The 71,630-nt window shown below is 51.2% G+C and overlaps 2 protein-coding genes across 2 annotated transcripts in view; both read left to right on the top strand.

The window, feature by feature from the left end:
• Nucleotides 1-24,773: 24,773 nt before the first annotated feature.
• LOC100897622 (uncharacterized) lies at nt 24,774-54,839 on the top strand. The gene is made up of 15 exons (XM_003740763.2): nt 24,774-24,819; nt 37,358-37,487; nt 38,930-39,099; nt 39,260-39,452; nt 39,849-40,464; nt 40,624-41,321; nt 41,443-41,496; nt 43,164-43,340; nt 46,888-47,073; nt 47,555-47,795; nt 48,703-48,820; nt 48,980-49,203; nt 50,957-51,041; nt 51,177-51,331; nt 54,705-54,839. Exons 1-15 carry the CDS (start codon nt 24,774-24,776, stop codon nt 54,837-54,839), a joined length of 3,228 nt encoding a protein of 1,075 aa, XP_003740811.2.
• A 6,712-nt stretch (nt 54,840-61,551) lies between these two features.
• Nucleotides 61,552-71,630, top strand: part of LOC100899031 (sickie) — a 23,136-nt gene continuing 13,057 nt past the window's right edge. Inside the window, 2 exon segments of the mRNA XM_029110743.1 lie at nt 61,552-61,948; nt 61,951-62,615. Coding sequence (XP_028966576.1) covers nt 61,552-61,948; nt 61,951-62,615 — 1,062 coding nt within the window.

The raw sequence follows: 71,630 nt of genomic DNA, 5'->3' as shown, positions 1-71,630 counted from the left end.
GAAAAGCACCTGGATACATTTTCTCTGGGATGCAATGTGACCCACTAAAAATCTTTCTCGGTGTCCGCAACAACGATACCGGAAAACTTCTGCGAATTCCGTGGGACTTCGAATAATGAGCGTGCGACTCTCTGCTTGTGAGTGAGGCGAATGAAACAGCACCCTTATCTGAGCAAAATTCATAATTTTTCGAGTCGAGGTGAACCTGATCCAGTCATGCCGCTGAGGCGCTGAATCACGACGGCTCTCGAGCCCGTTCCAGAAAAATTCTTGAGCCTCGACTCTCTCAGGGGTAGGTACTCGAGATCGCAGCAAAATCGAATTCAGTAGAGCCTTCCCGATTTTTTGAAACGGTCTTCTCTCCGGCGGAAATCACGGTGGGCACGGCAAATCATCGAAGCGCACCGCGCAGGAGCTGTGGAATCAGAAGAGGAGGAACGACGATAGAACAGCTGTTGCTGCTCGTCGTTGTCGATTGCGTTGAGTTGTAAGTATGTCAAACCGAGGGAAATTAATACGAACAAGAGCGAACTGTGGAAGCGACAGAGATCGATCGCGCTGACGGCAGCAGGACGGAACGAGAATAACTCAAGCTTCGAGCGTGCGGAATCTCAACGGCATCGATTATCGCGAAACCATCCAGGGAGCCTGCCCACCCGCCCTCATGCCGCTCTTCCTTGACAACTTTGAGCATGCAACTCCCGTTTTCGTTCGTTCCCATTTCCGACCCGGTCTTCCGCAGATATTCAAGGGGGTCAGTGACTTACCAACGGTCACGCTCTGTCACGAGCGAAAGTGGACTCGAGAAGAGCAGCGAGCGACTCCTAAAGGGAATCGACTCGCTCCGTTCGTCCCCCCCTGGTTCTCGCAGACCCCTCCGACTGAGGGCGCAACGTGCTCGCAGAATACCGGAGTCCCTCGAAGCCTTGCACGAAAAAAAAGACAAACGATCCCGAAGAAAAAACAAAGATACGAACCACGTTCACTGCTGTCCAACTGCAACTTCGCCAAGTTCGCCCCGCGTGCTCGCCCATCTCACAAGTGCGCATGCATGCCCACGCCACCCCTCGCCACCCAACCTCCCCAGAGGGCAGGAACGTACTAGAGGGAGTACGTCGTGCGAAGCGAACTCCGGGAAACTTTTCTCGACGATATTTTCATCGTGAAATGCAATTTGGGAGCTCTAAAGCGGCTCCAGGTATGATTGCTCTCCCTTTCCCCGGTTCTTTCTGCCAAAAAAAAACTCTGTCTGTCGAAGCTTAATCGTCATGGCAGTGTTTCGACTCTGGGAATGTATTACACTGACTTTCATCCGTCGTCGGCGACGATTCCTGAGAGGACACGTTAGGAGATCGGGTAAAATTCTCCGAGAAGTATTCTCGTCTATGTTTTTCTCCACGTCCCCTTGTCTGTCAACGGTTCCCCTTTTCCCTCGGAGTTGTTCCCCCCTTTCCTCTCGTCCTCCGACTGGCCCTCCCGACAGCCCGTTCGCACCTCTATCGGTCTCGATTTTATTCGCGAACGTCTTTTTCTTTTTGAAAACTGCGACGTTCGAAGCCAATGCCCTGACGGCAACGATAATCGCCGGGGAGCCAAATCTGCTCGCCGAGACCCCTTATGGAGGGTATTATATGAAAGAATGTGAGGAGTATCGCGGAGTATTCCCCGATTTCACTGATTCGCCTTTTCCGCCATTCACTCTTCCGCTCTTTCCGAGCTCTCAGTGAGTCTACTATTTCTCCTCCACAAGCAAGCAGCAGCTTCATTCGTTCTTCCCCACACCATAAATCTCTCTTGGTATCTTTGCCTTCAAACTCAAAGAGCAGCCGTGTGGCGAGCCCCTTCTCTTTTCCTGCTCCCATTTCTCCGTTGTCTTCTTACTTTTTGAGAGCTGGGCTGGCAAACTCGTTCGAGGGTTCATCTCACTCAGGCCCCGGGGCCTGACATTCAGCGAATCCCCCAGATTTAGTTTCGGACTGGCCCGCTGCTAGCAGAACTCGCGGTTGATCTGAATATTTCGGGCGCTCCCGAATGTAGCAAACCCTCTGGAGGGAATTCGCCCTAGTGAGCTCTCCATGGTGTCACGGTTTGCCTGATCACTTAGCGACAGGAATTTGTCGTTTTCCGATGGAAATGTCTCCTTTGTTGCGCTCTTGCTGCGGGTACCATGACGATCTAAGCTGGTCCGGTAGCCGTCAATTCTCCGTACTGATGGTTGTTCCATCGCTTAGGCCGAGGTCGAGTCAACTCGGACGACAAGGCGTTAGGAGCGAATGGAATGGTCACTCTGTCACCGATACAAGATTTTCTCGCCTCTTGAGCGAGCCACCGAGCGATCGACCAAATGAAACAAACAAAGCTCGCTGGACAGGAATGAGTGTTGGCTAGATGACGATCATAGCATAATAAAAATAATACATTGACCCGATACATTCTAATTGACTGTAGCATCGGACTCCCGTTCGAGGGAGGAAGCTGATTCGAATGGAACAAGTCGTAACGGTCCCTTGGCCTTGTTAATAGAGGATCCTGATCAAGCTAACGCCCGGATGGAACACCGTCGAAAATGCGTCGGCTATACTCATGAGACACGTCGAATGAATACTGAACGTCCCAGCGGGGGGAGAATCGTTGATCTCCCGTCGAAAACTAGAGGCATAATCGCCCGAGAAGAAATCTCTCAGAGACTCGCCATGGGAACGACGCTCCTCCTTGACCGAGAAATATTCCTAAAATTAGAAATACGAGTTTTCTATTTGACTCTCGGAGCATCAGGGTATTCGTGAGAAACTGCATCTCGACCGGCCCGTCGACTCGGTGGATCAATGTATGAATCATACTCACGATATGCCCTCTTTCCTCCCTCGCGCGACCTGCTGTCTCGCCCTCTCGTCCGATCCCATTCTTCAATCCCCTCGTCTATAGATCCCCAGCTGTAGTTTGATCGATCGTTTGACATCGGGCTGAGCCACTTACCTGCGCTGAAGCTCCGACGAGTTCGTACAACTTTTTTCCTCCTCACTCGCTCATGACGCATGCTGCCTTGCTCAATTTCTAATTGCGGTCCACCCCCGCAGAGAGTTTTCGAGGGCTCTTTCTCGGAAGTCATTATTTCCTCGTCAACATTGTGGGTTCTAGAAAAATGCTCTCCGAAGATTGAAGCTCCGAGCTCTGAATTATTTCGCGGTCTGTTCTAATCGTGTATCAAAGACGTCTTCGTCTCTCCGACGATGCAGAAACCCGCTGTGAACGTCCAGAAACTCTTCCGGGAGAATGTTCGGCTGGGACAAGGCCGAACTTCCAGAGTTCTCCGCAAGATCATGATCCTACCCTCAGCCAATACGCAAAGGAGCAACAGTTATGCATGCCCTGAAACATAGATTCCTTTGAACCCGAATTTTGGGTTACGGCTTGTGACATCTTATTCCGCAAGTGTCTCCGTTCCAATCATTCCTCGTGGTAGTCGTGACACGCTATTTCCGTGGAGTAAAATGGAGCTGGCTCGACAATCAAATGTTTTGAGTGTTTTTCTTGGGCAACACCTTGTACACAGCCGGAGTCCCACGACAGTCGTGCTTCTTCTTGAGGTAACTTTTCTCGCGTCATCCGCTCACAAAGAAATCGACAGGACTCCATCGGAGGAAATTTCACGCGAGAAGAAAGATCGGGCGAACGGAGCGCTTGACTATGAAGAAAGAAGCGCGTAGATCAGACCTTATTTGATCAATTCGAAAGAGCGGACAACTTTTATTTGAGAGTACGGAATCCCTGCGGAAGAATAAATCGACGGCTCAAGAATGGCTGCGAGTGAGATGAGAGAACTTTTCTCTGTGGGTTTGATTCTCTGAGCGGGAAGGCTCCCTCGGTTGACCGCTTCCCGTTAGAAATTCACCCGTGGACAGCCAACCGATTCTATTCACAGATTCGCTCATCCGAAACGGAGTCTTGTTTACAAGAAAGCTCGTTGGCAAGCCGGTTTTGGAGCTTTTCCGTGGTTGCAGCAATCGCGAAACTTGGTCCTTCGAGTTTGAGCTCGTCAAGAACGTTGTCTTACGAAACAAGTTTACACACTTCGATGCTCTCTCACAATTTTTCCCGTCGCTTTTGTAAGATTCTCCCCTTAGAAGGATTAATGCCATAAGTTCTAACTCAATCGTTGACCATGCAATCGACGAGTAGAATGACTCGTAAGAAACCCTTCTCAATATTCTTCTCCTCGTTTTTCAAGGGAGAGCCCGTCCCTTTCGAAGGGCTTTTCTCTGACGTCACAACGGTTGAGGTATTGAAATATCTCCACAGGCAGTGGAAAGTCATGTGGTCTACCGCACGCGCCCTTCGAATCGCGTTCCTTCTCGATGGTTAGCCGGAGAAATGCTTCATCGTCCGGGTTTCGCCTGATTGGTGCTCTGTCGATGACGACTTTGCAAAATCTTCGATTCGGAGCCTCGTCTCACCGCTCACTCTGCGCAAACCCAATCCCAGAGAGTGTCGCAGCAGCAATCGAAAACGAGACCACATCTGCTGCAATTCCTTTGTTTCAGTCCGCAGCGAGACGGAAGCGCCGCGATAGGAAGTTTTCACCCGTTTCTCATTAGACTGTATGCAAGACGATCATCGACGAACAAACGGGTCACATCCATATTCTCCGTGATCTATTCTGATACTCCGGGAGATAATCGATAAATACGTTTATTCGGTTCCTGCGAAGTATTCGACTACTTTCTCCCTTCCTCTCATCGGATTACCGATGATGTTACCGAAAAAACGCGAGTCTGCGATAAAAGAAGCTACGAGGGAAGATGTAGTCAGAGCTCCGGAAAATGGAGCGGATCACGGAACCAGATAATTGAATCTTGATTCGGCTCCCATGTGGACTATAGACACAGGAAGGGCACAGAATATAATACGAACGCCATGTCTGTCCGTCGTCGTCGCGTTCGTTTGCGAAAACGCGGTGACGTCGGGAAACGTCGACACTGGGCAGCCCGGAAGAGATTGGAGAGAGAAAATCGGGAGACCCCTCTGATAACATCCTGACGAATGAAAACAGCTTTTTCTCTTGGAACATCGAAGTACCACGTTTTTGAAACGACGTGACGCCGTGACATGAAAATTACTATTTACAAATGTTTAGCCGCTATTGTCAGTTACAAGCGTTGATGGCTATGAGACAAACGTCCGTACGATGCGACGGCGAAGCAGACGGTCCAGCGAACGCCCAAATCAGTCCTGCTACTCCGTTTGCAGCGGATGCTAGTTATCACTCGGGGTCCTTGCCTCGATCCACGCCTCAAGCTGATGACCACGTCGCGTCGTCTCGAGGACCGAGTGATTATGTCATGCTTGATCAGCGAATGTCAGTCCTCCCCGGTCGACCCGAATCGGCCTGCGAATACCAAGAATGGAATCAATCCATTACGATGGCCGAGTATCCTGGATGGAAACTAATAAACCGAAATCTCTCCACAACTTCGGCATCGGGCCCTCGCACATGATCTCGAGCGCGATATCCGTTAAGGCTCATTGATCGACGATGTTTCGATCCTGTGATGTATGGGATACGATCTCATGCCTATCGAGAGCCGAAGAGTTGGCGCCTGGAAACATTGGCGAAAGAAGCTTTCGATGAATCAACGATTCCGTACGGGTTTCGATGTGAGATCGTGAAGTATCTATGCCTGCATGATCTTGTTTTTCTTGAACTGTGGAGAATGGGGCCATTGGGGTATCATGTACATGAGCCCCACACTCCAGTTGAATTTTCCACTCTTCTGGGTAGTGCGTCAATGCATTTTTTTCCTATGGCTCTTTCACCTTTTCCTCCTACCTTCCCCTCAGTCCCCCTCCCCCTTTTCGCACTCGCAGTTCCTTTTGAGAATTATAGGGTCACCCCTTTGCGAGCTGCTACACCACAAAAAAAAAGATATAGAGCCTCCATGAGGAGGATACTGCGGACGGGAAATGGAAACGGATTAAGTACTGTTCCGATTCTTTCCGATCTCGCAGAGGGCGAGGTGAGAGAACGAATATTGCGGATCGGAGGGAGCGGAGATTCGCGTCGATCTGGAAAATCGTGACCCGAGGTACATTCAGGCCTAATCGCGCTCCCGCTATTGACTGAGAGTCCGCGTTGAAGCGAGCGAAACAACTCAACGTGACCCCGACGGCGCCTTTTCTGACCACCTACTAAGCCTTACCGTGTCGATGTGTTTTCGTCGTCTCCTGTCTCGAAAGCTCGGAAGTTGTTGAGCGGGGAAGTTTTTCACGTGTTTTTTCTCCGTTCGGAGTTTCGGCTACCGGTGGTGGCGCTCGGGCCGACCAGCAAGGCCTCCCTGTCGGCGCTCCTGCTTTCCCGACCCCACCGGCCCGCCTGCCTGGCAGGATAGCGGGATGGAGTCGAGCGGGCCAGGGTACCGAATTCAGGAAGCCAACGCACGGGAGGCAAAAGGCACAGACGGGGCAGCTGGCTCCGTCTCTCTCCTGAATGGGGTCTCAAGCAAAAAAAAAGTGTTCATATAGCTGCAGAGCTTTAATATGTGTTGAAATATCATGAATAACGTGCACGCTCGCGTCTGCAGCCGCCTCCGCGCATCCAGCGTACGACGCACGCGCGTACACATGCATGCGAGCATCAAGCATGTATGCATGCATGCATATAATAACAGAGCACCGTGCCACCTTCCGCGGGTTGTATCTTTATGACTTTATGAGCTGCGATCAAAATGGCTTTTAGCTCTTCGCTCTCAATGGGAAACAGTGACGAAACCCGCTGACGGAATGTCCTGGAGACTCAACGACGGGCCGACGATCGCTGGGCAAACTCATCAAACAGAAATCTCGTTAACGGAAACGAGTAATAATCCAAAATATAACCGAGTTCCGCCTGAGTCACTTGACTATGAGGCAGTACTACGGGGCGCTCCGAGGCGCCACTGACACGAACTTGTTAATAACGTGTCTGAACAATGAATTCGTAGAGCCACGATGCGAGATTCGGAGTGGATTGACGCGGGACGCTCTCCTCCCATGAGGAGTCGAATTTTGAGTGATAGTTTGTCCCATGAGCTGAATCACTGAGACAGCAGCACGGTGAATGATATTTATTTTCAGTCTCGAATCTTTATATTCCAAGCGTATTCATTCGACGCGGATTGCTCCGCTAATTATTCTTATTATTATATTACAATTTTTAGAATACTCACGGCGATACCGAGCACCTCAAGCTTGCGTGCGCTACCCTGATCGATAACGTCCTATACGATCTATTCGCCCATGCTGTCTGCGTTCGAAGATCCCATATTTACGGACTCGATTCTCATTATACATTCTTAGCCGTGATTGTGGATCTTGTCGAACGGCTGAATTATTCCAGAAAGCGTCTGATCGAGCGACCGGTGATCAGCGTTGATTCGGGTGATGATAACCACAACCGATGATGATGACCCCTTTGAGCATCGGTCCCATACCTGACCACCTCGTGTCCTGCTAATTTTAAAGGGGCATAGAATGAACGAATATTTTATGAGCGCGCTGCCGTCGCCACCGGTCGTGCTTTCGGGCTTCGACTAAAAATACAGTGGCCCACATTCTCTCGCAACCACCCAACGCCCCCCCCCCAAAGCGCCTCCCTTGTCCTGTACGCCCCGCTTCATTTTTTCCGACCACGGAACCAACCGAGGCAGGACCATGAGCCAAAGGACAGAACAACCCTCACAAGAATTAGTCGTGGAACCCCCGAAAAACACCAAGAGTAGGGAGACCCCGGCTCCGAGAGATAGAATCGGTCCTCGGTGAGAGAGCAATATGGGTGGCAAATTATTTTACGACACCGAGACTTCTACCCGTGGTTGGAGCGAACATCGTAGCCGGGTCTGGGGTCCGGCTTGCTTGTGATTTGTTACCTGCGACTACATTTTCCTGGTTAGTAGAGGTTGTTGAGAGACTTTTCGCAGATAACCAGTACTGCTAGTCTCCTGTGTTGAAACACGGGTAGTCGCTGCAACTGCAAATGTCTGCATAGTAGGCCAGGCTTTTCTCGCTTCTCTTTTTCCTTCTGACGAGATCCTTCGGATTCGCGGAATGAGGAAGAGGTGCAGGGGGCACCCATTGCTCAAGCGGAAAACACTCCGGAGAGCCAGGAAATAGTCATAGGTCATGTCACAAGGTCATCGGGAGCGCGGTGCGAGATCCTGATATGCAAATACATAGCTGACTGAGTAATCCCTGGAATATATTCTGCGCTTGGGTTGCTGCACTCATTTTTCTTCCCGAGCCGCCTCGAGGAGGCTCACCTCGAAGAGAGAACAGACTAGGGGGGGACAGTTGTAAGCGGAAAGCAGAAATCTAATGTTTCCTGCTCGATTTTTCGAGAACTAACAGCTGAGCTGTTCTTCGACATCTTCTGACAGCGCGACGATCTTATTCCAGCTAAAGCTCAATTACCCTGTTGGACTGATTAAAATATCGAGAGCCTTAGCAGGACTCGGGGCAGTACTCAGATATCCTGCTGGCAGCCACTAAAGCAGTGGTTCCCAACCTTTTCCTTCGGGTTCCGCAGGTTCGTCTGCCTATCAATGCTCATTTCATTACCTCAGAGCAATAATTATCCGATTCGTTGCTCGCATTATCGTTCTTGGTTTCCCAAACATGATTCAATCATTATTATCCACATACCTCGACCATCGTCAGGTCGTCGATGCTGGAGCTCAAACCTCGGGCAATTCGCTGACTGCAGCACTGACGACGACAAGGAAAACTGTTTGAGGATACTGTTTGCGTAGGGTTACGGCATGTGAGAACGACGTCGAACGTGACTGAACATTATTAGGCTCATCCGATCCGAAAGGAGGAAAAAGGAAGGGGAGCCATACGACACGAGAAGCCAAGGCGCGGAACAGAGGATCAGTTTACCAAAAAGATTTTAAGAGGAATTCGGTCTGTCGCCCTCCTCTTTGATTATATTGCCTTCGCGATGCAACGAGTTCATCGGGGACGCTCCGACTAAGCACTGTGTGCCCTGAATGAATGGATTTGCCATGTGTGATCCTTTTCCGACCTTAGGATACGCGATTCCCCGCTGTCTCGAGACACCTGTGGCTCTAACGATTTCGCGGAAGAGACGCCGATCAAGGCATCGGCATTGACCTGGAGAAGATGAAATGCGTGGCTGAATAGGAAAGTAATAGGCATTTAAATTCCTTCCTCGTGGGGGTCTAAATATCGGCGGAATTCGGGATATGATCTTCGAGCTCAAGAAAGCTTCGTCAGAAGTACCCTCTCGGGGTGAAAAAACGGATAGCTCGAATATTCCTCGGATAGAGCTCGGGGACGATGTAGAGAGGACGGAGTCATTGGGTGAAGATATCGTGGATTGGATCGAAAACGATCGAGAGATGTAATAATGGGGTCGTATCCCGTTTTCTGTTCGACGTTCTCGGAATTCGCCTGAGAGAAAAATACGCGAATGAGCCATCTGAAACATCGGTGCTCAATCAGGGGGCCGTCGGAAGCCCTGGAAATCGAACAGCACCGATGGCTGCCACCGAAGGCTTGGCAGACGTCAGACCCGTAGAGGACTGTCGTTCTCGATGCAGTATCTCGTCAGGTTTCGGTTGTCGATGCGGGGAATGTTATCGGTGAGCTCCAGGCCGTCGCGTCGCGCGGGCCCGAGCTATTTCGCGAGAAAGGAAGGAGGCGCCGCGGAAGGCGGGGGGGGAGACTCCAGCGAGCGGCGAAAACGAGGGGGACGAGCGCCGTCGCGATCAGCCGTCGGATGTGCCCCGAATGAACCTTGGATGTGCTCGATGGGAGATCGAGTTAGGAAGGAAAATTAAAAATTCCTTAAATTCACACCGTCTTTGCTGTCTGTTCTTGCTCACGACCGCCTTCCGGAGACAAGCACACCCCAAAGAAAAAGTTATTTATCCTCCTTCTTGTTTGGCGACAGAGGCGACGCTCGCCTGTATGCCCGCCCGTCCGTCCGTACCCTCGGCGGTCGGTGACTCGGGTCAAAGAGTAGCGGGACGCGGGCAGGACATCCTCGAGATTTTTCCACGATCCTCGCTGCCTAAAAAAACAACGACTTGGAGAGACGGCTTCCGGGTAATTAATCCAGCGCAATCCAGTTCGAGCTGTACACGTACCCATGAGGTTTGGATTGCATCCATTCCCACAGACACTGAACGTACTTCGGGAGAGCGAGGAGAAACCCTTGGAGCGTCATTCTGAAATTTCGAGGAGCAGAGAACAATTTGCTCCGAAATATCCCACGGGAACTCTTGGGATGATTCCCTGATGTTCTCAGACCACCGTCACCTCAGTTTTCATTTCATTTGAGAGATCCTCCACGAATTGAGAGGTCGGTTTGGTCTCAGCCTCCCATCTAGTGGTCCGCAAAAGCACTTTTCCCCTCTTCGTCGAGTCCGTGGGTGGTGATGATGGCTGTCTTTACTCAATGTTGACTTTTTTCCCGTTTCAGGTAAGCGAACTGAGACCGGAACTGTTGCAGGTGTAGCAAGTCTAGCGGCAGCAAATCTTTCCTTTAAGAGAGAACTTCCATTACGGAGACAAATGAACACCTTTTGGCCAGCTCCTAACCAGCTGGATCGTTCCTCCCATAACTCGCAAAGCTACTTACTCACAGAAGCGCAACGGGAGGAACGCGAATAGCTGAAAGCTTATGATCTTTATGGAGAACGTCAGGACACGTATTTATGTGGGGGTTCGGCGGAGGGATTCTCGGTAGTGAGGAATCGTCCAACACCGAACGGAGTTCTTATTATCGGCATTGTCGCAGGTTGGCCGGCGGGCGTATTACGTGACTTCGGATCTCCCTATTCTGGCTATTTTTACTTTCGGAATGCCTGTTCTCTGGTCTTCCTTGGTGTCGCGGGCTAGTTCCAATTTTCCGAGGAGGGTTGATAGTAGATCTGGGTGCTTAATCTTATAACCAAGGGAAAACCGAGGCTCTTTTCCATCCGAGGTCGTTCGCGAAAAAAGCGAACGAATCGAATCATCGCATGCTTGCACTCGAGGACGCCCCCAACCTGCCAGAGATCCCATCGAGCTGTATACCGAGATGAGAAAGAGGCCAGCCGACTCATAGCGGATCGATCGGGGATAGCGGGAGAGGACGAGCAGGAGGACGAGTTGCCATATCTCGTGATTACCCGTTCGTGGAGAAAGGATCTACGGGCTAGACGCAGGATCCAGACGACGACCTAATGCTCGCCTTCCGCCGAACGATTCCTAGAAGACGAGCTTGGAGACTAAACGTCTCATGTATCCCTCTTCCCCTCCGGGACGCTCTCACTCGCAGCTCTTCTCGTCAGTGCCGAGCTCTGTTTGAGTTGTGCCGTCCGGGCTCAGGTTACTGATTGATCATGTCGAGCTGAATTGCTGCCTGGGAGGGCTGAGCTACGTTGCAGGGCGTTTTCCCCGTAATTTCCCCCTTCATCCCGTCCTTTTTGTCCACCTCGTCCGATCCGTCAACGGTACTCAGCTTTGTCCTTGCTACTTGGGCAGGAGAGTCACAACTTCCCATGAGAGTCCAGCGAGTGTTTGCTGAGACGTGGAGAATCTCGGTCAGATTATTAGCGGCAGTTCCGCCACAAACGCGACACCAACTCATTCCTCCCGCTGGGGATTGATAAATGCACGCAGAGGCGAAGTCTTCAGAAGCGACAATGAGCCTACACTCGTTGTCACCTACCCGATCGCTCCGATTGTCCCTAAGCTGCCACTTCGGTACCAAACTTGGTACAGTATTGGAAATCTATCACACGCTCATGAAATTAATTCCCCGGCTCCGTCGCGCGACTCTGCAGTCAAAACCGAACGACGACCCTCGTCAGAGGGCCTCAGAGAAGGGAGGGAAGTAGGCTACGCAGTCAAGCAATCCTACTTGAGTATCGAGTTGACTCTGAGGTGAGTGAAATGGAAGGAAAACTTCGCTGCGCTGTCGTGGGCACACAAGGGGTTGACTTACCGAGACATCGGTCGACTGACTCGCTGACTGACTGCGCCCACGATTCCTCCTGAGCTTTCGTACCACTTGGGCTGCTCATTCAGATCGTGTTTGCAAGAAGCCATGAACTCAGAAGGCTCCGAATCTCGCGGTCATGCGGAGATTCTCCTTAGAGAGTTAGAGCCCGTCTTGGTGCACATCTCAAAAGATTCGCCGGGTGCACAGGAAGTCTGCGGGACAAATTAGGAACTCTCAGCGACGGATCCGGATCAAATGGTCACAGGGACCCGAATCGGAGGTGTGAAGAAAGGTATAAATATGTCAGATATCTCAAGAGAGCACCTCTCGCGTCAGAGATCCGCTCCCAGCTTTCGGGACCAGCTAGTATTCGGGTGTTCTCTCGATTGCGAGTCCCCTGGGGAGCAGTAAAGAGATCCAAATATTTACGATTACATTTGCCCCTCAGAGTAGGGAGAGAGCATTCTTTCTTCCCTGGTATCTGGAAGAGCTGAAAAGTACATATATACGATATCAACAACTGTTCGATTCGCGGAGGATCGATGTTTGTCTCAGCCTCCGTCGCATTCCAAATATTCATCATCATGATCTCACCCGACAGAAATCCCCCGCTAGCCTCCGTAAAGTGTTTCGAAACGGCCGGTGAAAGATGCGATGATTCCAAAGGGAAATGGCGCCTTGCAATTTTTCTTATCTCGGAGCGCCGCCACACCTCGATTCAGCATCGCAGCGCTCCGCTTTCGCATCGACTCCTGTTGCATATCAGCTGAAAAAGGGCTGAAACGACTCGGAGCCTCGGCCAGTTATCCTTCATTCAAGCCATTCCTCCAAATCGGATAACTCTGACGGAACCTGTACCCCCTGCGGACTGAATGTCCCTCGAAAGAAACGTGATCATGATAAAGACCTGGACACTGGGAAACATCGAGTCGCATGCTGGACAAAGCATTCCTTGTCAACTTCGTGGGCCCATCTCCTGGAGACCGGCGTGAATCGGCTCCGGGTAGGGTGTGCATCGTGACGGACATGAGGGTATCTTCGTCGATGGGAGAGAAGCGAGGGAGCCTGGTGTCCCTGCATAAAGCTTTGCTAGAATCGAGAAACTGTAGATATACTGGGTGGTGAGGCAGCGCAGCAATCGGAAGAAATGGATTGCGTCTTGAAGGAGAGCGTTGATTCTTGCAAAGAAAATCACTGCGACTCCGAGTCACGAAACATCACTGAAAATCTGAGGCGGGGAGCTCGCTGAGGGAATGCACGGGAGCGATAGGAGAATCGATAGCTCAGAAACATTCACGGTCGTGCCTTTCCGTAGGGAAAGAACTCCGCGGACGGAATTTCCCATTATTCCCTTGTCGCTTCTCGATCTTCGGAAGAAACTGGGGACCACTGTGCACGCGGAAATTCCCTCGCTGCGACGTTTTTTCCGCGCTCTTACGGCTATTGTTCTCCGGTGATATTCTCGCGATATCGTAGCCTTGTCAATCGCTCAGCTGCTGATTGCGAGCTGGAAAAGTGAGTATACTGCAATTGGAGGACAAAAGAACAAAAGCAGCGAACAGAGCAGCGCCAAAAGGTAACAGCTGGTTCGCAAGGCCCGCCAGCCGGGTTTCTAACTCGCTTCAGGCCCCAATCCTCCGCGTTGCTGAATGCCGCTGTGAAGCTGGTTAGTGGAGTGGCTGGTTCACCCGTTCGTCCGCTCACATGAGCCCTCGGTGTTGCTCGAAGCTTCTAATTAAGCCGACCCTCGATCCATTACGTCGACTTTTTATTTTAGTGGCGTGATACGGTGGGTTTCGCGGATGCGTCACCTTCCGACCGTGATTCCGAGAACGATCAATGGGAGGGTAAAATGCGTGAAACAATGAATAAATAAACTTAATGAATGATGAGAAAGAACCTTCGAACCATGTGGAGACCAGACTACGGGGACAATTGGGATACGTACCTCTAGAGCTAGAGCCGATTTGTTCTCAACAGGTTCTGCTGAGCTGTGCCCCCGTGCTCCCTGGGTCAGCGGTGCGCCCGTTGTGGGTCGATTAATCGCTCACTCCGTCAAAAAAGCCCTTTCCAACAGGAGTCGAGCATCGGTCATCGCCGTGTTTGTCGGATATTCGGAAGTGGCGACCTTAATGACCAGAAATATGACCAGCGCTTTCGAGCGCCGCACCGGCAGGCTTACTCGCTCACCGGCTCGTGTCGGCATGTTTAATGGGTGTGGTCGCTGTTGTAAACGGAGCTGATGTGAATGCATCCGGCTGTATGCATATCTGACGTACTACTTGCATCTATCAAAATTTGTCTCCAATTCATTTCACCCTCGAGAGGTGAGGTCCTGAGGCTGCGGCACGAGTCCGGATCCAGACTTTTCTCCTCATACTTTGGTTTTTAGGGTCTACGTTCCGCAGACAACGACCGGAATGACCGGCGACCCCTGATGTGTCTTGCCGTGAGGCTGAAGTCTATGAAAGTAGGTATATCGATTATAATACGCCTCAAACCGCCGATGATGAAAGCGGATTCTGCAGTCGAAGTTTCGGATCCGGTCACGGGTGGCGCCACAGGTCTGACAGAAAACTTGATCTTTTTCGATATGACTGACGATAGTCGTTGTCTTCTCATCCGAGGTCTGCTGACACACTTCGCAGAGAGCCGTCACATGCGCCAACTTACCAGAAGACAATGGCCACTCTTGGACAGCGGCACGACCGGGGACGGAAGTTAGACCTTCGGACGCTGCTTCATGATTCAGCAGGGGTTGCGTCGCACTAACTTGAACTTTCGTCACAGTGCGGTCATGTTTGCGGTCCGGAACTGATTTTCAGAGATTGCTCAGTGTTTCTGCAATCGGCATTTGCGAGTAAGGGGAGAATCGCGAGAATTCCTGGTAGGGTAGTATGAACGATGATTGGATCGGAGGAGCTCACACTCAATTGTGAAAGGAATTATACGTTCGTGTCAGCTCCTCTCGTCATCGACATCGTCCAGAAATGCTTTTTCTTCTGAAGGCTCCCTCTTCTCTTCTGAACAATTCGTAGAAATCATTGACTCCCAAGGCATTGATTCTTGAATGCGGAGATCGAATGCTACGACCACGAGCATCGATCGTGCCGAGTGTCATATTAAAATTTCGTTCCGTAAACCACCCGCCGGATGTGCTTTCTCTCCGTTCGCGGAATAGAGGCAAGTCCTTTCTTTGAAAAGCTTCTTACGTTTCTATCGCGTGATCGTGAATTTCGAACGCTTCGTCGAACTAATGCTGTCGATACGGAGCTCATTTCACCCCGGACCAGCGAATGAGCAACGCACGCCCAAAATCTGGAAATGATGCCCGAGTGGAGCAATGTGGCCCTAAAATTAAGCAGCCATCACTTTGGCATAATACGTCAAGCTCCGATATCTTTCCCCCTCGACTATTTCAAGCTCTTCGTTTCCTCTGCGTATCTCAGCCAGAGGGATCTCGGAATCGAGGAAGGCGACGACCGCGCTGGCCGACGAGCTTCTTGAACGGCCGCTTGGTCACCGACCGATCATGCCGCTTCTCTCTCTTCTCCTCTTCATGGATTGGCGGAGAGTGCAAAGCGATGTCCCCTGCGGAAGAAAAAGCTATCAGACTGCTTCTCCGAAACGGCGCCAGCATACCCGACCTCTTCAAAAGTGAGCGACCTTGACGATGACAGAACGTTTTGCCGAAAACATACAAGATCGTCAACTACGAGCAGAGTTCGCTTGAAGCTCGACTGGACAGATATCGCCCCCCTTCGCCCCCTCGCTGCTTACCGGTACTCAGGTCCTCGCTCTTGTTGGGTTAGTTGCCATTTCGCGGCATGTTGTTGCTTTGTTGATGCAGCGCGAGTTTTGTCGAGGAGACCTCCTCCGGGGCGAATCCATCACCTACAGATTTTCAGCGAAGAGGAGAAATTCCTCTCCCTTGTCGTCGCCTTCCGCCTGTCAACGACAAAATCAGTTCACTCCGTAATCGGGCGGCTTCCCCAACACTGTTTTGATCAATCACCGCAGAAGCTCTCGATCCGATATTGAAGACGAAGGGAATATTGGAAAAAGCGGAGGTGTACCTCTCGGGGGGCAGGGGTGCGCGCGAGCCCACGGTGGATCACGGAGCTCTGCTGTCGGATTGCGAAAGATCGGATTAAGTTCCCAACGGGTCTACAGAGAATCTTTCGAGCGGGCTTCGCGAATCGTAATTTTGAAGAACCGGATGGAGCAGGAATTGGGCATGTGTCCCATCGAGTATAGAATTCATTCGGGTGGGCTGGGGAAGGGGAGAATCATATGAGGGAAAACTCAGAGAAGCGCAATCTTGGTTGAGACCGTCAACTCCTCTTAGAGCGCAGTTGAGTGACCCGTCTCGCATCGGTTTCATTGAGCGAGAAAAGGAACGACATCGCTAAATGAAACCTCGATAATCAGACGTATTGAGCGGATTACCAGAGCAGCCGCTAACATCTTCTCGTCGCATTCGCCATGTCGTGACCACAGCCTTTGGCCAAAAATGTTTGCTGAATGGATATATCTTCAGACGACGCGACGGTAGAATTGGTGGCGGGATGAGCCTGCCGACACTACACAGAAAAACAAACCGAATCATTCTCGTCGGTCTGAGATCGCACCAGGCAATCCGTCAGTGTTCGGAGTTGGAAGAAAATCAGCGAGTCACTGTCGCGACGACCGCGTGCTTGGTCCAACGAGGGAAAGGTTCCGACAAAAATATCGACTGACAGCTGAACGTACGTCACCAAAGGAAGAAGCGGTGAAAAATGGAAGGGTACGACAGGGACTCGAGATGCAAACATTCAGAGGATCGAGCAAAGCGTTGATTGTAGTGATTGTTGCGGACGGTTCTGATCTCTCTGAAGTCCGTGACCACGAGTCGAAAAAGCAAGCGGCCGACACTCGGAACACTGAATCGAGTGTTCCGCCCGGAGCGCAGGCGCATTCGCTTCATACCTGTTGTCGTAATCCGATCGACCGCGAAAGAATAGATTTTGATCGGCCGACTCGTTGTCAGATTCCATTCGACGCAAATTAAATTATTCGGGTTATTCCGGAATGGAGTTTCCATGTTCAGATAAGAGGAACTGCTCCACGTCTACGAGAAGGGTAGAATATTATTTCGAAATCTTTCGCGAGAATAATATTTATTGATTGATGGAGAAAACCTGAGGGAACAAGGACAATCGCAAGTATTCGAGGAAAACTATAAATACCACGAGCAGGGAGCTGAATCATGATCTGGACAGTAAATAATAATGGATATCAAGAGCTCACCAGAGCTATGGTCGTAACTGTTGTTGAGAACTCCGTGAGTCCGGTCGGCTCCCGTACCCCGGTCGGCCCTCCACCCCCGTAACTCGATGCGACCCATGAGGTGGGGCCTGCCTCGTCTACGCCGACAATTATAGCCGGAGCAATGTCGAGCGGCTTCGTGACAGTGAGTCAGTCGTCACGATCATACTCATATTCAAACGTCACGCTGCTCGAAACACCGATGGAGGCTTCAGCAGGCCGCCATAGCTGTGAGCTTTGACTGAGGTCGGACATGGGTGCCTCGATGAGATCGGGGAACGGATATGTGGAGCGGTACCTAATCGATGCCAGAGATTCAGTCTTCGAGCTCACGGGCGATACCGCGACCAGGCGGGCGGAAAGAGCTGAAGGTCGTGGAAGCCTACACCGGGTACCCAGAGGAGACTTCAGATTCTGACGATCGGTCGCAACGATTTTCTCGGAACAAGTCTTCTTGACCCTTCGTTCTGTTTTCCGCAGACTCGTGTCCTCGCTACGAGTGTGGACTGCGTACGCTGCAGATGCTACAACAGGGCACACACCGTTTCAAGACGCAGATAACGGTCTTCCGTGACGCTGCGGCGAATCGCGTGTACGACATCAGACCGTCAGGAGCTAGGTACATCTATGAAAGTTGCTCCAGCGCGCAGAATATTCCTATCAGCCATGGCGGTGAGGTTCCAACTCAACCGTTTTCACAAAAACTTATTAAACGCTGCGAAAGAAGAAAATATGATTGGGTCCCGAATTTCTCGATTGCCTTGTCTGACTTGCGTTCTGAACGCTCGCTCATCATATCAATTAATTAGATTAGTCCAATACGCAGGAGTCTGTATCGACTCGAGGTCGATTATGGGATCACTCAGACGTCAGCTCAGATTACCATTCAGTCGGTCAGATGAAGGTGTAGAAAATGGTTTGCTATGTTTTTTTGCTCCCAGCGTCGGAGGGCCACTGACCATTATCCAAAGAAAATGCCAAGGAAATAAATCCGGAGCTCTCCCCAATCGGATCTCGTTATTTGTCGAATAAAATCAGAACGAGCGGCCATTCTTGACAAATACTGTAGCGGTGTAATTTTCCGAATGAGGACCAAGCTCCGCAGTATTTTGGCTTTCCTTTCCGCTTTGATTCCATTTCGCGGATTACTTGGATTTGGGGCGCATGGGAGCAATGAACAGCGTAAATGACCAGCCTATACAGCGAATTGATTCAATTTCTGTTTTTTTCGTGTTTCAACGCAGTACCACGCTCCCGCGACGCCTCTGTTTCGATCGCTTCCTGAGCTGCAAATCCCCTTTTCACGACCTGATCGACTTCATTATCGAGGCATCCGCGTGGATTCATGAGGGAAAATTAATCATCCGATGGGACGGAAGAGGAAGATACGACCTCTTGTTGATGTGTCAGTCGGACCCTCCATTGAAGCGACCTAAAATTTCATCGAGGAGAACATCCAGACCACTCATGATTGACCGGTCGCTTTTTCTTCGAATGATGGAGATTGTTTCGAATTCGTAGCCATGCATCCAGCCGGCTCATCACACTTCCGCAAGGCCGTCGATATGTCTGCTTGGGTCTTAATGCCTTCGAAATTATTCCTCGATCTCATGAAATGATGTCCAAGGGGCTCGAAGATGTTCTGCGTCGGAGGATAGGTGTCAGTAGTCTTTATCGGCCGCCGATAAGCGACGCGGCACTACAAACAGCGTTATTCGACATCACGCTAAGCCTGCCGATGATTCCTGACGACATTCGCTGAGCCCATATAGAGATTGATGAACCGAGAGCTTGGTCGAAGAGTGCTGAGGGGAAAAAGAGGAAGACGTGAGCTTAAATTACCGACGGAGAACAAAGATCTCGTTTGGAACAATGCTCTGCGACAATGTCCGCTCGGTTCGCGGACATCTCCCCGCGCTGAGACGTGTTGAGTAACTGTTGAAGAATCGCTCGAAACTGAGTTCTGATCCTCACGATTCGCTGCTCCGTCTTCCGGGGATTCCTCGAACCGCGACGCCTTCGTTATGAGCTGATCAGCACGGACTCCAGAACCCAGGTGCGCAGCTCCTAATACGGCCTAGGTCAGGACCCGAGACGCATCAATGAATGGAATGATTTGATATGAATATCGCTCACGAAGGCAAGCGATTAGGAGGAGCAGCTGCGGTGCATAACGCGTCGTTGCCTGGTATGTTAGTGGAAGCACAGGAGCGAGTCCTGAGACATACCTGTAGCGTCTCATCCATAGGTCTCATCTTCTGCTCAGTCAGAAAATCGGTCGAGTCAGAAATTCATTGGAGAGGCTACCCCGATTGTTTGAAGTGAGGCCTAGAATATATGTATGAACGTCTAGAAAGAGGAATACATCCCTCGAGGCTTCACAGCCGATATCGGCATCGCAAGGGGTCGGGCCGGACGCGGCGTGCTTATGAGAGACCGCTTTCGCTTGGAGTACTCGGTGAAGCCTCTGTCGTGGAACATTCCGCGAAGCTCGAGCGTGAACACGTCAAATCGCCGAGAAGGAGGAAGGCTCCCCGCTGGCGATCTAATGAAACGTTCCCCGCCGTTATCCGTGCGAACTCATCAGCATGGTGGTTCCATCACGAAAGCGGAACGTTCGATGAGAGCTCAGCGCGCTGAAGTTCGGATATGAGGATAAGCCGAAGAATGTTCACCCTACTGTCGGAGCCGTTCAGTCAGGTGATCGGATCATAAACAATCGATCGAATTCCCATTGAATTATCGAACCGCATCGAGGGTCAGAGGGCTATCTTCACTCGTGACGTTAACGTGGTCAGGCGGCGGTTTATAGTACGTAAACTATAACAAGATAACCTGTTGTCATTAGATTCGCTTTCTCTGATTCAACACCGTCGCGGATATGTTTCTCTCGACATGCACCCGTAGAACTCTCTCAGCAAGACTCGGTCCCCTATCGGAGGAAATACCTAATTCAAGTAAATAAGAATTCAGTACCGCAGTGTGGAGCCGTGAATCGGTTAACACAAGTCCCGGGAGAGTCTCAGAAATTTCCTTAGCCCCACGATTGTTCCGAGTTCATTCGGAAAAACGTCGGCGCTGCCGTATCTCCTATGCCTCGAGTACATCTACACCCCGGCGAAAATTGCTTGTCTCGTCTGTCGCTATCGACAGGTCTCGCGGACCGAACGGGTTGACGGACACAAGCTGGGCAGTAAAGACACAAAGAAGCGCTGCATACAAATCAAGCAGCGACCGATGTCAAATAAAGCAATGCTACGACGTCACGGCGCGCTCGAGGTGTTCACCCTGGCGGCTAGGGGCGTCGCGAGCCATGTCCACGTATAGGAAACGACGAGGAGAAATTTCGACTCATGACTCATAGCCAGCCTGGTTGAGCGAATCCATTACAATCAGATCGACGGAACAGCGGAGCCGCATCCGCCAGACTGCACGGACCCAGAAGAAGTTGCCGCGTCTGGAACTTTTCCGTCGCTCAGTCCGTCGCTACTTGTCGGGCTGGTTCGTCCGCTCGACCGATGCCGGAGAACGAGTAACTTGCTGCGACCTGACTCTTCTCCCTCTCTCCAGAAAAAAACATTACGGTCGAAACGCAACTTGCTTCTCCCTATCGGGATGTTCGCCCTAGAAACTGTTCTGTCATCATCTCACGGGGTTGTGGCTTCGCTCCCGCGGCCGTCAGCCAAGTCTCGGGATCGGAAAATCAAAACAGCCTACTCGACGTTCGAAGGAAGGAAGCGGGACGTTTTCAGAGCTAGACATTGATTGGGATCAAATTCAATCGAAGAAAACTCGATGGACGGGAAAACCGATAGTTTGTCAGTCGGAGGAAACATTCGGAACCCGTGCGCTTGAACTCCACCGCTGCTCGTCCAGCCACTCGTTAACTGACAGTTTCGACGTCGACCGTCAATACTCGTCGTGAAACCTTCCGCACTGGAGTGGCTGACGGTGATGACCTGCTCTAAAAATCATAGAGGCGAGCAATGCCCGACTTTGGTGACGGCTTCGAATAAATTTCGGAGAGCAGTCGAATGTCAACAATTCGTGGAATAAGTCAAGCATTGGTCTTCTATCGTGCGGGAACGACCTCAACAACGGGGAGTTTGATACTTTTGGCACGAGTTTTATCATCGGATCTCGCGCGGATCTCTCCGCTGGTAAATCGTTCACTGTCTCCCCGATTGGGGCTTTGCTCCAGCATTGTCCCTACTCCTGAAAGAGAGAAACGAAGGAGCCCACGGGTACCGGGCGGCGCTTTCTGCCGAGGAGGATCCGTCGTTTCTCTAGAATAGGAAAAATTCAACGGTTTCGAGAAATTTATTCTGAGGCCAACGAACGGGGCGCGAGCTGTGGTCTGCACCGGTAGGGATCTGTTACGAAACCTCGGCTTAACCGATAAAGGAGAAGCGGAGGGTGACGTTTGATGGAGCCGTGTATAAAAAACAGCGACAACTGCAGAAAAAAAGATCAATCGAGAATTGTCTCAAAATAAAGTGTTGAAGCGCGCGCGTGTACCGATAGTTTATAGTCGCGCCACACCCTGCGTGGTGTGTGGTGGCGAGAGAACAAACGGGGAAAGGAGAACTCGAATGAGCGAGGGATTCATGCTGATCGCTACTCGGGGACCTTACCCGGCAGCCAGTCCAGAATCAGATTCACAAGTTGAGCTAGCAGATAGCACCGGATATGCGTGATTGTAAGCAACTATTCTTCCATCTGTCTCTCATGTGCTAGTGTGTTCGTGAGTGAGTGACACAGTCAAAGGAGTATTGTGATCAAGTCCCGTTGACCCGAGCGCTCGAGTGATTTTCATCGCGACCGCCGTTGTCGTTACGTTCGACCATCCAAGACCGATGGGGATTTTTTTTGCGCGCGATATTCTCACCCTACGAAAAGTTCGAGAGCTTCTCATTGTAAACGATGGCTATGGAGACGTCAGTCGGATAACAGAAGAGTGATGGAAGATTACCGCTAGATAAATGGAAAATGGACACCGAGGTTCGACCGGGTGATTGACGACACCTGGAAACCGAGTCAATCCATTCGATTCTCCTCTGAATGTCATTCCTCGGTAATTAGCCGCGACCAGAGACGAGTCGGCTTCCTGCTGAAAATCTCGCGGCAGCCTGCGCTCTGAGGATGTCACGCGACCTTCCCTCTGTACTCTGCAGCAGAATTGCTCAGATGTTCTCAGGATCGTTCCGACGATGAGGTCATCAGAGGGGCTTCCCTGTGACCTCGGTCGCGACTCTCCCTCTTCCCGGAAAGGGTTCTCCCACCATGTGTTCTCAGAAAGACCTCGGCCCGTTGATTCGAGGGCCCGATGTATCTCGGGAAGCCAAGTACTGCTCTCCGCCGATGAGGAGAATTTCGATTCATCGCCCGAAAATCATGTCAATGATTTTGGAATAAAAGGCATCATACGCTCGATACCTTATGTCGATCGTCTTCCCTCTCGGAGTTCCCTCGGATTCTCGACGTCTCTCCGAGATGTGGTCATTCGATCTCTGAGCGAGTCCGCCTCCGTATCCGTTTTCCTCCCCGAGGAACCGGCTGAGCGAAGAGCAGTCACCGGTAAAGGTGATCTGACCGGATGATTTAGCCGAGATCGTCCTGTCTGTTAGGTGTTTTGATAAGGCTCCAGATGACACGGCGCTCGAGCGAGTGCATCTGGTTAGCTTTGTGTGTGTTTTCTGCAGGAAAGTGCTCCACCCAGGTCCAGAGAGCGTTCGATGCGCTCGGTCCGAACATGGTTAGGAAGTGGAATGGCAAATGTTGTCAAAGAGCGGCTGCTTTTGGCTGCAGCTTCTCGAGCTTGCCTGCTTTACCGCTATCGAGCGAAGCTTGACAGACATGTAGGAACGCTCCGGACAATGACTTTGTTGAGCGTTGACAGCGAGCGCGTTGACACAAGCACGCTGTTATAGATTCCGGCGTGGTTGCGCTGATCAATCTGCGTGAGCACATCGAATCCCCAAATATTCCCGCCCGCCTGCCCCGTTCTTCGTATCTCTGGTCTTTAACTAAACATCGGCGGCGGCATCATCGACACGATCGTCGACGTCTTCGTCGTCGTCGTTTTCGACAAATCCACCATTGCCACGGTCGCGGGCGTGCGTCGTTGTAAACAAAACCACGAACAAATAAGCGCGATCTCTCGACTCTTTCTCTAAACGGTTTTCACACTTATCCGAGGACTGGTTAGACCGTTCCCGTTCCGAACACAGTTTATTTATTGTGGCATGCCGGTAGACAATTATAAAAAATCAGAGCCCTCGTCTCTATCCTTCTGCTCCGCGCCCCCTTCACTCAGATTCCCCCTTCGAATCCGCCTACTCAATGGGAAGCTGAGAAGAGCGGAATCTCGGTCTCGATGCTCAGGCTGGCCCGCCATCTTCCGATCCAACTATTCGAACTCTCGGAGACTTCTTGGAAACTGTCAATCAGCATTGTTCCACTCTCTGACATGCGCATCCCCACCACTGTTTCCCGTCGGCCACTGTGATTTTCGTCAATGTTTGTGTGATGACGAGAGTGTCAAATGCTCCCGCGACATGAGTGCGCATTCGATACCCAATCACATAGATCTTAATCAATCCGGGAGAGATTCATGTGGATCTGCACGTTCCGTACGGAGGTTGGTTAGCCTGATTGGAGCGTGCAAACGCGTCATCCTACCCCGTCTTCCTACTTGTTTCGTCGGGCCTCGCTGTTCAGTGTTTCGACCTCTTTTGCGTGAAATCTCACTCATCGGACACCGATCTAGAGACGCAATCCCCAACGTCGACCAGCGCCGCTCGCTTACGCCTTCGAAAAAACTCGGAATTTCACAGATCTTCCGTCGATCAAAGCATGTTACCTATCGAGGGTCTCCCCGCGGGATATCGTTGAGGGGTCTCCCCGTTCATTCATTCATGGTGCGGAACCTTCTCGCGAACGTCGACGGTATGCTCTTGTTGTGAAATATCGGGATCCGGCTCTGACTCTGATATACGATTTGTGGAATGGGTAGTCGGCTTGTCTTCCGTTCGACACCGCGCGACATTCTTTTGAGTGAATTTTTCGCTCAGTGATTCATTAGGCCGCGCCGCCGGCGCCTTTCACGAAGTCGTCTCCCCCCGACTCTTTACGGCGGCTTGCGCGGATTCTTCAGCTCTCCATGGAGTGAACGACTTACATAATATAGCAACGGTGAAAGTGGTGCGAATTCTCTCCTCGTTGTTGAATGGTCGGTTCCAAGGATCGGACTCGAGCGCTCACCGGTCGACTACGTGATCACGGGCTAAAGGAATGAAATTCACAACAGGAGGTTTGTGTGTGTTGTGCTTTCAGAAACTCGACACGGTTCTTGATGTGTTGTCGAAATGATTGCGTGAGGCTATCTCGGTGCGGCTAGCACTTCTCATATCCGGATAATCGCCCGTCCGCCGGCCGGCCCGCCCGTTCGATCGAGCAAACGCATTTTTCTTCAAAATAAAGCATGAAAACGATGCGTAGAGTTCAGGTTCACCCGACGCCAACGAAAGGTGAGTTCGGAGGCAAGGCATCGGTAGCTTGACCGCAGTCGTTCCCACGATCGAGAAATCCGGAGAAAGAGTTGAGGGAGCGCTGTGATGAGAACCGATTCAGTTGGTTCTCACCGATTCGATCGTTTATTTTATTGGTGCGATATTCCTGCCCTGAATCGGAATTCAGCCGTTAAACTGTCTATTTCTGTCCGATACTGCTCGCCGAAATCCCATGGAAAGCATTTTTTTCCGGTAAACGAGATTTTTCGACCGAGGGGCATGGGTCTGCTAGACGAACTCATTCGAATTGAAGCGGATTGTGGGCGAGCGGGAATCGAACCCAACATCATCGTGACGTTCAGCAGCGAAACAGAGCAACTCCCGGCAGAGGGCAAACCGAATACAGAGCTAGACTCAAGGATTTCCGGCTGGGATCATAATGACCGCTGCCCGGTCGGGACATAATGTGCTGTCATTGAGAACTTTCTCCGGAGCATCAGGTGGCGAATACCGTTGTTTCCCTTCTTCTCACTGCGAAGCGATTCCGCAGTGATCGTTACCGTTGTAACGATTGTGACCCGGATGGAAATCTGAATCTGGCTTTTGTTTGCGGAATGGGAGAATACTGTTTTCCTTTTACTCGTGGCTTGAAGAGAAAAACTTCGGGGTTTCTGAATCGTTGGAGCCACCTCTCCTGTATGCAAAGCGGAGAGCTCAGCGTATATCCATCCACCAAGCGAACATATCCATGATTCATAGTCGCATCGAACTTTCAGAAAATATGTGACTGCTCAGGATCTCATCGGTTGAAGAGAAAACGCTCCCTCCGACTGAAGCGAGGAGTGTATTATGGTGGGAATCCAGCTCTGTTCAGTCGCTATCTCATCCATGGAATGTCTGAGCCCCGTTCTGAAGGCGTTGGAACGGTTTTCTGAACCGGTCCGCTTCTTAGGGAAGTTTTCCGAGTTCACTTTTTGTGGTCTTTTTGCTTCCACACCTTGGTCGCATCGTCGCGTACTACTCGTCTGTTCGGTCGGTCGGTTAGTCCCTCACTCCGTCTCCCGTCCGCTGAATCAATCGATAAATGTTCTTGGAAGAAACGAGAACGTGACGCCAAAATGCGACACCGCCCATTCAATACACTGGATCAAAGTGGAAGTTGCGGAGATTTCAGCCGCAACCCAATCCCTCCCGATCACGGAGCCTGATCAGCTGACTTCAAGCGGTGCAGACGGGGCCACAGAACCAACGAGAAATGTCGATACAGAAGGACGCGTTTTCTTCTTCGCTTTCCGTTCTGATATAAAACAGATTCCCCACAAAGATGGGCTACCTCGGTGCGGAGCTATTCGAATACTCATCAAATCAAGTCTTATGACGTCATAGACCGAGGAATCGCATGGGACCCGTTTCTAGAAGACAATGGTAATACTGTTGTGACTTTATTCCCGAGGGCCAGTGAGCGGCATCTTCTGCGGGAGCTCATATACACCGCAATACCGATTGGAGATGCTCCACGCATTTAACAGTCGGGGAAGCTGGCGAGCCGAGGAGAGAGGATAGACATGAGAAATGGAAGCAGACAGAAAAAAATGTATCGAATCAACATTCTCAGCGTCTTTGTCGGCTGACCCGACCATAGATCGCGCTGTTTCTCTCTATACATACATCACCCGAGCTCGAAGTTTGTTTTCCACGGAGATTGGAAGAAGGCGGCGAGTCCACTCAGAACAAGCTCAAAGCTTCCCGCTCTATCTAGCCCGTCTTCTCGCTGTCTCTGTTCTATCTCCCAGAGCTCGGAAGAAGCGGACCGACCATACCCGAACCGAATATCATCATCAGGTGCGATCGTTCGCTTATGAGTCTTGAGGTTTGATTCGACTTCGATCGACACTTTGAATATTCGCCGAGTGTTCCGTCTTATCACTTTTTGCGGGTCAGCCGGGCTGGGGAGCTGGGATTGATATGATGAGAGAGCTCGGAAAATATCCTGCGGGCGATGAGGTATCGTACTTCTCTGCCCGCGCTGTGTGGAGTGTCTCGGTGCCTCAGTCTCCCCTGTGGGCATTTCAATCCCACCTATGAATCGAATCTCCGGTGGTAATCTCTGTTGTAGCGGGTTGAGAAGCCCTCGAAGCCACCGACAGCGTATTCAGTCAGCACGATGAGTGGCAACGAACGAGACTGTCATTTCAGACTGGGTCTCGTTCGCCGCGCTTCTCCGAACCGAGCTAAAAAGAGTGGTCATTTGGCGCAACCGCTAGACTTGCGGGGTCATAGTTTCTTCGCTCACCGACATATTAGAGCGGGATGTAGGCAGAGGCACATGCGTGCGATCGCATTTTTCTGAATATACATACATATTTCTGTAGACGTTTGCGCGATGATCTCGATACTTTTCCAGCAGGAAAAAAACGCGAAGTAGAACGAGGACGTACCTTTGGGAAGGAGAAATATTTTCCCGGAAGCTGGAAGAACCAGAAACCTATCGAGGATGTGGCTCTTCCCTCAGCCAAGGATGGAGAATGATGGGGATATTGGATGAGAATTTTCGGAATACGGAAGAAGGTTCCGGAAAACGTGGACGAATCCAAGGGAGACGGATGGAAGAAGAGGCGGAAAGATGCCCGGACGACGATTTACGGGATTACTCACAAGATTCCCAAAAATGTCGATTCGTCACTTTCATCCTCTTTCAGTGGTGGTGGTTGTGGGTTCGAGAGAAAGCGAAACGACTTTGGACTCGGAAACAGCTCAACTAATACGATGATGACAGCGGACGGCATCCGTTCCAATGAACGGTTTTTTTTCCTCTCGGGTATTCACTCACTTGAATCGCTCGTTGACCTTGTCTGCCGGCCTGAGTCGTTTCTTGAGCCGCTCGTTCATCTCCGCTGATGAGTAATTTGATTCGGAGTGTATTCGACTCGTTCGTCCTGAACTCTTCGCCGCTGGAATGGAACTAGCTGTTCGCCGACAAAGCTGCCGGAGAACGAGCCCTGGCGATAATTTCACTTATCCCCGGGTACTCAACCAAGTCTGTGCCCGTTTAGAGCCAGTATCATTCCCTGATGACGCAGTGAACTCGCCTCCGGAGCGGCTCCGCTCAGACAGACCGATTTTCCGGAGCAAAAGCAACGGACGAGTAGGTGAAATCGGCGAAGGAAATCAATTATCGTATAGCAGCAGATCAACTCTGGGGTGGGCAAGGAGTTGAAGGGTCGAATATCTTCAGAGGAAATCCAGATATTCTGTCGCTCCCGCATCCTTACGCTGGGTTTCGATCAGTCTCGACGACCAACGCGCAACAGATACCCGCCAGTTGCGACTTCCGAAAAATATTTGATTCAACTCATCCGAGCATACATCCTACTCTGAAGTGGACAAGTCCACTGAAGGCCACTTGTGCGAGGTTCAATCTTCCGAATTTGAATCGTCTTAGGGAATCGCTGGTGCACCGAATTCGTGGCATTCATCTCGCGAGAATCCGGCGAACTTCGATCTGTAGAGGACCCAGAGAGATATTCATTTCGAGATCCCGGTTGGAGAAGGTTGCGGGAGGCAAAAATATTCGAGCGGTTTCTCGGCTTCGGAACCAGTGATGAAAATTGCATTGAGGCCGTTGTTCCGCAGAAGCAATCCTTGAAAATCAGCGTTGGGCTCGGCGCGGCACCACATGCACGAATTCGGCTGTCATTAGAAGCCACAATGGATGTGGTGGGTGCTCGAAATGATGTATGTAGGAGCTATTCCTGCGCTTGCTTCACGACTACAATAGATCAAATCCAGGTCTTCGACCACGCCTATTCAGACTCGGATCGAGCGCAATAATTTCCGTCATCAGAGGACATCTCATCTACCTATACCTAGCCGACTCCGGCCCTGATCGGCGCTCCCAACTCCCCACAAATCCGACGGCCCGGCGCTCTCTTGTCATCCTTAGCCGAACTGTTCTCGTCAGTGGAGAACTTCAGCTGTGGGCTCATGAGCTTTCGCGATCTATTGAGTCGTGTACCCACTCCTCGATGTCCACGCTCCCCTCGGAATCGGGTCTGTCCCCGGGCCCTCTCTCCAAGAAGAGATGAAACAAAATCAAGATTGGAGCCTAGGGTTTCCCCTGGCGTTCCGCGTGGCTGACGCCGCGGGTTGCCATGGATGTTAATATGATGCAGTCGGATTCGATCGTGTGTACCATACGCTGCCGCCCGCTCGAATGTTCAAGGAGTTAATGATGAAATGCTTCAATCACGCGATGTTCGAAGGAGAAGAGAAATCATTACGCATCGAGAGATGCAGAACAGATGGGAGGAGGCGCACAATCGGCTGAATAAATGGAAATATTCGCCGTGTGAACTCGGTTCCAACGGTCCTAGGCGTCAATCGTCCTTGAGCGGAACGGAAAGACTTTTTCAGTGATCGACACCACGGAGGCGAAGAGCCGGAGAAGAGCAATGGTCTATGAACAGGGCTCTCTCTTATCAACAATATTCGATTGGATGAGAGACGGCGTAACACGGAGAGCCTTATTCCGGTCGTAAATTCATCGGCTGTACTCAGAATCCAATTACAAGTCTCGATTGAGAACATCAGCAACGGCATACAACGATGTACAATAACTCCCGTGCGAATCGGACATATCGTCGACCCTCCGCGCGATCCTGAGATGGTACCTCTCGATCATTTGCTCGTTGCTCCGAAACATACGATCGCCGGACCGAGCGACTGACCGATTTCCCCCTTTCGTCGCTCCCCCTTACCTCGTAATCGATGGCCCCCAAATTTGACTCCGTAAGATGTAGGGGACCACCGCCAACACCGCCGCCACAAGGAAGACACGCGCAGTAATTTGTCTTCGATGAACGTCGATTATTATTCGTTCTCGTAGTCGTCGCAGAAAAATGATTTTTCTCGACTGTTCGTCCCAAGAGAAACTGTCGTTCTTCATTTCTGCAAGAGGAAGGAACAGAAATGAATCAGGAACGACTCGGAGCTCTTGCGGAGCGGTCGGCGTCATTTTTGTGACGCAGAGAGTCGATCGAAAGCGAGACGGATATCGGGGATCAGGATGTATGGGAGGAAAAAATAATGTTCATTCAAGCCCCGATTATCAGGATGTACAGTGTGAGCGAGAAACAGAGATCTGGAATCATTTTCCTTTATGTGGATGTTGGCAGCCGGTCTTTTGGTTTCCCGAGAAAAACTAGAAGTCCATGTCGAATACCGACGCGAGGGCCTATTGACAATTTCTCGACGCTTACTATTCATTGGTCTGGGGCGGAGATAATGAGTCGGCAGCTATTTGGCATCATGTCAGACCGTCTCCCACTCGACAAGCCGCTGAATACGACATTATCGTCGGGCGCTCTCAAGAATTGTTTGACAGAATTCTGAGTGAAAAAGTCATCCACATGGGTTCGGCAGACAAGCGGACAATTCGACGGGAGTCACGGAGAAAGTGTCCTAACTGCGCGCTTCGCCCAGGCAAGTACGTACAATGATATTGTATATTGTACAATTCTGGGTCTCGACAGAGAGATTTTTCGCTCCGAAGGTTGCGCTTAAACGAGCGATCAGACGAAAGACCTGAAGCAGACGGGTGAAGAACATCAACGACGTTTTTCCGGGTGGCACGGAAAGGCGCCGCAACAGAATTCCTCCCATGCAGTTCTCTAGCTCCATACTCCCAGCATGACGAACTCACACTATCCGTCTCCGTTTACGATTTCCATCTTCAGTCAGGAGTTCCTCGATGCGAGAATAAACTCAGTCTCGAGCGGTGACGTCCTCAATTCACTGTGAGAGACTGATTGACATTTATATACCGTTATAGCTATCCACCGTTGCTCACCGGTTCTCTTGTGAACAATTGTTCTTCCCTTGCGAACAATTGTTGTCTTCTTGTGAACGATTGTTGTTCTCTCGCCGGGCTGAGAGACTAATTATACCCGGGTGAGCCGATGAACGCACTGTTTTGAGCATTCTTGATATTTTCGAATGCGTACGCGTGCTAGATTCGTAATCATGCGCGACATGTGATTGGGAAAATTGATTCAGGCAATTACGGGGCTATTCGCGATTTAGGAGCCCCTGGAGCACTTTCAACGATCCAATTTGATTGCGGAGCGGAACTCACTGAAGTTCATCTGGATCGAAATTTTGTCGGGTCGCAATCGTGACGAGAATCGTCCCGAATGACGCCACCGGCGACATTTCAGCTGAACGATTTATTAAGTGTTCACTGATCATTTAGTTGCTTGATCTTCTCTTCTTCGTGATTTCTCACGCTTGGTCGTCCCTCATCCCTCCGCCGGAGCTCTCCAGACTTTTCGGCCGCGAATGGTACATACTTCTCTCATTCCGATCCTCTCAGCGAGAATGTATCACCGCAACGGGAAAAAATCTTTTCTTCCCGTGAGATCAGCAGACGGAGAGTTTCACGTTCGACGATCGAAGCTCGATAGCTACTTGAATCTCCGATTGAGCGTCCTCAATGGGCTCAGCATGTCCAACTGTGCCGACACAAAGATATCTAGCTAGCATCAATCGCTCTCAAATAACTAGTCAATGGTTTGAGCCTTTTCTCCCTCGAGCGTGGCATCACTGTCCGCGCTCGTTCTCGCGCTTAGATGAAACGTAGGAGCTCGAGACGCAGGTCGAAGCTTGAAATCCGCAGAAGTGACCTGGTCTCGGCGCAGGAAAATGCGTGAACTCATGCTGTGAGAGGCTCAACGTGAGGAGCCTGCAAAACTATGGGCTCCGGCTCTTTGGCTTCCACCGAAATTCCGCTCTGCCAGCGGAAGAGACTGGAAATCGACGATACACGACAAACGAATATCGTAGGAACCCTGCTCTTCTATTCGGTCTCAAGGACGAGCGTTCCTGGATTGTCTGCTTAGGTCCCTGGAGCTAGAAGAAAGTCCCGGTGTCCTTCATCTGATCTGAGAATGATTATGGTCTATAAACCAAACTGACCAATCGATCGCTAGACACTTGGAATCAGTGAAAGTATATGCGGGACTCGATGCTGTTCGAAAATGGCATTAGAAGGTAGTTTGGGATGGGGAGAGCTAGGAGAGATCGTATTCCTTACGAATTCTCGTGGGGAATATCGAGGAAGACCCAAACAGCTCGTGAACGATTTTCGGTGAGAACGGAGGGCTACATCCGTCTTTATAGATAGAGTCATGAAAGTGCCATTCTGCCAAGCCATTCCCCCGCTAGCTCGAGGAAGGAAGGCATGGATTGACTTGATCGCGAACGCTCAGGAAAGCTGGCGAACCTGCCCGTCCAACATCGATCCAATCGATCAAGGGAATTTATCGTCAAAGATGAGCGATCAGTTGCTACGCTTGTGATACGTTGTGTCTTGTGTCGGTTGAGCGTGTGCTTGTCTTCGGTGGTGGCCTAGCGGGTCTGAATCCATTCATCAGCTCGTCCACTCCATCCGCTTTCTATCTGTTGGAGTAGGTATCTATCTGCCGGCCCATCTCCACAGGAAAGAGACTTCCGAGATATGCCGAGACACGCTGAAACACCTGACGCTGCGATCGGGATCAGCGCGCAGGTGACACGCTCTTCAGGAGCTTCGTGGAACAACGCCGAGAAAGATCAGCGAGGCACGCATTAACACAGACGAAACCTCGAATCGAGCGGAAGTTATCGATATCGAGATCGCGGTTGAGAAAGGGTGCCTGAGGATTTGAGGAAAATTTTATTGGGGATTTTTCATTTGGATGGGAAATGAACCCGAGCGATTCCAGAAGTCCATCTGCTCATCGTTCCGAATGTTGCCGGTTTTCAACGTTCTTCGGGTGGACAATGAGCGTCATCATAGAGAACCCAGAAAATGGATCAACTTTCCGCATCGCCGACCGCTCAAGACGCCTTGATTGATGAGTTCGCTTAATTGATGCTTACCCCACGCTTATCTGTCGGAAGGGCGGACTGATGATTGCGGCAATAAAATGGAGGAGCAACGAACAGTAGCGCGATTCCGGTAGAGTTGTTCACGTAGTCGTCTATGTCGTCGCCTCTCGCCACTCGTCAAAAAGACGGTGAGCGTTAAACGGCGATTGTGCGAACAGAAAAGTCACGGCAGAGATTCCGATTCCCATCGCCTTCTGGCCATATCGATCTCCTCCGTGGGTCGGGACGTGAATACATTCGCAGGTCCGACTGCAAAAATGAAACTCCGTAGAAAGGAAGATGCGAGCGGGACTACTCGAGGTAATGTCGCCGATCGGAAGAGATAATTTTTCTGTGATGACGGATTTTTGAAATATCTTCAAAGGCTTTCTGTGACGGACGATTTCTGATAGCTTTATGAAATTAGCCGCCCAGTAAAAAGACAAGCTTAGGCGGTCCGAGCGGACAGGTAGACATTCCACACATTCTTCTTTTGCTTCTCAATCTGAGAGACAATCGGAACTTCAGATCTTTGTTGAGGATCGTGTTTTCGCTCGAGAGTCAAAAATTAAGCTCGCACGACAGTCGGGGGACGGCTTTGTGCAGTCCCGCTAGCACCGCTCGTTCATCTGTCATTCCTCCACCAGAATCTGAAGCCTCACGGTCAGAATTCGGGATGAGGATTAGAATTGGGATCGATCCACGCGACTTCCAGATCCGGTCCGGTGGAGAGGTCTGCGGAGTTAGTAGTGGCTATAGTTCTTTGTGATAGTTCGTGAAGTTATAGATTGAGAGTGATGAATCCCGAAGTTTTCCGCGAATCACTTCAGCTCATGTGGATGATGGGAGTTGTTTCGACTTCTGACCGCGATAATGAGCCTCTCTTCCTCATGGAGAGGCCGTGGAAGAGAGGTTGTGTTCGGGCAGAAATTGAGCATCATTTAGCTCCGAAACTAGCTCGATCTGATTGAAGCGAATCGTGACTCGCGGATGTGCAGTGGTTTTCACTCATTTTCGCCTTTTCGCTCTTGTGATCTTTGGACTTTGAACAGGTGTTTGGGGGCCAAGTTGTGCGTGAGCTCGCCAGTCTTCTCGCTCACGCTCTTGGCCACTCCCTTGCTCGAATGGGAGAGAAGTGAAGAAGAACTTTTCTCTGTTACGATCTCTGACGCCGCCTAGGCCTTATTACTTCAATTCCATCGTATTCAGACATCTGATTGATGGCGTGCACTTGGACAGAAGTTCGGTCAAACCTTCGATGCATCCATTGGATGGAGATTGTTACATCGTCGACGAGGTATTCGGCGAGGTGCACTTACGCAATCTCTGACCCGCCTCTCGTCTGGAAAGACGGACATCCATTCCAAATTACAGCGTTCGTCACTCAGCCGCGATCTTCTGACAGCGTCTGATGGACTGGTCCAGCAATTCGAAAAACAGTCCGTCCGACAGTCCGTTGATTTCGGCCGCTCAGGATGGAATTCCCTGGTCGGCCTTTGTCCTCGGCTCTGTGTGCGGTTGCCCAAACCTCCTGTCCGTCCGATTGTTCGTCGTCAACATAATATGATGCGCGTCTGAGTCGCGTTCGCACTTCGGAAATATCCATCTGTGAGAGAAGGAGATTCTTATAGAAAATCCGTCGCGCGAAGACCATACTTCGACCACGACGCCGGCGGTAGCGGCGGTTGCAGCTCCACAATCGAGCCGAATCCGGGGACTCTCGCGGAAAAGAGAAAGAAAAAACGAATCTGTCGGTTAGAAAAATCGTTTGGTAACGTTCTGACCCCTGGTGGTTACGTGATCGCTTTTACGACTGGCGGCAACGCAAGGCGTCAGTCAGTCATTCAGCTAGGCAGTATCGCCGGCGGTATCTCTGTGCTGGGCGCGTCCGAGTGTGGGACGTCAAAGCTCCAGCGGGAGCAGCAACACCACCGCCGCCGCAGAAAAGCACAGAAAAGAAGATCGAAGCACACCGAATCGCCGACACCAACGATTGGCTTTAGGGCCGTCGCTAGAATCAGATGGAACGAACTTATCTCCACCGGATTGGATGCCTGCTGCGGCTCGGCTAAGGTTTTGAGCACGCCAGGGATCCGGTCGTAGCCTCTACGTGGGCGGCGGCGAATCGGGAGCTTTCTAACAGTAGCGGTTTTTGCGCTTTGCAATTAAGCCGTCGTCGGCGGAACCGTCGGTTGCGCTTAGCGAGTAACGATTAGCGGATGAGGCGGTGGTCGAGGGCGTGAGTCGAGCGTTCGCGACGAAGGAGAAGGCGACAAGAGGAAAAAGCGCTCCCGTCCGCTCTGACAACTGATACCGCGTGTCGCTTCGTCAACGAGTACTTATGGAGCAGCGAATACCGGAACTGCTTCGCGGGGCGATTTCGTGGAAGTTCAGCTTAAGGATTTTCGCTTTCTGTAATTGTAGTTACGTATCGACCCATTGATGCTCCACGAGTGATTGGCGTCGGAAGTTCCGTCCCGTGCCCTGAGAAATCTTAGCTCCGCTCGTTTTGCCTCGGGGAGCCGTGGTATGCCTCAATTTATTTTCGTGTTCTTTTTGCTATGGGCTTGGAAACCTGTCAGACGGCATTCCAAGGTGACTGTAGAAGCACGCGTAGTACATCGGTATTCGAACATAGTAACTAAGCACAGAGTCTTATATTGGGCGGATTTTACTATGTCCCCGACGCTGCTGTCCGAGTATAACAGCCGATCGTTATGAATTTTACAACGCATGACAAGGAACAAGCGCTACATGCGCTTGATTCGTCGCCGACGTCATCGCAGCGTGCACGCTTTTGTCGACGACGGATGTCTGCGAGAAAAGGAGCATCTGCGCAACTTTATAGCGCTGAACAGCTAATCCCACCACATTGCCGCAATTCGAGCGTGATATTGTCGACATTGTTTCGATTCTTGTCAATGGACCTTCCCCCGAGGAGCCCGGGTTCGCTGACTCCCTCACCGGTGGACCCGCGAGCGTTTTCCTCTCTCGAGGGAATCATCAGCTCGACTCCATTGCTCAGTATTAGGACACGCATATTCCATACAGATAAATTGATAGTGATATGAAAATGAACACAGATGTACTTATGTGTGGACATCTAGATGGCTACAGAAGTTCGTGCCTCATTATCGGGTTCGCTCCCGACAGAAACGTCCAACAATACGTCCGTTCGCCCAGTCATCTGTCTGGAATCCATGCACGAATCTGTGAGCTTGGGAATAATTGCCCGCATTCGGCTTAAGCAGGAAGAGCGGCAGCGAACGAATCATCTTCAGGAGAAGTGCCCAATGAAGCTTGATTACGAGAAGCGAATTTGAGACATTCCCTTCGAACACTTCCTCATGGCTTCGGCCACCCCGTTCTGGATGTGGTCAACTACTGTACAATGTCCACTCGGGATCACGAATCTGGAGCGACACATAATACGACGAGCGCCAGCCGAATAGCTATCCGACGACACGACGAGTAACGACTACCGGTCGCCTATTAGTCGTCGAATGCAAATAATGGGAGAATTATTCTGTCGACAGCTGATACTATTGTGTGCAGATTGCGACGAAGCAATGGGAAAAACGTGTCATATATTCGGCGGGCTCCAAAGCAACGAGGTTACAGTCGTTGTGATCCGGAAGCAGAATCATTTCCCATGTGGATCCAACTCCTCAGAACACGCGGCGGAAAATGTGCATGGAAGCGAAACATATCAAGTACCCGTGGTCGTCGGACACCGATACTAGCTCTCCGGTTCAGAAGATCACAAAAATGTTGTCGTGAATTCCGCTACGGAATGCGGACCAGAGAGGAAAGAATCGATACATATCTATGATGCGTCGTTGAAATCGAGAACATGGGGTGTGAAACCGGAAATCGAAGTAGACCGGGGGTGCAGGAGCATCTTTCCCTGAATGGCCCGAAGAGAAGTCTGACCATGGTTTCCAGAAAGACTAACCCACCGCCGGGATTGAACAACCGACACTCCACGCGAGAGATCTTCAGTATTGACGGGAGTCTGTATCTGATTGAGTTGTCGCCCCTACCCCAAAGTCATCCCTCGATGATCATCATTATAAGAATCATGATTAGAGCTCGGAAGTTCAGGCATTTCGCCATAAATGCTTTGGCCGCTTTTTTCGACGCTTCCATAGAGAACACCTACTTAGGTTTTTCCGCGCCCAGAGTGCCTATCTGAGTCACCGAGACGCTGGATTCCGGGAGTTCTGGGGAAATTTAGGGTCTACCAACGGATTCGGCGATGAATAGGGTCGGCATACCCATGCTCTAGGAACACCTCTTGCTTCCGATAGAATCCGATGGTTCGCCTTGAGGTCAATTTTTTTTCGATGATTTGAAATACTTCCTATCAGACCGGCCTCGATTACTAACCGATCGACTCCGGAAGACCACGTTAATCTCTCATCAAGCGGCACTGACGAATGACGAACGGTTCGATGCGGCTTTTGTTCTGCCTATCAAGCCTGTTTTCCTAGCTTTGATCGCTAATCTAAGGTATTTCTGTGCCTTTTCGCCTGCTATTTCCGGCGTTTTTCAGCGCCAGAACTTCCCAGCTCTCGGAATGATCGTCGTTTCGCGTCCCTCTCAAGCAGGCAGAGAAAGAATATTCACAGAAAGTTCCCTTTCTTTTCAGGCTCGCAGTCCGGTTTGGTACCTCCGAAAAGTGGACTTATCCCACCCTCTTCGAGATCGTCGAGGGCTCCCTCGCCCTCGCTAAGCAATCAGAGCGTTGCAAAAGGAATCCCCAGCTTCAGCTCGAAACGGTAAGCCAGCATTCGGTTTCGACATACGAGGGGAAAAGAGGGCCGGCGAATCGCGAACGTTCCGACAAGCGGTGGATTCAGACTCGATTCCGGACCGTCCCTATGGATTGACCGGTGTTTGTGCCCGCCAAGCAAAATATCCCGCCTCCATCACGACTGACAATCAAATTTCACCTTGAGTCTTGTGTAGTACGATTGGTCGATCTAGTCTTCTGTTATGGCTTTCGCCACAAGTAGGTACAGCTGTCGCAGAGACAACGAAGGGTCGTGTCGCTGTGCGCTGTGACCCTTAGTCGACGTTGAGCAATCGACCATCACGCGTCGAGCGGCTAACAATTGTTTCCGCAGATGTATCGCGGGAAATGCATCGCCTTTGGGATAAATCGGGGAATCTCGGAGCCTTGTTAGCGCGCGTGTTGAGGTTTGGGAGAGAGAAGTCGATTCTCTGAATCCAGCGGGTTCGTAGCCACTTGCGCGCGCTCTGACGGCAACTGCTCTCATTTCTTGATACACTTCAATCAACGGGAAATTCACGAGAGGATTCGGGAGGTACCAGAAAAAAATCTGCCAAATTGACTGCGACGAGCTCGGCAGCTATAGTCTTAGCTTCTCATCGAGAACTCAAGTCAAGGGCGCTTCAGATGAGACACGGTTTCACCGTGAGACGAGCGTGGAAAAAAATATCACGTCCGAATCGAGCACTTGACAATTATCCGAGCTCGCTTTCATTCGATGAGGGAGCGACTGTCGTCAAGTAATCCATGATTTGATCAAATTGTGCGAGAAGAATTCGAGGACGAATTTCCTGATCAGAGGAGGACGCTGACGTCTCAGCGAGAAGTTATCGGAATCCTAGTCCCCTGTCAAATTGGAGCGTAGCGCCATCCGACATTTTCCCAAAAATTCTCGCCACGTCTTTGACGTCTGCGCTGTCGATCGCGATTGAGAATTCACTTCCAGGTGCGTCAAATTACTCTGTGAATACGACTCGGAATCAGCCACAAGGCTCACTCCGACGTACGGCCTTTGACCGCGATTCCTCTTCGCGACGAATAATTCTACTTTCAACGACTATCGACGCTCGATCGCGTGAAGAATAGTCCCTGGTGCTTCCCTGTGCGCGTTTCGGCTCGCGTGCGGACTTCCCTGTGGGCCGATGCCAGGGCAGAGGGGACGGAAAATAGCTATAGCGCGTCGAAGAGCTCTCGCTGATTTCACCCACGCTCCCGGGAGGCTGTATTTAGAGTACCGATATTGGTGAATAACTTTTGGAGCTCGTCCTTCCCATGTTCAGCGGAAGGCTTGGAGCAAGTATCGGAAGACACTATGCGGCTCCCAAGGCTAGCTCGAGTCTCGAACCTGCATTAATTCACGCCTCGCAGGAGGAAAGTCAACACAGAGGATACGGACACTAAACTCATTGTCTCCATTTCCCGACACAGACCATCCAGCCTCGCGGGGTCGACGCAATCTCTTCCACAAGCTGTAAAATCCATTCAAAAACCCTCTACCGGGATCCCAAGAGCACCCAGCACTCAGCAGGTGAATCAAATCCCGAAAGAAATTCCTAAACCGCTTCAGAAGAAGAACGAACCTGTGAAACAACTCAAAGGTATCCCGTTCATGCTGATATATGACTAAATTACGATATCGCAGATTCTCGTCGAATGGATTCTGATACTCCGTCAATCGTTTGGAGGCTCTTCGAATGTTCGAGATCGAGAAGGCTCGGAAAGAATTCTGACAACTCACACTATTCTGGTCCTTTCCAGCCCCTACTTCTCTGGGAGTGCAGAAGCCTCAAATCGCGCAGGTGACGAAACTCGAACCCACTCCTCCGATTCGGAATTCCTCGAGCCTACCGAGTCGCAAGCCGGTTCCAAATAAAATCGTCCCTCCTGCTTCTTCTCCGGCCAACAGCACAACAAATTCTCAGCCAGAACCCGCCAACCCAAGTCCTCTCAGGTGAGCTGCGCCAGGGTGCCACGTGGATAGACACCAGCGAGACCGAGACTCGGGAAGCTCTCGGTCCGGATGCAGGAAACCCCGCGCAGATGAATTCTGGCGGCCGACGATCCTCTGCTCTTGCAGACTCCTCAATCTGATTCCCGATCTCTATCCCTTCCCCCGATTTTTTTTTTGGAGAGGGAAAATGCGTTCACGCAGACTCACGGTTGAGTACTGTGGGGTCGTCCTCGCAGACACTACCCACTAAAACCTCTCATGTGTGTGTATCCGCATCCGTCGCCGTTATCACTAGTTTCCGTCAGCCCCTTCTCCCGATGGAGGAACTTGATATTCCCCCTGATTTTTCGTTTCGTCGACTGATTACGGAACTGTCCTTTCTCGTGCCCCTTCCAGACCTCAGACTGAAACTTTGAATGCAGCGAATACGTCAGGTCTTCCTCTGTCGGGACTTCGACCTCCATCAGGTCATTTCGGGAGACCGAGGCCGTCGAGACCGAGCTCGGTGATCTCAAACTCCTCGGACCAAGCCAGCTCCAGGAGGAATAGCCGCCTTCTCCAACTTTCGACTCCTCCACTCGTGCCGGAGTCTGCACCGCCCTTACCTCCGAAAGAGGCAGAACTTTCTCTTCCGCCGCCGAGACCCAAAGAACGTCGCGAAGAACGGAGCGAACTCCTTTCAGAAGAGCTTCCGCCAGCGGGTCTGAACGACATATCGCCAGACGACTGCTGTTCTTCGCCCATCGCGGACGACAGCGGGATCTCATACGAAACTTCACCAAAACAGAGTCCGGACCTCCAGCAACGACTATCCGATAGTTCCTTAGACACTTCTAGAGAAAGTCATCTTTCCGAAGAAAACCCCACCGTCGTTGAAGTCGTCGACGGGGAGGACGAGGCGCAGCCTATCGATGACGCTGACGTTGACGTCACCGTCGAGCAGGAGCACGAACATGAAAATCACAAAGTTCTCACGGAGGACAAATTCAAAGTTCGCGAGCCCCTCTTAGAAGTAAGTATCAGTCTCCGCGATCGAGGAGAAATCGCGAGACTTCATGAGAGAATGTCGTGTCCTGCCCGGAATCATTTTCAATTTTATCTCCAGTTCCCTATCGACCTGAGTCGAGCACTCGGGGTGAGATACTTCGAGCTCAATGATATAATTTTTCAGATAAAATCTTTGACTCTGCCGAAACCGACAGCAGCCGTAAAAGGCACACAGCAGCTCCCGTTCAACCTCTCGGCCGACGTTGAGGTCCAGGAGCGCAACACGCTGCCACGCTGTGGATCCACAATGCACAAAGTGGCCATGGTGTCACCGATGGTGAACAATCATAACTCACAGAGCAACCAGAAGCATTCACTCGAAGAGCTCAAAGCCGAACACCGAAAAGAGGAAGAGGAGGAAATGGATTCAATCAGTCCCATGCAACCACTGCAGCCCCGTAACGCACCGTACGGGAGTTACCTGCGCACGAACCAAGGAAGCAGCAGATTTATACCAGGTGGAAAGTACCACGTCCCGTCGCTGCGGCTGCAGGCCGATCCTTCGCGAGTGGCGTTTGCGAGACACCTAATGGCGGCCTCTCAGGACATGGTCAGACTCAAATATCCCCACGTACAAGAACAGGAACAGGGTGGCTACATGTCGGACGGCGATGTCCTGCGTCCTGTTCGTGGCGGCGCTTTGGGTCTGGAGGAAATCCCGAGTGGCTACCTGAGCGAGGGCGGAGCGAGTCTGTATAGGAGGCGTCAGGACGTTTCGCATCCGTCGCCGGCTCCCCCGCCAAACGCAAAGCACCCGCAAGGCGTGAACAGCCCCCACAAAAAAATGAATCCGAAACTTATCAACGTCCTATGTGATGACAGGTGAGTTTAGAAGGAGGAGTCTCAAGTCAATGTCGAGTTATTCCCCAGAGTTCCTTTCCTCTAGCTTTTCCCCGATTTCGTTCCCGATTTTATAGAGTCCTTTTTTTCTGTTCCCGTTCAGTTTGAAGATCCCTCCCGTAAATACCACGGTTCTCCGACACCCGAGACTCAAAGCGTGAGTATTCGAAGTCCAGCTACTGTACGCACAATCCTAGGGGGTACGACTTCCACCAGATTACGATCGTTATCGAAACGATCTAAGCCTTCATCTTCTCTGACGAGTAATCAAGACTCACCCTGCGACTTTAGAGAGCCTCGAAATTATCTTGATGGTCCCACCATTGAAATAGTTGTCATTAGGTTGAATCTATTAGCTCGAATCGTCGCCAACTCGGTCACCCTTAGCTCATCTCATCCCGCTTTACGGGACTACCACCGAAAGGGTTTCCTATCGGGATGCCCGCAACTCCTCGAGCCGCGTCAGTTTATGCGTGATTCCGTGATTCCGAATCCCGTGGGGGCTGAACAATGCTTCCGACCTTGTCGGACGTGGGGATCTCGGAGAATCATGCTCGACGGCGTCAAAGGCTCAGCGATAACCAAGCTATGGCTCTGAATCCTTGCTTATCGCGGTGCTTATCAGGATAAATGAGCGCTGCTTTCAAATGGCATCAAACTGTCGACTACGAACGTGACTCCGACTTAACGCGAAGCGTCCTCTCGCCTAACGAGACAACGCTCGTCCCGTCGTAGGTTAGGTCGGCTGAGCGCTCCAGCTGGTAAGCCAGAACGGTTCATCCAGGCGGGATAATCCTCGCAGCTTCACAACGCCGCGAGTTTACTGTCCGGCTGGTTTTCAACCGGAATGCAATCGGCCGACGACTCTCTGCAATCCGCGCTTCCGGGATCTCGTGCCGTCAGGGTTCCTCGCGGAGGGTCAGAACATTAAATTGAAAGCGCTCTCCCTCGAGGCTCGGGAGCCGAGTATCCCGACCGCTGAATCTCCGTTTCGGAGAGCATGACTTTGATGAAGCTCCCAGGGAGGGAAATGTCCCATGGATAAATTTCTGACTAAGTCCTGCCGGTCTTCCGGCTGCCGAGAGAATTTTGATTTCATCTACGGAAAGTCAAAACTAAACTCGATCCACGCCGATGGATTCCGAGCAGAACACGCCAAACTATTGGCTTTTTTGAGTCATCTTCGTGTAGCCCACAAACATTATTGAAGTAGACGGGTGATCCAGGCCCTACAGCCAGGCCCCTCGTTCGCTCGATCCAAGCCGAACTAATATCCAACAGCTCTCGCTCGCTGACACCCTCCCGAGTCCGATCCACCTCACGATCCACCGCCTTTCGCAGAGTAATATGGGTCTGTACTTGAACGCTAGGGTGGCGATCTGTCTCTGTCTCCGGGAACCCCTCGGGCCATATATGTATGTACCAGAAACAAATTGTCAAATGGCCGGCATTTTCTCGAGGCGGTCCGTCTTCCAATGATCATTGCCGGGGCCTACCGTAGGCGATCCTCCCCTTCTTCTCGGATCTGTACACTCGCTGATCCCGAACCGACGACTATAAGTAAGGATTAGATCGGCGATCGCAGTCGAGACTCACTCTCAGATACTCACTCCGATCCCTACCTGAGCCCCTAGGCACTCATGACTCTCTCCCTCTATCGCTACCCTCTCTGTTTCGCGAGTCCCCACGCGCCAAGCTCCCATAGACAGAGTCTGTGGTCCCCCAACGAAGCTCAGATGCGGTACCAGCTGACCCTCGTTCATCGACTGAATGAACGATTCAAAGTCGACAAGCGAGGTTGAAGTGAAAATGTGAACTCCTGAGCGAAGGTGCTCTGGAAACAAAAGTGACTGTGCCCGTTCGAATCATGGACCGTCGGGCGTTCACCATAGCCCCGCGTCGAATCTCGATATATGCCGGTCCGCAGGAAAGACTTTATCATCACAAACGGAGACTTCTGAGTCGCTCCGCCGGGACTGTTTCTGACATCCTGAGCAGAAGGTTTGTTCCTGAAGAGTGAAGTCTTCATTCGGCAAAGTAGAGCTATTTTCTCGAGGGGAGAATGAGGCGCTATACAATTGGCTCAGCGAATCGAATGCTGCTGCCAGCACTCATTGAAGCTCGGAGAGCGACGCCGATCGTAAGCACATTCGACTTACGAAGTTTCTAAGGGGGCAATGGGGGATCCTTCTCGGCTCCCGGGTCGTTTCCCCATAGTTACGTTCTCTCGTAGAATTGTGTCCTTCCTTCTCGTAGAAAAATCTCTCGTCAACGAGATGCACCGACAAAAATCCGAGTCATTTGCGTATTCGTTATTTTCCCCGATACCTCGAAGGGACGGAATCCGGAGTCCGTGATTTCCTATGCGATTCCATGGAAAATCGCAGAGTAACCTTCACTTGGATTTCCTGATCTAGGGGAAGGTTCCGATCACTTTTAAGTCCAAGGACCTAAACTTTTCCGGGCTGATCCACACAGCCAAGGTTTAGCGTCCCGGGTACTGTTATTCACATTGCTTCCGAGGACGGATTCATAGAGCAAATGTACTCAGGAGGATCAAGGCCGAGTACCTGCATATTTAATATGTTAAGTCCAAGGACCTAACAGACCGAAACCCTCCGACTCACACTATCAAAGAAGGGACCGATATCAGGATTCAGAAACCCGTGCTATATGCATCGACTGCTGTCGCCATCCTTCATTCTTTTGATTGGAACCACGGTCTCGGAACGGTTCAGTGCCATGAGGAAACTGCGAAGCGCTGTGCGGGAGGGAGTTGACGTTTGAGATATAGGACAATCGGTCGATGACGCCAAAAATCAATATTATGGAGAGGAATCTTCGCCGTGAGGTTGCTCGGGCTACGCTCCGCGAATGCTAAGCACGGTGTGTCAAGCATCGTCTCGACATGATCCCTCGCTTTTTTTAGCGCCCGGAGCTTAAACACCCGATTTCCTCCCTTCGTCAATCAATTTTCTTCTTCCTAAGATACCGTCCTCGAGATTATTCCTTTTACTCAGCCAAAATCCTCGTTGCCTCGCTGGAACCCTGGCGCGTTCACCGACGACGCCAGCAACCCCTTCTGAACTCTGAAATCAGCTAATCATCGCAGAAACTCCATGATTATGCCGTCGGATAGGGATATCGCGAAAAGGCGTCTCCGAATTTCCATGCATGCGGAGACGAGTTGACCACGCTCTCGTATTGAGCCGTATACAGGAATGAGTTTGATCTAGTTTGCCTCACTGTTCGCTCTCCTTGCCGACCCGGTGGTCCATTGTGTAATCACGGCACTCGAAGCTTATCGATATGTGCCCGACGCAGGAGAAGGAGGTGTCTGCCGGGCCACTTTGCTCAGCGGCATGGGAGCGTGGGTTCCGCTGATGAGTCACGTCAGGAAAGGCCCCAGCTGCACTGCCATTGGAACTCGATTCCGATTCCACCATAACGACGATATCCATACCGCGCAGCTGAATCTGGCTGTGCTCGTCCGAGGAGCGGTTCTGGTCTCCCGTGGATTTTCGTTATGTCCAGGAAGCCATGCGAATATCACCCGCATTTTTGGTGCCACTGTTTCCCTTTGCAGTTCCAGCTTTTCGTGTCTCGTTTCGTAGTTTCCCGGACCGATGGGAGTTTTTCACAACCGGCGCTCATACGGGCGGAAGAGTCACCCAGGCGAGAGTAACATCTCTCATAACTGAGTGAGGGGCATCTCTCCGGGGCGAATCCAAGTTTTCAGAGGTAGAACCGGAAACGGATGCAACCGGTGATCCGCTGGTCAGATCCGGTCATTATACCCTCGAAAAACTTTGTCGCCAGCCGGGGAGGTTTCCACCAATCGTTTTTTTTGAACGGGGCATATCGCGACTCGAAGCGGACTGGCTCTTCCTCAGTGAGGTGGGCTCACATCTAGATACTCAGCTTGGGCGTTTTGGGAGTGGAAGCAAAATATGGATACGTGAGATATTCTCCGAGTCGAGAAAAACGCTGTCGTACTTATCCCGGAAGTCGGAATCGAGATTTGTAGAGCTCGGCGAGAACCTTCGGAAATATCGCTTGTATGTCCGGGAGCGTTGAACTGCCTTCGTGTAACGTCCCATAGACGTCCCGATGCGGAAGACTAGCAATTCACTGGAGCCTTGTCATTTTTCCTTCGTTCCTCCTCCCACTTTCTCCGACGTCCTCGTCTTCTTTCCTGTAGCCGATCAGTCAACCAAGTGGATCTCGTCCCAAAGCTACACGCACGGGTCGCTCTGACCATGTATCTAGCCTTCTTATCATGAAAAACTGGGAACGTATCGATAACATTGTTAGCCTGCCCCGGTCCTCCTATCGGAGCCGCAAATAAAGATTGCGAGATATCTTGCGGTCCTTGTTATCCGTACATGGCGGTCGGTCCGGGCTGGGGATAATCTGATACAGAGGAACACAGGTTGACGCATCAGGAAGTGTCCTGCATTGCATCCGCTCTCGATGGAGTGAGACAGAGCTATGAATTTATGTATGCAATATGATTTCCTGGTTCACGTCACAGGGGTACACGCTTGTTACCTCACTCATGGAGCAAATAACCCCCGAGTAGACTCGTCCGGAGTCTGAGAAGAGCGAATTCTTTCCCGGGACATGTAGCTTGATTGTGCTTGGCCAGTCTTCACGAAATTCCTGCGACGCAGGAAATTATTGTCTCGACCTTGCTGCCAGACTTCCCCGAGGTCCGTACTAGATGCCACGATCGAATTTTTGAGGTGGGGTGTTCCTGGACCCTATTCAGAGTTGAGGCCTCGAAACCGGTCGGACGGGCGGTCAGTCACTCATGCCGCGATTACGAGTGGGTTTAGCGGTGGAGATTAATTTAGAGAGTACCTGCCTAAAGCTCGCTCTCACGCTCCGACAAGTACGTGCTCAAGCGTCCACGCGATGAGTTTCTCTAACGCGAGGCGAATACACCCCGCAGACAGTGCGACGAGAGGACTCTCGCTTCATAAGTGGCCGAATTCGCGCTGTACAATCTATTTGTGCTCGTGTTTTCGTTCAATGCTCCGGCGCAATCGTGCTCATTGAAAGATCAGAGCCGAGCTCGTTCGGAGCTCACGGGGCACCACACTTTACCGGGGACGGCGCTAGAGCGATGGACAATTCGGGGAATAGAAGAACTTCGAAAACCTCGGATGGGACGGGATAACCACTTCCACGGTCCTTCGACGGAGCGAAATTCTCCAATTCGCGTCGGGCTCTCGCACGGTGGACATTGCCAATGGAAAAGGGTTGGAGGTTGGAGCAATAAAACCTAGCCCCCTACGAGTCGCTGACCGGGCCGAAAGGCTCCAGTAGGCACGACCGGGAGAGACTGCTCGGTCGCGTCTCTCTGCCATCGTATCCTGTCCGTGGTAAATCTACCATTTGCCCGGCTGGTCGGATAGTCAGTCAGTCTGTTGCCCGGTCCCTCAGTCAGTGGGCCTGTCAGTCAGACGGGCCAGTTGGCCGGCTGAGGTCCTATACGAATGTCAAGACATGCACACTTCATTAAGTATGACTGTCGTTTTTTCAGCTTGGACGACAGCAGCTCAGTATCGTCCGGTCTCTCTGATACCTTCAATGAGATTTCGGCTAACGATGGCTTGACCGATTCCTCGCTGAGCTCGGATCCTTACGGGGTGCTCAAACGTCATGGCGTGCACTCGCTGCAGGCGGCCCACAGCGGCAGTCGGAACGTTCAGCAGACACTGGTCAAGAAGTAAGTCGAGAGTCTCTAAGTATTGTGCCTTTCGCGGAGTCGTGCTTTTGACAGCGATCCACAGTGCCTAGTGGAATCTCCCAAGGTTCCCATAGCATCGTATGGAACGGAGGCAGGGTGTCCAGCCGAGAAATTGTCGGGGACAGCAGTGAGGAACCACAACAGCCTATTCCATCAATGGAGAGGACGTGGGCTCGGAGGAATTTTAGTGCCACGAAATAATAATTTCTTGAGCTTCAACCAAGACTGCTTCCAAGAAATTACTAAAGACTGCAAGATATTCTACGGTCTGCAAGAGAGCCGCCCGCAGAATATCTGTGGCGACACCGTCTCCGGGGCTTGCATTTCGAGAACGTTTGTACACTCCAGAATTTCGCCATGCCACGCGTTCGGACTCTCCGGAAGTAATGATAACTGACACCAGCCTGGCGATAAGGGATGAGCTCGAATTGCTTTTTGGATTACCCAATTCCCTTTACAGGACGAAGGAGGTACCAGCGTCAAGCGGCAGTGATCTTAGAGATAGCAAGAAAGACAGCAACAAGGACAAGGATGCAAACGCGAAGAAAGACAAACTTAAGAAGAAGGAGGCTAAGGCTAAATCGAAAATGATGATCATGATTCGCAACGGGGTTTCCTCGAACGACGTCAAGCTCTACGGAACTGTAGACCCACCGGAAGCGATCTTGGAAGCAGCGAAGCATGAAACTGCAATGAATCAGGTACGTGGGCTAGAATGTCGAATAAACTTCTCTCGTCCAGAAACTCTGGGGTGTTTGGTCCCGGTCGACTCTCGAATTATAGCGCCTACAACAGAGGAAGATACTCCATTGCCAGAAATGGAATGCCATGCGATAGCTGAAAGGAACGACAAGCGCAGGCGCATCAGACCATCCCACAAGGGGAGGGTGTAGAGAGGGGAGCCAGGTTTTGCAAAAGTTGTCTGGCTCGGCGCCCGAGCCGCAGCTGGTCGCGTGCTATGCGAACAAATTACGTCTTTGTCTGGTCTTCGATACCAGATCTTTTGATAGAAACCAGTCGTGAATGTCTAATGGAATTCGAGTAGCGAAAGAATTCGAAAATAGTAATTGCTCATGAGGCCAAACTCATCTATGATAAAAGTCTCACATTCGATTAACTGTAGAGTCTCTGATACTCTCGATTTCCTCATATCGGGAGCAGACCAAGGCTCTCCAGAGCTGACACTCCAGACAGCCATCGAGCCGGGAGATTCATTACGTCCGCTGTAATCATCGAATCAGCAGCTTTCGTGTCTCCCTCCCGGCTGGCCCTGACGCAGACTCCCCAGATTTTGAAGACCAGCTTCAGCGGGAAATGAAGGTCCGGAGGGGTCGACAAGCTCAGCGTGGCCTCCCTCCTTGAGGAAGGAAGGATCATGTGTTGAGTTTCGCAGGATTGGTCCGGACGAACGCGGCTCGGGAACGATGCTCCGATTACTGGGAGGACTGTCATACACAATCATCGATCAATCATGATAAGATGATGATGTTACACAGTTTATTCGTAGCATTGTAAATTGTGATTTGATCGCATTTGGAGCTCAAACCTTCGAAATCGAAAATCCATCGGTCCCAGTCGGTCCTAATGAAGATCCTTGCTCGATTCCAGATGGAACAATCGACCGCAATGACGGCTTCGTTGAAATCGAGGCCCGATTCCGTCGCAAGCGTAGCTTCTCTGAACTCCACAAAAAGCGCCCCGGTCAAACCCCCCGTGGACGCTGACTGTAAGTCATTTTCCGGCTGACCGTTCGAATCAGTTGATCGACGGCATCGCTGTATCATTCATTACGGGCCTTAAAAAAATATATGATGGGAGCTGATTAGATGACTTCCTTCCTGTCGCGCTGTCCATCACTGCTTGCTAACGAAAATGTTTCACCCAGGGTCGCCGTACAAAAGACGAGTCAGCGGTCCAGAGGATGGCTACGCAACATTGGAGGGCATTCAGAAGGCGTATCTGCATCAGCAGGAGATGCACTGGCAAATGCCGCTCGGTCCCGCCCACCCTTCAATCCATCCCCCGAGAAGCAACAAGAGTCTTCTTCATGAGGCTGAGTCCATGGAAAGTCTCTTGAGTGCCCACTCGCAGCAGCAGGCTCAGAGCCAGGTGAAATATTTTTTGCGATGCCGATTGAGCATAGTCCATGGCGCAAGAATGACAGACTTAGAACTTGCCAGATCTCATTTGTCGATTGATATTCGCTCCTGAAGCCTCAGGGTAGACCAAGGAGGTGGATAAGAGATGGTTTTTTTGGGTTATCTGCCTTGCCAGTGGCATCAAAAGCGCATGGAACCGATCCGTACGGCGGCAGTCGATCGGTGGCGGTTCTGCGGGAGATCGCAAAAATCAATTTTCGCAAGGCCCAGTCGCGAAAGAATCGCTGGATGATGGGAAGACATTTTGATTGGCTTCTCGGTTGCTCCACGCGAACATACGAGACATCGACTCTTTCTCACAACCTGGTTGATTAATCATTGATCATGAATAAGATTATCCCGAGGATCGGTATGCGTGATTTGCAGATATGAATGTGTTATAGGTTCGCGATTGATTTGTGCATGAATGTGATGCTATGAGTTTGGAGTCGCTGATCTCTGAACTTTACCATAGACGTAGACGCTGCCGCGGCGACCGCCGCGTCAGCCAGGATCGCGATCTTAATTTTCCTAGCATGAACCCTAATGTTTCCTCAGAATGTCGGCCCCCGGACCCCTCGGCCAAACTACTTTGGCCATCCGTGCTACTCTCCCCCTACGACTCCCCAAAGATCCTCATCCGCTTTATCGAACCACTCGAACCATAGGCTGGTCGGTTCGTCGCTACCTTCGTCCCCGCAACCGGCTTATGCTTCATATTCTCTGCGAATGAATCGCGCTGAACGGAGGTCCGCCCAGGAGTTTGCAAGCAAGACACTACCTCACAACAGCGTCAACTCTCGTCATAGTCAGGTACTGCGAAGGCGCGGATCCGAATCGCGTCGCGTCGTCGATGCGGACCGCGAAGGGTTTGCGTCGACTCTCGTTGTTGTTATTTTTTGTTTTTTTCGCATATTCGAGGATGACCGGGAGACGGTGGCACAGAAAATCATTCGAATCTCACGGCGTATGCGGCGAATGCTAGATCTTTGCGAAGATTACCCGTTTGACTCAATCTGCCCCAGGAGAGCATCGAAGAACGACTCGTGATAATCTCGTCTCCTTCAAACAAATACCGATGAATGGCCGTCAAATGCTTGACAGTTCCAATCAGCGGGAAGCTCATCAGTCAAAAGTCTGAATGGCTTCCAGTGAATTCTCACGCAACTCCGGAATGTTGGAATTCCTCTGATGCTCTTGCTTAGTCTCGCGAAAAATCGAGAGAAATTGACTCACAAACGGACTGACTGCTTCCGCACTCCATTCTTTGAAATTGAATTCAAAGGTTCGAAGGTGTCTCGGTGGGCGGTTAAGCTTCCTCCAAAAACTCATTGATAATATTGGTTCTCACCGGTTCTGGCAAGTACCTACTCACCAGCAGCTCTGTGCATGACCTCCACCCATGAATTGCTCGATAGCCTCTCTATACCTCAGCGCTACCCGGGTTGAGTGAGTCGCCTCCCCTGAACCCGGAGGAGAACAATCTTGACTATTGTCCATACTGCATTTCTCACCTTACATCTTCCCCGCATCAATAGAGCTTTCCCATAAATAATTGGGGGGACATTTGAGCGTAGAAGGGACTACTGGCGAACATTTTCGATGTACCTACCTATATGTACCTGAAGATGGAATCACTCTCCTCGATGGGAAAAGTGTCACCGATCGGGATTTCATTGAGGCAGAAATGTATGTGGAGGAGCTCATTATTCCGTATATTCTAGGGAAGTTCCCGTTTCTTGTACGGATCTCCGGGTTTGAACCATGTAACTCCACCGAGAGGGATGCGATTCGCCAGAGAAGATGAAGGTGAGTAAGCGCTACTCTTCTCGATTCCTGCGACGTCGGTTGTGCAGCATATACCCTACGTCCTCACAGAGCTCCAGAGGTTTGGGGTTCTCATGCCGGGACGTGGTCTCAACCGAATTGTTTCAATACTTCCAGCCGGATTGGGCTCCACTCTATCGCTGGTGTCAACGACGTCATCTATGTACTCCACACCTGAAGAGAAGAAGGCGCACGAAATCCGTCGACTTCGCAAAGAGCTCGACCACTCGAACGACAAGGTTGTAACACTAACCGCACAGCTGACCACCAACGTGAGTACCCTTCTTCTCGGCTTCATTGCAGCAAGCTTCCCAGAGAAAAGCTTCTGGATCAGGGAGCCGAATACCTCGAAGAATGCTACAGTAGAATTGTCAAAACCAAATCCGGTTGTTCAGCCACGGAGCACGATCCCAGCGTCACGTACAAACCCATCGAAATTACGTCTCATATTCTGCTCCGTGAGACAAATCGTTCCAGATGTGCGTGTATCACAGCGATCGTCGTTCAGTCGACGACCGCTAATTGTTTTTTCATTGTTTTTATCCATTGCCCGTATAATCTGCTGCTGGACCGATGGACGGTCGAGCTCGCTTTGGCGGGAAGATCTGCCTCCGACTCCCATTTAGGGTCGTCGAAGTCACCCATCGGAATCGTTACTTTGAGTCGACGCATTCGTCTAGGCAAGGCGTTCGGAGCGCGGTCGTGAAGTCGATTGACGAACCCGTGGTGGCCTCCCGTCGCACCATTACTCCCCGACGAATCTCCGCTTTACGGTTGTTCCACGAAGAGCTCGGAGCGAGCCGCCCTTTTCCGTTGCTTTTAACCGAGCGGAATCCCGCAGCTTCGCGATGCCCACGGCTCTTTGTACAGATTGGCCCTGCCGTCGCTCGATAGCCGACGTCGCTCTGCCTTATTGAAGCTCATCCATTCTTCATCCATGAATCCACTTATTTATTCGCTCATTCCTTCAATCATAAGCCTCGGACATATCATACTCTTGTGGAGACGGTCTATTCCCCTCTTTATTGCGGCGATCGGCCGCGAGGAGTTTCGTAAGAGCCCAAGCACACGCCCTCACTCGCGCTGAAATTCGTGTCTCGCAGATGAAGACTGTTGGCAATTTCCAAGCTCTCGCTGAAATTTCAAGCGTGAGTATCGTCGAGTACCTAATGAGCGTGGCGATTTCGTCTCGATCCGTGGAAAGTGATCGAACGAGAAGTCTGCCTGGTCGATGCCGGAGCGAAAACGATGGCGCACGGTCAGTTTGTGCCAAAGAAAGAAGAAGAAACAAGCAGAACATTGCTTCTAATAATCCTCGGTCTTTTCCGATTTTCGAATTCTTTCTGCTCGCGGCTGTTTCACGGCAGGCCAAAGCCGCACAAATGGATAAGCGGAATTGAATCGCAAAGTTGATTTTTGATGATCAGGGACTGAGATGCGATGTTCGATTGCGGTTCGATGCCGAAATTGCTATGATGGCCGTCTCCATTATTCATTGATAACTCTCCTGGATTAGCATTCATTGATATTGAAGAGGAACACGGAGACGAGGGAATCACCGGGAAGATTGTCTTGTCTCGACAACTTTCTTTTTTCAACACTTTCTCGGGCGGATTTCACCAACGACGGGAGAGAAATCTATGTATATCGTCGAACTTGTCGTCGTGTCCGAAATTATTTCGATCCATCGTCGGAGTCTCTGGGAACGATCGTCTGGGTAATTACATCGATGAGGATAATGGGATCTGGTAAGGTCGCAAAAGTTCCCAGGCCTCGCGGGATGATCCGGTCCTACGTCCTTTCGGGTCGGAGTATTTATATTTCCTTCTCCGTCTATCGATTCGTCTTTGCTGCAGAATGGTATGCTCCGATCACCCAGAACTCAAGCGGTTGAGAGCTTGACCGAGCTGTGCAGAAGTTCCCGCAAGCGCGTGCAGATGGCGCGCATCCGACGCGACACTTTCACACACCCTGAGAACTAGCCTATACGAATTATCGGGCTTCTCCGGACCGCTCAGCCCTCTCAACCGGCTCGGTAGTTCCCCGACTCACTACAAAATTTACAGAAGAGTTAAGAAAGATATTTATTTTCTCGACCTCTAGCCCTCTCCAGCGATAGTCACAATCCTGTGGAACGACTCTCTGGAATGATTGTCGGAGGATCTCTGATGTTCCCGAGGAAGGAGCTTACGTTCCTCGACCCCGCTCGATTCAGTCTGATTCCCTCGATTCTTTGTACGAGCCGCGGCTGGGCAGAAGCTTGAGTCCGGTCTTAGGGATTGTTTTATTTGTTTATGGCACGACAATGTCTGAGCACACACCGATTACCTGAATGACGGCGATCATCATCATCATCGCGATGATGTTAGCTTGGCCGTGTCGCACCGTTACTCTGCCTAAGTGGCTTCAGATCGACCGACAGCTGCTGGAGCCGCTCTGTCTCAGGCGTGTGGTAAGCTACCATGCGTCACGCAACGCTCGTTCATCCGCTTGGCAGGAGCGGTGCATTGGATGTCCGCCGTACATCAGGAGTACCCAGCAAAGGCATTGGCATTTGTTCACGGAAAGTCCTTGACTCGAATCCTTCATTGATCATGAACAGAGTCGCGTCGCGTCGTGCTGATATCGTCGAATGGGCCTACACCGAATTATCGGTGTTCTAGTCAAGCGAATCTCAGTTTCCGAGGTCTGATCGACCTCGGAGACTATACGTGAGCTTTCGCGTTGAGATACGATCGCACAAAGTGTTTTCTGAATTCTGATGTAGCCTTGTCCGACACACTTCCATTCTTCGAGTCGACGTTGACGATGGCATCGGTGATTGCTTTTACAAAGATCCCACTCAATAGCCAGCCACGGCGCCTCATCTTGCATTGTGTGAGCTCTCCGAATCGGCTATCCTCCAGCACACGAAATTGTACGCCTGTATACGCTCTACGCATCGGTCCCTTCCATTGTCAGTCTTATCCGCCCGTGGTTCCGACCAGTGGAACAGTGAAAATCGTATTATCATGATTCCAATTCCCCGAGTTCGTCGTGTTCTCCCGGTGGAGACGTCGGCGTTGTTGGCGGTCATTCTCGTCCCGAGTCACAACCCTGGTATCCGATATTCTGTTTGAGGAAACATCAAACCAGCATCTTTGGCTGGGTTGTGAGAGGGGACTTTGTACAGGAGAGGGTCATCTGTCGCGACTTGGTCGTGGGTTCGTCGTCATTGCTGATCTCGTTTGGTTCCGTTTTCGCCTCCCGTTCCGATGGAAGTTCCGGCCACAAAACATCCGATGCCGTGGACGCTGGGCGAAGAGTTGAGTCATATACGCATTCCTCCAACTTCACCTTTCTCGACGTCCGCTTAGCTCCTCCGACGCGCAAGAACGAATTCCGAGCGAGCCCTCCAGAGAGAAGGGACAAAAGCCACGGTGACGACAGTAAAACCGATTCAGGAAGACGTCTCTTCAGTCGAGCCAACGGACAAACAGAGCGCTCGCCTTGTCCCTCTGGTCCTCCTCCCCCCGCCTCCGGTCGGAACCGATTGCGTCGGATGTATCGTCGCCGTCGTTGTTGTAGTCGTCGGTCGGTTGTCCGGAGAGGTTCTGGCAGTTTCAGAAATCGTTGACTGAGAGCCTCTGATGCCGAAATTCGCAGGATGTGGAGGCTTTTCCAAGAGGTGGAACGCATAGAGAAAACAACTTAATTTCTACGACCTTCTTGTTCGGAGTGCTCCATCAGAAACCGGTCGAAGGCTTCACTGGAGACACGCGACTCAAAGTTGACAAATGAAGCGACCAGCGAGAACCAGAAGCGATGATTGCGGAGGGACCGGTCTGGGTTATCCGGTGATAACTTCTCGGACAGTTCCGGCTCTGTTTCTGCGTCAGAGCAGGACTGAAATTTCTCGGTCGCTCGATTTGCAGACCATCTACTACTACCCACCTTCCGCGTACGGAAGTTTCGGGCAGCTTCAATATGACATCCATTCTTCACAATACAGTGTTCAATATTTTCGCAGCGAGAGCTTCGCTTCCCTGAGAGGCTATTGAAAAGTCTTCGATTCTCGTCAGACTTTCCCTGTTTTCTTGTTGCTCCTCTCGTCGAGAACCGCAGAATTTTCTGAACGCAACAGAGATGTTCCTGTTTCGCTTCTGACGGATCACGTGGTTTCTTGGCTCATTCGACTCGAGTTCTCAAACTGACTGATCTGGATGGTGCGCTTGTTGTTCTTATCGTCAGAGCTGTGATGTTCCTCATGCGTAGTTCGAGCATTCTGTTTGTAAAACAGCGTTGGAACCGGCCGGAATCGTCGAGGACGCGTCGGTTGGAAGAGTCGATGGAGCAAGAAGAGTAGAAAGCTAATAAAACGACGAAGAAATGAAGCGAGAAAGCAAGCACGGTGGTTTATGCAGATAAAGGAGCAGACACCCGCAATCCATGAGTGACCGGTGGGCGTTACCATCACTGCGAACCGCGACGGGGATTGGGGCATGCTTTTAACCAACAGCTGATTGAGCTAGCCCGGAAACCGCTGGAGCATTAACACCTACTTGCGGAGAAAAACAAAGATGACGGATCGTGAACTTCCCCCGGGGACCACCGTCTCCGAAACCCCGCCGGGTAAAAGGCTCCCCACGCCAGGAGAAGATTTTTGCGGTCGGACTTAAACCCGCTTCGAAGACCCGTTCTGTTCGAAAGCACCTACATACTTTCTGGCGCTTCCTTTCAACAGCTCTTCGAACTCGCTTAGCGCTTTCAAAAACGCCTATTTACGCTTCCTTCGGTCGTTTTTCGAAGTACCTACCAGAAAGTGTCGTCGAGGTGCTGAAAGTAAATATCCTACGAGTCGTCGTGAGGTCACTTTGTGGCGGAGTGACGACGGTGACGGTTCAACGGGGTTCACGAAAGCCATCAATCCGTTCGTCGTTGTACCGCTTGCTGGCATGTGGTCAAGTTATAAAATCACTTGAGACAAGAGTCACGCTTGACAGGTTGTCGAGGCATCGTGATTGTTGTTGTATCCGATGTTGTCGCCATCGTTGTTGATGGTCTCATTGTTGTCGTTGTTGATGGTGGTATCGCCGGCCGCTGAATCCCCCGACCAAAGCTATCCCTCGGGAGCAGATGGCTCGGAAGGAATTCGGAACGAATATTCAGCTGTTACAGCGGGGGTGCGATTCCATTAGGGAGATTGTTACACCTCCTACGCGATAGAGCGGGTAAGGCGACTCATACATTCGCTCTCCGTGCGCTTTTGTTTGAGGGTCACCTCTTCGCTGTTAATGTCGCCGCTTCGGATGGGGGAATGGTTAGTCCAACAAGGCTGATTAAACGGAGGTACCCCACAGACGCACTTCAACAATGAAGGACGCCGAAGCGTGTCTGTCTCGAGAGGAACAGAGCTGGGTGTGGGGTGAGGTGATGCGAGCGTGGGGATGAAGTGAAATGAGGTGCACATAGATTATCGCGTGCGCGTGAGCCATGGGAACACATTCGATAATTGAGTAACGTGAGAATGGCGGTCAGCTTCACAACTTCTGGTCGATCCATAGTGATTTCGAGAGGTCAGGAGAGAGTCTCTCGAGTCAACAAACCTCGGAGCTCGTTGAATATCGTTCATTCCCTGGGATTTCGTCGGTGGCTCCATGAACCGCTCGAATGAAGCGAGAGTGTACGCTGAGTCTCCGATTGACCTTATCGGAAGTCGATGATGAGCCTTTAGGATCCAATCCCAAAATTTCAGAGTCGTCATTCCTCGGTTCTAGGCCCCACTTGAGAGCCTTCCGACGCGACGGGGCGAAGCTCACAACGTTCGATGCGTCATTGAACAGAGCGCTGTGTTGTGATTGCCGCGCATCTCACGCTCCGAGCGGTGTCGTGAATGGGGAAAGTCACAGCGGATTAATGATAGTTATCAAAGGCTTGCCTCGCGGAGGCAGACGGACGGACGAGCAGACAAGCACAGGAATGGACGGATGATTCCGCTGATGATAAGTCCGGCTATTGTTTGCCTTGCTGAGCAAAACACCCATCGTTTCTGACTTCTTCGCTTCGGCCATCGGCTAGTGTCGGATATCCACTATTTGCCGTCCATCCGCTTCCCGTTTATCTATCCATCCTACGGTCCGATCGTTTATCCATCCGATGTCAAACCGAGACTTGTGAATCCTGTCACGTTCAAATTTCTCTCCTGCCTGCGACGAAAGCCTGAACGAATGGATGTTTTGGCAACAATTTCGGGCCAAACTCTCGGCGGGCCTTGGTACCCTTATTCAGGCAACCAAAGTAACAGATCAGAAGGGGTCACGTCCGGAGCTCTTCCGCCGAGATTCAGCTCCGAGAGCCCCAGCGAGAACTCGTCGGACGGAAAGCAAAACTCTGAAAAAGAAGGGAACCAAGGTTGACACGATCAGTGGCTTCCAATTGGTCGATCCTTTGGTTCTCCCGGCTCAGACACCTGAAACCGGATAGATTCTCTAGGAACGCTCGAAGATGTGTTTAGCACAGAATCGTCAGACGACTACTACGATGGGCGAATGGCGCTCGCCCGGAGCAGATGCTTTTCGCAGGAGCCCCTTTGGAACGATCACTTAGTCGCTGGGTCGCTCGTGGCCCATGGTGCCCGACCGACGACGGGCGAAAGACAGACTGACAGACGAACTACTTTCTCTCTGGCTTTCGGATCTCTGGCTCGTCCTTTCTTCCGTGGACAGAGCCAATTAAACGAATGGACCAAGAAGAACGACGAATACATTACTTGGATGGGACTCCGAAATCTAAATGAGAGTCCGAGACTGTCACGCTCGTTGGATTCCCGACAAGGTACAAGCGAATAGGCATCGAGATTTCTTCCGGTTATGCGATCGTCTCACCGGAACCGGCGCAGAGATCAGCAAATGACAGAGAAAACTCAGGGAATGAGCGTTTCTTCATAAATCCATGTAAGAGAATCGGCGACTGAATTCGAACATGATATAGACACGGTCACACCCGCTCGGAAGTGTCGAAAGGATCGCCGTTTTGTTGACAAGGAAATCACCCCCACCCACTGGCCTGTGTTTGCACACACGTGGTCCACTTTAGGTGACACAAATGTCCACTACGATGTCCGGAGAAGAGAGAGGGAGTGAATGAGGGTGCAAGGAACAAGAGATAGGTGGAACGTGGATGTCGTGCGAAGATGAGGCTCTTACTCCGGCCCATTTGTCCACAAAGCGACCGCCACAACGAGAAGCCGACGACATGGTGAGGGAAGCAGCCAGCGAGCCACGCTGAGTCGAACGACGTTTTGCCAGGAGTGTACGAGGGGGCCGCCGGCCAATGCCACCACCCCACCGAGCAAGCAACTCCACCCTGTGCCTAGAGCCTCACCACACCCACTGAGGGGGTGAATTATTGATACTTTTTAGCTCTCGTCGGCATTTCGGGGTCGAGCCGAGATCCCTAGGGGTCAAGGTGCCGACCTCAAAAACACGAACGACTTCTCCACGAACATCGAGCAGAGGACGGAGCGGGAGGAGAAGGCTGTCGAGAGCCAGCTTTCGGGAGAATTTCTAGTACAGCGTCGGTCATATCGTTTCTGAGGAGACTGATAATTTCAATCGAATCTATTGACGCGTTCCACTCGACGCTTAGAGACGCAGCTACAATAAACAGTTCTGGATGTTCTCAAGAGAAGGGGAGCTGCCAGAGCTTCGGTGGTGGGAATTCGGGGACAACGAGTTCTCATCGGGGACACAGGCTCACAACCACCAACCATTCAACCTACGGTCCGTTAGTCCGACCCGCCAGCCGCCTGAGCGACCCATCGATCGTCGTGATAGGGATCCCGGGCGGCTTGTCTGGAGTCCGTTGTCAGAGTTGATGTCCTCGTCGCTCATTGCGAGTTTGGACTCTCGTGGGGATTCGAAATCGGAAGCGTTGGAGGAGAGCCTCGACCTTGAGCTGGCTCCGACAGTCCGGACGTGGTCGACAAGAATCACGTTTTGTACATGTCACAACAAGTAATTGGTCATGTGCTGACGACCAACGAATTTTCATGCTCCAGAGGCTTCATACAAGCGCACAAAACACCCGAAAGCTCGAAGAGCCAATTCGGGCCGTCGGAGGGCACTGGAGCGAGTCTTCGAAGTCCACTGTGATTTTCAAAACTTTTTCCGATAGACACCGCTGTAGGTACATTCGTCCCAAATTCACAACAGGGTAAGATAGGGTATTCGGGAGCAATTTGCCTAAGACCGAACACAAAATGGAAAGCTGCATTGAGGCCAAGTTTACCTAGGAGTCTCGGATTTGATTAGCGGCGAATCTCCGAAATGGGTCTTATCGCTCCGGCTGTAGTCTCAGAGACGGCAGGGAAGTGTGAATATCCGATTGGAAGTCGTCGTTCTATAAGTCCACCGATCAACACCGATCGGAAAATTCCCGGCCTTTCATCCGCTCGAGATTCAGAGCGTTTTCCGCTGGCCTTCGCGACACAGCAGGAGCGAGAAAGAGAAGCTTCCAGCGAGCAAATTGAAGGTGAATGTTTCCCTCTTCGTCTCTCGATAATGGGCTGTGAGTTGAAAAAATTATCCGAAAATTGAGAGCTGGGCGTGATCTCTCATTCACGGATGTAAGAGAAATCGGATGCGTTGAGAGAATATATCGATAGGCCTACGGTACGTCATCGGTCCGATCCAGGACGGAACATTCAAATCAAGAAACTAATCTCTGCATCCCGTTACTCCTCCAACCATCGCCGTCGCGTGCAGAAGCACGATTCGATCAGCGATAGAGTCAGCCAGAAGCTGATTTTGGTTACCGTCAATAATAATCGCCGGTACCTGTCGGAAGACTTGTTCCTTCGAAAAATGACAAATAGCCTCACCATCTCTTGATGGTTCTTGTGTTTTTCGGTATTTTCTCTTTAATTTTCGGTTCATTTTTCTCTTCTCGGAAATTGGCTTTAAACTTTGAGGTCTGATCCGTCTACGGCGGAGGGTCGTGTAGGAAACGGCATTACGTCTCGTCGTGATGGTATCTGACTGATTTACTCAAAAGATTGGCGGCAGCCGTTGCCTGCGTCGGCTTTCTTTACGACGAGAGAAAGGCGTTTGGTGATGCTGCGAACTTTAGAGTTTAGAAAGGGTCAATAATGCTCCTTGGAAGTCCTCATCGTCTGCATGGCCACGACGCGTCGTAAAATTCTGATATCCGTGAGCAATGGTTCCAACGGTCGATGGTCATGAGGGGTATATTCTTCGATCCGTCTCTCCTGGTCCGAGAGTCTGTGTTCTTCGGGAAACGGCCATGAGGGTTTGATCAAAGGCCGTTGGAATCCTCGATCGACGAGTCGGTCTTGACTGTGATGATCGTCATGATCGCCGGCGGACGACTTCGCCGGAGCATTCTGCTCGCGTGGTTGCGCCGCTACTCGTAGAAAAGACAGACCGCGTACGGCTCCGGGCATGTGGTAATCCAAGCTACGAGCAGGCGAACGAGCGAAGAAGGAACGAACGAAAACGCCGCAGCTGGTTGACCGGGCACCAAACTGCATGGAAGCCGCTAACACAGCCGCCGCGGCCGGATCCTCCTCGCCCGCTGGGAGAGGGAAAGGCATGACTTGAGTTCGTATGCTGCCTTGCTGACTGCGAGCGGCGTCTTCGACAACAGACGACGAAACTCGTGAGCACATGAAACGTCGCTGTTCGTCGATCGAGAGAAGCTATGGAGTCGCTGTCTGAGTGCGGTGTGACGCCGGAAGGCGACGACTTTTGAGAAAAACTGCTCAAGACGAGCTTCGATACCGAGGCGGAATCAAGAAGTTTGGTGCTACGAGCGGACCCGCGACAGAAGTTTCTTGATCCGAAGAACTCGTTAGAAGAAAAAGTCGTGTTTCGAAGAAATAGTGCTCAGTTCTGACCCTTCGATCCCTATCGATTCGCGAGGATTAAACGAAGACAAGTGTCCTGCGAAGAACCGGAGGGTATCTGAATCTTAACTCCATCGGAGTTTCGATACGGTAGATGAAGGTTTGAGACTCCCTCGAAGTTCCACGAGAGCAGCGACCGTTGGCGATCCACAGCATCTAAAACGCATTCGATCCCAGATCGGTCGAGGTTCACGTCCATTCTCTGATTTGGAACTCCATAACTTTTGCCTTGCCTAGCAAAAGTTTCTGTGAGTTTCGGCTCGGAGTCGTAGAAGTTTTGGCTCTGACGCTTCGTACGAAGTTCCTGTCCAACGAGGACCTCCACGGTGGCTCTTGTGCAGGCATGCTCGAACCTGTGACGGGTCTCTAAGGCTTTTGTTGTATTGTTGCGACCTGCAGACGGACCGAGATCCAACTGCTCGTTGTTCGGCTTCTAGCTCGCAGCCGTATGCGTTGTTGGTGAAGAAGAAATAAGCGTCTCCGATTGTCGACTGCCTCGGTTTCCGACCAACCGGCTTTTTCAACTTCAAGTCGGTGAATACGATTCCCCCGAGTTCAATGAAGTTCAACGCCTAAAACAGAATCATCATGACTCGCATGGACTACCTGAGACAGAGTTTCACTCTTCCGAACAAGAAGAAGACCAGATATCCCCCGAACCTTAGCAATGAGGTCTCCGTCAAGGGTATCCCCATAGGCTCGGCCAAGATGAAGGCCCACAAGGTCAAGTCCCTCAAACAGGGCGACACCGATGTCCTGGTCGGAGATCGGCTCGAGGACATCTACGCCACATTGCCCAAACGTCAAGTTCCTGATTTCTACGGAGGCGACATGGAGGTCGAGGTCAAGAAGCCTCCTGTCGCGTTGGACGATAATTTCCTAAGCGTTTCAACCTGTGACATTTCTTCGGATTACGGCTCAGAGTTCGATCTGACGTTCCGGCGTAGCGGAAGGTCCACCCTGTACGCCACGCTGAGGCGCGGGAAGAAAAACTTTTCGATAAATCCACAACCGACTCCCGACGGTCTTCCACCTCGACCGTTGTGTCGAGCGGTACCGGAAGCCTCCCGGAGTCGCCACCGGAGTCCGATAACGGCAGCATTAGAAGCAGCCAGATCTACGGGACGATAGGACGTTGTACTTCGAAGCGGCGGGAAGCGCTGCCGCCGTGGTTGTGCGATACTTCGACAAGTTTGCCGACGACGCCTTCTCTCGAACTCGCACCGACGGCGTTTCGAGAGCCGCCCCCATCCGTTCAGCCACCGGCCAGCATGGTCGGCAGTCTGGAAGATCTCCATCACTCGGATACGAGCTCGGTGAAAAGCTTCGGAAGCTCGACGTCCGCGTCTACATATTCAAACCCCAAAGAACATATTTATTTGCGACCGGCGATGCTCGGCTCCGCTCCGCTCCAACCGTCGCCCGCGAACCACCATCCTATGGGACAGAACGTGTACAAAAGTGCCGAGGAACTGAGCAGTCTGTGTTCGTGTAGAGAGCGATGTGCGCATAGTGTTTCGGGATACCGCGTTCGAGCCTGCAAGACCATGGAGCCCCTCTGGGAGAGCGAAGACCAGGTCCAGCTCCGAAGAACTTCGCAGAAGTGGTACGACACACGTAAAGCGAAGCACAAGAGCTGTCCTGCGTTCCAGGTGAGGTCTCGGTGCCGCAGGGCAAACATATGGGGAGATATCGGAAGAATAAAGAAAAATTATCCCACACGGAAAGCGGGTGGGATAAACAGCGATTATTCGGATTTTGTGTGAACCAGTTCCCAGGATAAGCGATGAGTAGGCACACTTGTCGTCGGAAGGTGTTCAGAAGCTCGCGGAAATGTGGGCTTTTAGGGGGAAGTTGAAAGCGGTATTTTTTTTCGGGTAGAGAAGCGAGTCTTTTGAGCTGGATACGACCGGCGATTCTCTGTAGCTTCGAGCAGATGTGAGGCGGGTGAGAATCTTTTGGAGGTCAGAGGAAATAGAGGAAGAGTCGACTAAGTGTCATCTTGGGCTCGGTGCCCCGGAAAAGAGGTCGGGACCGACTTCAAGGTCTCATTCGGACTTACTGCTCTTTCCCATAGTTGAATGATGATTTTTTAAAGGGTGGTTCGGGGAAATGACAACTTCGAGTTGTTTATATCTACGGGACGATATAAGCCAGCGGAGGAAGGGATTCCTCGTTGTCTATTCGTGTGCCTGCGTCTGCGAGCCCTAATCCTGCTGAAATCCCGGGCAGCTCGAAGGACTCTCGGATGATCTGCTTGCGAAGTGATATGCGTTAAATACTGATAGGAGAGAAAGAACGGCCGCGGCAAGCGAAACGTTGTCGTCGTAGTACCTGTCGGTAGCCACCGCTTGCTCCACGGTTTAGTGGTTTATGACCGAAGATTTCGACGGCCCCCTATTGTTTGATGGTTGAGCTGAGCGGGCCGCTCGGTTTCTCGGCTGCTTGAGGTACAGGTGCTGAACGCGTGCTCGTTCGCCGGCTCCCTCACTCACTCGCTCGCTCGCTCAGAGCTACCGCTCGTAACCTGCACTGGAGCCCGTCTGTGAACTCCCGCTTTCTGCTGTTCAATCCAGACGCTAAGAGCTTCTTCTATCATTCGTCTCCTCCTCTCTACCTGTCGATGGACGATGATATGTCTCGGATAGTTTGTGGAAGCTATTTAATCAGTCACTATCTGGTGAGCGAGATCGCGGAGCTTTCTCGAGTTCGGAAGATGGAATCGACTCCGGTATCGAGCTTGAGGACCCACGGGAAACTCCGCTGTTCTCAAGCATTTCGCTTCGCGATTCCGGTAGCGAACCCGAGTTGGCTCCCGAACGATTTCCTATTCAGGTAGCTGTGCCATGGCGAGTCGACTCCTCCCTGACGCGGTATTTTTCAAGATTTCGCCGTAAGCATCTTGAAATTTTCTTCTCGTCCTGATCCGCGCGCCACGAGCTCGCCCTAGTCGACGCCGTCGACCGACTTTGAATCATCCAAATTGCGGCACAAGGAGTCACTGACAGATTCAGTGATACTATCTCCATAGACGAGAATCTGATTCCCGTGTCAACATGCACGGTGCAGCTTCGGTCACCGTTCCCTCCTCCCTATTTTTTACCGATGTCACTGACTGTCGCACGCTCTTTTCGACAGTGTCTTGACGGGAATCTGTCAACGCTGCTCGTCAGCAGTGACTTGCGCTGATTCAGAGTGGCGGGCGACGGAGTCTGCCCTCATTCTTCATCCATGGGCTTTGTGTCCCCACAGAATCTCTTCCCCGATGTTCGTTGGCAAGTCCAACCAGAGAATTGGGAATCGATAAATTGTTAGAGAGTTCCTCGGTACTCGGATATTTTTCTGGGCGCCGAATGGCAAGATTCTCTGGTGGAACTGCTCTTAAAACTCCGTCCCCGGGGCTCTTCGGCAATCGGGGTTCTGTTCGACTTCGATAAGCGATAAATCGAGCGGCGATTAGTTCACGGAAACGATCGCTGGCGCCAGCGCGTTGAAGGGTGCTCGGTATATCTTTCACAATTTTCTCGAGGCTGACCGTTGGATTCTTTTGAGGTACCATCAGCCGAGTTGTCTCGTTAGAAAGCATTGTTGCTGTTCGATCTACAGCCCGGGACTGGGGCGCCTTTACGACCAACAGCCGTCGGTTGTTGCTGTTGTCGTTGCCGTCATGTTGATGTTGGTCCTGGCGGCGGTTACCCACTTACCATGCGACCTGACGACGATCTCCTCTGCTTGAAGAGACGGCTAAACACCACCCGAAGGTACAGAACGAGGAGCTTTCGCTCGAGTTTAGCTTTCTTTGTTTGGCTCTAACTCAATGAGATATCCACCCTCGTTGTCCGACGAGGGAAAAGAACAAGGGAATCTATAAGAGCAAGATAAGCAACGTTTACACCGATTGTGGACCGTTGGGATTCCAAGCTAGAGGCTGCGATACCGAAATCGTTCACCGACTCTATGACATTCCCGGAGCCCTTATTACCATCATTCGGAAACAGTATCAAACCGAAGAGTGACCTCGCATCGCCGTTGCGAGCAAATCGAGATGGCGAAATAAAAATTGGAGCTCGTTCGTCACCGAAAGTGAGCTTCTGTCCGCATTGCCGCATCAGCCGAAAATTTTCGCCGTACTTCACCGACTTTGTCGTTTTCGACGAACGTCTGCACTTTCGGAGTTGCGGAATATTACAGTTCACGGATCGACAACTTTACTGAAGATCACTGCAGTTTTCCCTCCATTGCGACGTGCGATGGAACGACTGCAGCAATTTCGAGGTACCTTGATCGAGAAAGTCGACCAACACTGTAGATTACTCAGTGATTGCCCCACAGGCGAACTCATTTATACCTCGCTTCGACCAGACGGGACATTCGGGTCGTGATGAAAGAATAAAGAGATTCTGTTTGAGAGCACGTGTTCGAGGGTGTTGGCACGCTCGATTGCTTGCTCAAAGCTTTCTTTTCCCTCTCACTCGCTCTCGCTCAACAAGCTTGGCCTCTCACGAGAGGGATCCGATGAGCATAAGGAAGAGGCGACGGCTGCCGTCACCATCGCCTGGATCACACGACCACCCCAAATACCTCGTAGCCGATCGGAAAAAGAAACAAATGCTCCGATCTTGCGCTAGAATAGGCCCGGTCGAACCGACAGCATGCTCGTTCTTAGCCAAACACACTGTGAGTGAAACGACGACGCTGCCGCGATGAGAAACAGATCGCGGGCTGTTCGCGACTGAATACCCAATTAAGAGCGTGCATATTGAAGAGCCAATTCGTTAGGTGACGGGTGGCTCCTCCGGGCAGGCACTGATGGATTGCTCGTTGCGTTGCTCGATTTGTTGAGTTAGACTCTTGGATTCATCTCTTCTGATGCCTCAAGACACGGGTGTAGATCGATATAGCGCGTCCAAAATATTGAAACTCTATGCCCGCCACTCGATCATAGCCACTCAGAGGCGATTCCGATCACAGATTCCCCCAAGTTTTCGACAGACAAGCCGTGTATGCTGCGGATGTTCTGAATGGCTCTGCGTCGCTTGGCGGCATTGACATCGAAATTACCAGTCGAATCGAAGAATCGCTGGACCCTGGGGAAAACGGTCGTCCATCCTCCGGGGTCGAATCACAACATTACTTCAAATATTCGGATGCATATTCTCCCTGAGTTTCGTGGAATGCCCATCGACCATGGTCGATGTTGAATTGACTGAGGATTCGAGCCTCGTAAATTCCTCAAGACAGTCCTTAAGAGAAAGACGATTAGAGCTTCACGCATTTTCTCTGCCATTCGAGTCAGTTACTATTTTTGGTGAAGGCGAGGCTCGAAAGCAGGGTGAATTAAATTTCAATCTAGGCAGGGCTTTGATCACGGCTGACGGTACGCGTGAAGAGATTTTTCGGCCCACGGCCATTCTCATCAAATCATTTTCATCCAGCCCGACACCACTACAACTTGGGATGATGTTGAGGCCGACACAAACCATGTGTGGCCCGTGAACCATCAGAAATGGTTCGCCACCAGTCACCACCAATCATTCGCCGGGACATCTCCGGGAAATAAATTCCCTCGGCGATCCTTGCCGCTCATTCTGTTGGAAAATCTTGGATCGTGATAGGCTGCCTCGAGAAACTCGGGAAACTGTAGGACTGCGGATCGATTTGGAGGCTTGCACCGAACGCGAATCCGCGATCCCATGGGTTACGGCGGCGGTGGTCGTCGTCTTTGTCGCGTTCGCCCGAGGAAGGAGAAATCGATTCGTGTTATTGACTCTTTTTCTCGTATTGTGCGCCACCAACACAATCGCCGGGAAGGTGTCCGTATGCCCATTGAACGACGTCGGGGTAGAATTTCGGACTCTTCTGGGACCGCGGATTGTCCTCGGTCACGAACAGATAGTTCCGGACGAATGGAATTGCCGTGAGAATCGTTGTTCGACCATACTGGGGACGATCAGAGGAAAGCGACCGAAAGAAGGGCTGATATCCGAGTTCATCGTATCGCGACTCGAATGAATTCGAGCCTCTGTAGCGACCGAGCCAGCAGGTTTTGCGTTCGATACCTGCCGCCTATTTATTTATCGGGACCGTGATAAGCGGTCCCGAGGGCGAATTTGAATCCGTCTCGCTATGTATCTTCAGTGCCCTCGGGAGGGCCGAGGTCCTCAAGGAGGCTGGGACCGTGACCCGACCTTGGGAGCGAAAACCATATCTCGATAGGCGGGAGCCTTTTTCAATCCCAGAAATTGCGACCGAGCGGAGACGTGCTCGACAAACTCTACAGGAAGTTTCTTCAAAATCACGAAAGTTTTCGAGACGAACCTCGAAGGCTTATGAAACCCAGCGAAGTGGGGAAGCGTTGTGAAGGTCTCCTCAACGAGGTTCAGCTGTGGTTCTTGTTGCTGTACGGGGCCCCCTTTTGAATTTTGTGAATGGGCTACGCTAGCGACCGCGATGCCGGCACCAGCTGTTGAGGATGGGGGAGTTGAGGCGCGCCCCCTGGCGTCAACAACCGGGATCAGTTTTTTTCTGCTTATCTCTCCCTCGCTTTATTCTCGTTTTCGTTTTGAATAGGGATGTCTGGCTCGTCGGTTTCGAGCCGATGGGGCTTCGGTTCTGGTAGTCGATGTATCTGGCTCAGTCAGCTCTAATCTTCAGCAACAGTATCACTAGGGAGGACACGATACAGAAAACGGATACACTCCTTCTCTCACAATCGTCGTTTTCATCTGATCCGGTCTGGCCGTCGGCCAAGAAAATCCGTTCACAGCGAACTGAAACGCGTCGGACGAATTTGTCGCCCAAATGAGACGTTGCCGTGTTTATGAGGCTCAATTTGCGTTGATTGTCGAGAGTGTTCAGTTTCCCCGTATCTTCTCACGCGGTAATTTTCGCATGGCGAAGAACCCATTTGATTGTACATTGTGGATTATACAAATCCGAGCACAAAAGTTTCAAGGAGGGCATTATTGAGCTATACTCGCATGATGGAAGCGAGAACATCTTTTCCCTCTGACTGAGACATGCGCTATGGAATATTATTACGTCAGCCGGAGTGATGTCTGATTCTCAGTGGATTGGGACGTGACGAGGAATGCGTGGGACTTCAAAATGATTTGGTCGGTCCGATGGTCGTACGGAAGAGAGGCCGATTGACGGAACCCGTACAAGGGTAACAATTAGATCCCCTGAGAGGGAATCTTCTTGTCTACCCACTCTCCTGGTCTCGAAGGTGGGAACACATGAGAATGTAGAAGTCCCTGATCCTCGCCCGTCGACTCCTGGCATTCATCAGAGTTTATTTGAACTCAAATGAGCCGAGAAGTCGTCGGTGAGATGTTCTGTAGATCATCGATTCTCGTGAGGATATTCCCTCGCACCCGAATCCATACATCTCTGCAATCGATTGACTTATTCACTAAGGTTGCTGTTTATTCGCTCACTCTTCCCATATCGAGCCGCCAGTTTTATGGAGATCGCAGCTCGATCGCGGAACCGTCCTGTGACCGTCGAGAGACCACACCCTCGATTTACAATGTTTGCTTGTAACAATAAACTTCATAGAATGTACACGCTGTAGCCGTCGTATGAATGACGACGTAGTCAGCATTCTGAGGCGACGATGACGGTAGAAACGAAAGGTTTCCCTGCGCAAACACAGAAACTTGCTGGGACTCGTAAAAATCGTGCTTTTGAGGAAGTCATAGAATTTCAGGGTGTGGGGCGGGCGAGTCGCTCTTTGGTCGCTTGCTCTATGACGAAACATTCTTCATAATAATATTAGTACAATCGACGTTCCCGTGGTGGCATTACCGTCTGTTGAGGTCCGCGTCACAAAAGCCGGGAACATGATCTTCAGGCAGGAGAACCAGGAACACATCCAGTCGTTGAATTTACCCATAGATGTTCATTCAGATTGCGGCATCAGAGAGGTTTGAAATGATGAAATTTTTCTCATTCATGCATGATTCGACTTTCTCGAGATGACTCCGGACCGTTGTTGACGTTCCTTCGATTTTATTGTTCGATAGTCGCGGGAGCCGTCTTCATCGAACGCGGGCGAAGGTCAGGAATAAGACTTTTTCTGCCGGCTCCTGTCGCTTAGTTCTGGCATTAAATGCGTCACGATTCAACTGACGTCGAGGCGGGATCACCCAGAGACGAACATCCCGCTGCGAATTCGGTCCGTACTGCGTGAAGCATTATTCGCGGTTGATCTCCGAGTCAAGGGCAAGGGTTCGGGCTCGAACCGATCGGACGAGGGTCTCGATTTCAAGTTCGGCGCTCCAACGGTGTGATACGTTCCGAAGCATTCAATGCTGTTTCTCCGCTACCTCGAGAGGCTGTCCTTGGCTTCGGGAAACGATTCTGAGAAGTTTCGATATGGGAACCATCGCTCCCGCAGCTAATCTGGCGGTCTAAGAGCAAGAAAAGTCGTTGCACTGTTCACGTTCATCACGCTGGAATCGAAAATTATCGGGGAATCCCTCGGAGCCGTGGTCGTTTCGCAGTTCTTGGAAAAGACGTGATCGAAAGTCGTTCGCCAAACATATCGAATGTAGACTCATGCGGGCGTGATTTGGCGTTTAATGCTGTCGAAAATTCATGTCGTCAATTCTCGAAGAGTAAGTCGTTGGTGCCGACCGACTCAACGTCTTCTGCCAGCTTAGCAACCCCGAGAATCGGTTTAGCTTTCATGGCGGAATCGCTCCGTGTCGTTGTTTCCTTCTACCCCGTCCGTTGAGCCATAAGAGTATAAGCATATATGTGGCTTCGGAATAATTTTTGACGGCAATGTTCTGCGTGTGTTTCGAATAGAATGACGGCGCTGCGGATTCACCTCATTCGAAGGTCACCAGGCGCGCTGTGTGGGCTCGGAATCGTTCCTTGTAACCGCGGACTATTTTGTTCTCAATATCCCACGCTTCTGTGAAGTTGCTCTGATTAATCATCGATGACTAGGAGAATACCGAGCATTTCAGATTATTCGATTGGATTCTTCCGACGTTCGATGGTATCTTGGAGAAATGCGTGGGTATCGATGATGCTCTGGTTGTTCTTAATTATAAACTCGAGCTTCGGAAGTACCTATGTTCTTCTTGAAGGGCTCGAGACGGGCTCGGTAATCGGAATTGGGTTGACATCCCGGCAAGGATGCGAGCCGAAAAGATTCGGAGCGGGGATGCCTTTCCCAATGCCGCGTCGGGAGCTTTTGTTCTCCATTGCAGCATGAAAAACACTGGAAATCCCGGCCGCTTTAGAATTACAGTTTTTGTTGTTCTACTTTGCCGATTCTTGCAGTGTCCGCTCTTCTCAAAAGTTGCGTTTGGCGTGATTTTTTCTTCCGTCCCTTACGAAGGGAGGGAGACTTGGACAGTGGGAATGTCGGTAGCTGACTGACTGAGTTGCTGACGGAGGGCCCCTCGAAATGCTTCGTTGGTTAGAAGGAATCGGCGGTAAACTAAAGCGCGGAATACTACTTGTGACTACTGCGCGCCAGTTGGCATCAGAACTCTGCCATCGCACTCGGCGGAAGGAAAAGAGGAGAAACATTTATTCTATGATTCCCCCCACCCCGTTCAATCCCAGCGCTTCGCCGTCAACGCTTTCGGGATCTCTGTTCCGATAAATTTCAAAGGATTGTATTTTCCCGATCCAAATCGCTCATTTTCAGTAATGGACATGTCTCGTTTTCGCGAAGGTTCCGAACTTTCGGAGTCGGAGCTAAGAACGCCTCAATAAGCGTCTTGTGCTCGATTCGCGGTCGCCAGTGTGCTGCAGGCAGGGCGATTTTTTTATGAGTCGGAACGCGACTTTCTGTATATCCATCGGAAGTCATTTGCTGCTCTTTTCTGCTTCGGATCATCTCTTCTTCTGCTTCGGTAATTTTTTGCAAGACGGCTCGGAATCACCAAGAGTCTGCGCTCAATAATGACTGGCTCTGCTCTGCCGCTCGGTTTCCAGAGAGCCGATGTGACTTTCCCGTATTTCTCCTCTTTCAAAAACCGTCTTCGGGTTCCCCGTTCTGGCTGTCTCCCAGACATCTTCTCCACTACTTTCCGTTTTTTTGTAACTCAGGGAAACTCGGGACCGGAGACTTGGTCATCGGATTGAGTGTAATCTTAGCTATTTCGGCTACACGGAGAGCACAAGAACTTCCCTTCGACTCCATCAACAGAGATCCAAGGTCGCCTCATCATTCAAACTAGTATCTAATGCGTCGTACCCTCGAATTTTTTGTCGTCACAATTTCGAATTATCCCGAATCTCGTCAGCAGCGCAATATTCTCGATCGAACAACACGATTGTTCGCCGGGATTAGAAGAGAGAAATACAACGGAGTTTCGACGACGGAAAAGTTCACCTGAAATTGCGGAGACAGCCGGTCGGCCAAGAAGTCAGGCGGCTCCCAGCAAGTCGGCTCCGTGATGGCAGTTTGAATTATTTTCCAATAAATGTCAAAAGGTCGACAACTTTGGCTCCTCCGCTCGTTTATGAGTGATGGAAGTTTAGGAGCTGATCCAGGGAGGCTCAAAATTGTTCCCGGTCACCCGACCGACCCCTTGTCAACGAGCTTGAGAAACCTTCGACAAGCAGGTGGGGTGTTGTGGCTCGCGGGGTGGAGTAATCCGAGACGCTGCCTTTGTATGAGGAGAAGAAGACATGGGCGG

Source organism: Galendromus occidentalis, unplaced genomic scaffold (assembly GCF_000255335.2).
Source record: "Galendromus occidentalis unplaced genomic scaffold, Mocc_1.1 scf7180000077086, whole genome shotgun sequence".
NCBI classification, from domain to species: Eukaryota; Metazoa; Arthropoda; class Arachnida; order Mesostigmata; family Phytoseiidae; genus Galendromus; species Galendromus occidentalis.
This window is presented reverse-complemented; position numbering and strand designations above follow the sequence as displayed.

What these genes read in the sequence shown, in the direction of transcription:
- LOC100897622 (XM_003740763.2), top strand. Translation starts at nt 24,774, where the DNA reads ATGAAAACGATGCGTAGAGTTCAGGTTCACCCGACGCCAACGAAAG. An exon ending in CGACACCCGAGACTCAAAGC is followed by an intron (nt 41,497 to 43,163) that starts GTGAGTATTCGA and finishes TGAACTCCTGAG; the next exon opens with CGAAGGTGCTCTGGAAACAA. An exon ending in AGCAGCAGGCTCAGAGCCAG is followed by an intron (nt 49,204 to 50,956) that starts GTGAAATATTTT and finishes CGTATATTCTAG; the next exon opens with GGAAGTTCCCGTTTCTTGTA.